Below are 72,089 nucleotides of genomic sequence, written 5' to 3'. Positions count from 1 at the left end.
AACAAATGGCTCTGGTTTCTTCTTCTTCTTCCTTTTTTTTTTTTTTAGTTAAAGAAGCTTTTCTAGAAAAGGGTTCAAGGCCTGGACCAGGCAGCAACAGGATGACTCTGCCCCCTTTCAAAATGTTTTTTTCAGAGGTTCTTGAGCTTCTTCAGAACATGACAAGTGTATCTCCTTTTAAAGAGCGAGAAATGGAACGAGGACAGCAACATCTTGAAAGAGCTGTTCGTTGCTGCAGATCCATGGAAACAATCACCCACACACAGAAACCTGTCAAGCAAGGAACACTTGACAGAAATGACAAAGTAGGTTTTCACCCGAGAAAGCCTGCAGAAATCTGCACAAACAACTGTCTTCCAAAAGGATCATTATGTTAAAAGAATTAGATAAATGTGTGGCATCCTAATGTTCTCTCTTTGGGTATCTAATTAAGATGCAAATCAAATTATTTTATCACTAATAAATGACTATCATGCATATGGGAAGTCATGAGTGCAGGCTGATGGAATGGTCTTTTAAAGCAATTACCACCATTTCTCCATTTTCCATTGAATAGAGAACAGAACCTGGTGAAAATCATAACTATCTCTGTCAGGACGAATGGATTTTTAAAATGCTACAACCAAAACTGTATACTTACAATCATTCACTAAAGTGGTCAATATTTAAGACTTGTGTTGTTTTAACAATTTTCATAATTTTATCTAGTCCCATTCAAAAGCTTTCTAAAAGACTGTCATTTGTTGCTATTTCAAAATAAACCTAAAGGGAAAATGTATTTGAACAGCAAAATATTTCTTTAAAATCTTTTTATCAATGGGGTGATTCCATACTCTAGACTAGGGCCACTTGGGTCATTTCATACCCTAGACTGAGGCACATAATTGTTAATGAACTTTTTGAAAGTTAACATACAGAAATAAAGAGGGGATCAATTGCTGAAGAAGCTACTACTTTAGTAGTTAGCAGATATAGTTCTCAGACAGATCTCACTCCTGAGCTTTAGATGTGCACATCAAATCTCTTATTAGACTTCTTCACAGCCACCTGAAATTAAACCAGGATTGTTAAATATCTGCACTATTGACATTTCTGGTTATTCTTTGACGTGGGAGGTTGTACTGTGCACTGTAGGATGTTTGGCACCCTCCCTGGCCTCTGCAGACTACATGGCAGGAGGACATCTCACAGTTGTTAAAAACAAACATGTTTCTAGACATTGCCATGTGTCTTCTGAAGGGACAAAAATCACCCTTGGTTGAAAACACTGAATTAAACAATGTCCCAACAGAACTCACAGTTTTCTATTCCTTTACTATTTATTTCTTTATTTATTTAGATGGAGTCTTGCTCTGTTGCCCAGGCTGGAGTGCAGTGGCACAATCTCAGCTCACTGCAGCCTTGGTCTCCTAGGTTCAAGAGATTCTCCTACCTCAGTCTCCTAAGTAGCTGGGATTACAGGTGTGCACCACCATGCCCAGGGTAATTTTCGTATTTTGAATAGACATGGGGTTTCACTATGTTGGCCAGGCTGATCTCGAATTCCTGACCTCCGGTGATCCGCCTGCCTCGGCCTCCCAAAGTGCTGGGATACAGGTGTGAGTCACCATGCCTGGCCACAGTTTTCTCTTCTAAACATGATTATTTTCCTGTATTCTTTATATCCATGCTGTTGTCCACATCAGAAATCTCAGAGTAATCAATTATGTCTTATTAAATTTGTTCCACCAAAACTTCTTTTTATGTGTATATATGTTTATGGACACTATATCATCCTTACTACAAATACTCAGTTATGACATAGTAAGTAAGAAGACAACTATTTATTTGTTCTTATTGAGCAGATCAATCTCTCACTAGACAGATGAAGCAGAAAGGAAATACTGGTGAACAGTCAATATATGTGAATCATCATGAGTGATCAAAAGTATGTAATAAAATGTTCATGAGGATGTTTATGTGGGTGGAATATAATTGAAGAAAAAACATAGTAATCAAAGTTAAAACTATAAAGTAATCTCAGCCAAGCATCATCTGGTGGGTAACAGAAAGAGAGAAACAAAAGCATTCAAAAAACGAATTGATAGAAGAGAGGCTTTTGGTAAAGCAAAATTTTGTTATTTTTCCTTTATATCTTAGGATAAGCTTTGTAATATTTCATTAAGCTGTAATAGCCCTAATTATGTCTTTCAAATGCAATTTATCCATTCTCATTGAATTAATCAATTTCCTTTTTATTAGTCAGTTTCACTGTGTTTCAGAGTTCCAAGGAAACCAAGCACATCAAATCCTAAGCCAATGATTCCCCTTGGAGGTTCAGCACAAGCGGCATGCAGAGGCAAAGACATCGTTTTTACAGTTTGCTCAGATTTTAATTTTCTCTCACTTGATCATCATGTAACTCTCCCAAATAAAGCCTGTGCTTCCAGTGTTGCCTAACTCTATCTATATTATATTATAGGCAGAATATATTTTTGATTTTGTCTTCTTATGAGATTTGTCATATATATAAAATGTATGTAAAATAAAAATAACTAAGAACAGATAAATTAAAATAAGAATAATCAAAAAGAAAACATCATCCAAATCACCACCAATGTCAAGAAATGAAACATAGCCAGCTCTTCACTGTGCCCCATTGCCTCAAGATTCTATTTTCCTTCTCAAAATAGCATTACTCCGACATTTGTGATAGTATTGTCCATGCTAGATATTTATGGCTTACTCCCCTAAGTCTTTATTTCTAAGCAACATGAATATGTCTTTCATTTTTAAGTAATTTTGTTTAGTTTTGCTTGTTTCTAAATTTATTTTTAAAGTTTTCCTTATTTTTCAAATGTAGTAATATCAAGTTACTCAAGAGATCTCATGTTTATATATTCATTTTAAATGTTTACATTGTTTATAGTTACATAATAGTTGTACATATTTATGGGGTACTGTGTAGTGTTGATACATGCATACAATGTGTAATCATTAAATCAGAATAATTTGGATATTCATCTTCTCAAGCATTTATTATATCTTTGTGTTACGAACATTCTAGATGCAATATTCTATTTATTTTGAAATTATGGTTAACTGTAGTTGCTCCATTGTGCTACAGAACATGGGATATTATTAATTCTAAGTATATTTGTGCCTGTTAACCAAGCCCTCTTAATCCCCTCCTCCCCTCTACCCTTTTCAGCCCATGATAACCATAATTCTAATCTCTATCTTTATGTGAGTAACCATTTTAGCTTCTACATGTGAGTGAGAATATGTCTGGCTTATTTCACTTAATGTCCTTCAGTTCCATCCATGTTGTTGTAAAGACAGGTGTTCATTCTTTCTATGGCAGAATCATATTCTATTGTGCATATGTATTACATTTCCTCTTATTATTTTGTAAATATCAGTATCACTATCTTATTTTGCCTTCCTGTTATATTCTGTGCTCTCATGCACTTATTCATTCTTGCCAGATTGTTTTTAGTTTATATGTTCTTGCATGAAACTACATTTTAATTGTTACTGTTGACCTTCTCTAGTTCATATTTAGTTTCCATTTTCATTCTTTTAAAAATAAACTATTTAGGATCATTTTAGAGATACAGGTTAATTGTGAAGACAGTACAGAAAGTTCTCTTGTATCCTATACCCAGTTTCCCTATTATGAGCATTTTATAATAGTATAGCACATTGATCACCACAATCCCTTATTGAAACATTAATATTAACTAAGTTCATACTTTATTCCCATTTGCTCAGCTTTTACTAATGTCCTTTTTCTGTTTCAGGATCTCAACCAAGACACCATATTATATTTAATAGTCATATTTCCTTAAGCTCTTCTTGGTGGTGACCATTTCTCAGGTTTCCCTTTATTTGATAACTTTAACAAATTTGATGATTACTGACCAAATATTTTATCACATTTCCTTCAAATAAGATTTTTTCTGACTTTTAAATTATTAGATGGGGTAATGTATTCTTGCATGAGAGGCCACAGAGGTACTGAGGGAATGCATTCTCTCCTTGGGTCCACAAGGGGGTGCATTTTCAAGGGCAAGAACTTCCCAGCACCATACCTCCCGCTTTCTCCATCAAGGAGCTTAGAGGTCTTTGTTTGACTTTCCTGGGCACAGGAAAGATAGACTGCCCAGAAACAGAGATCAACCACTCCAGCAGAAGTTTGAAGGAACTCCTCTCACAGGACAAAAAACTCAAATGGGGCAGGAGTAACTCCCAGGTTAGATACACCTGCTCCTTCACCTACATGAACTCCATCTGTCTGGATCCCCTCTCGCTCAATGTGAGAGCTGTTTATCTCTCCTCTCATTCAGTGTAGAGCTGTTTTTCACTTCTCTCTCTCCCCCTCTCATTTCCTCTCTCTCTCTCTCTCTCTCTCTCTCTCTCTCTCTCTCTCTCTCTCTGTCTGTCTCTCTCTCCCCCCAAAATAAATCACTTTTCTATAAAACTTTTTGGGTCTGATATTTAGCCCAAGGAGCTCACTGCTGCCAGCAGAGTCCACTCCCCCATTCTTGGGCAAGTGTGAGACCCCTGGGCCTCAGGCACACCTGATCAGGGAGAGAATAGGGCTGTTGTCCCTCCAGCAACATCCTCCCCTTTGGTAACAGTGAGATGCCATTCTCATCACAATATATTTGGGGTATCCATATTATCAGTATGACTTACTACTGTCAATGTTAACTTTAAGTTGTCTTTGTAAGATTCCTTTTTTTCTATACTGTACTTTTTGGAAGAAAGTCACTACACACAGTTCTCACTTTAGAAGTCAGAAGCTATGTTGTGATTCTTAAAGGTAGAATATCTACATAAATTATTTGGAATTCTTTCTCACAGAGACTTGTCTATGCTCTCTATTTATTTGTATCTCAATCATTTATTTATATCTGTATGATTCATGGATATTTCTTTTATACTTAGGGTTAGCCTCAAGGGAAGCACTATACCAATAGAGTACAACAGTTATGTCCAGTTCTTTTTGCCTTTAGAGTTACAAACTCCGTTCATTTCCAAAGTTTCACAGGCCAGCAACTTAGTCTTTCATCCACTTCAGTGAGGCTGTTTTATAAATTTGTAATATGTTTAGATTATTTTGTTACATTCTGCATTTTATTCTATGATTACCTAATCTGTTAAAATATTTCTTAAAATTTGCCTTTATTAAGATTTATTCTTCATGCTTTAGTTTCAATGGGTCTGACAAATGTCTAACGTCTTTTATTCACTATCTTAGTACCATATAAATTAGTTTTACTGTTCTAAAATATCCATGTACTTCACCTATCTAACTCTTTCCTGACTGCATATTGAATCCCTGGCAACCACTATTCTGTTTTCTGTCTTTGTAGTTTGCCTTTTCCAGAATATAATTGACATCATATAAAGTGCAGCTCTGTTAGACTAGTTTATTTCACAGCAGTGTGTATTTTAGATTTGTCCATGGCTTTTCATGGCTTGATTAGCTTATTTCTCTTTAATGTCAGTAATATTCCACCATAGGGAATGTAGTGCATTTTGTTGTTCTATTCAATTTTTGAAGGATGTTTTGGTTACTTCCATATTTGGGTGATTACAAAGAAAACTTTTATAAACATTGATGCACAGATTCATGTGCAGATTTTCAAATCAGTTGGGTAAATGCCTGGGAGTGTGATTGCTGGATTATATGAGAAGATTATGTTAATTTTTATAATAAATTGCCAACCCATCTTCCAAAGTGGCTGTACCATTCCTCATTCTTATTATCAATTAATAAGATATTCTGTTATTTTGTAATGTAGCCAGCAGTGGTATTGTTACTGTTTTTAGCTGTCATAATAAGGTATCTTATTATTGTTTTAATTTGGATTTCCTAATGACACATTAGGAAATCTTTTCATATGCTGTTTGCTATATGTATATCTTCATTTATGAAATCTCTGTTCAGATCTTTGTCCATTTTAAAATTAGATTTGTTTGTTTACTTATTGGTGAGTTTTAAGTCATTTTTATATTTTAGATAAAATTCCTTTATTAGATATATGCTTTGTATATATTTTTACCTAGTCTATGACCAATATTTTCATTCTATTAACAGTGTCTTTGTCAGACCAAAAGTTTTTAATTTTAATAAAACTAAAATTATCAGAGATTTCCCCTGAGTTTTACTTTTGATATTTTAGTTAGAAAGGCATCGCTAAACTCAAGGTCTTGTACCTGTTCTCTTATGTTTTTCAAGAATTTTTGTAGTTGTACATTTTGCATTTATTTCAGGATTCATTTTGAATTAATGTTTATATAAGGTATAAAGTCGGGATGTAGTTCATTAGTTTGCATGCTGACGTGTAAATTTTCCAGCACCGTTTGTTGAAAAGACTACTCTTCCTCCACTGAATCAGCTTTGCTCCTTTGCCAAAGATTAATTAACTGTTAATACAATATTAATTTGTGAGGACTATCATAGCAAGGAACACCAGCTACTCAGTCTTAAACAAAGTAAATACATTTTTTAACAGTTCTGGAGGCTAGAAGTCCAAGATGAAGGTGTTCGCAGGGTTGTTTTATTCTGAGGGCCATGGGGGAAGGATGTATTTCAGGCCTTCCTACTTGTTTGGAGGATAACCATCTTACTCCAGTATTTTCAGGTCAACTTCTCTCTGCTCATGTCTGGTCCAGAGTTCCTCTGTTTAGAACAGGCTTCCCCAAACTATGGCCCGCGGGCCGCATGCGGCCCCCTGAGGCCATTTATCCGGCCCCCGCCGCTCTTCAGGAAGGGGCACCTCTTTCACTGGTGGTCAGTGAGAGGAGCACGGTATGTGGCGGCCCTCCAACGGTCTGAGGGACAGTGAACTGGCCCCCTGTGTAAAACGTTTGGGGACTCCTGGTTTAGAAGGACACCTGTCATACTATTTAGAAGGACGTCTGTCATTAATGCCCATCCTAATGACCTCATTTTGACTTAATTCTCTCTTTAAGGACTCTGTCTCCAAATACTGTCACCTTCTGAGGAAATGGGGGTTAATACTTAACGGTAGGAATTTGTGGGGAGCACAGTTTAACTCATAACAACTATATTTGTGTAGATATATTTATAGGCTTTTAATTCTGTGCCACTGATCTATATGTTTGTTCTTACACTAATAATGTGCTGTCTGGATTATTGTAGCCTTACAGTAAGTATTGAAATTTGGTAATGTGAGTTCTCAAATGTATTGTTCTTTTTCGAATGTTATTGGCTACTTTATGTCTTTCCTTTCCATATAAACTTGAGAATCAATCTTTTAGTATCTCTGAAAATAGCTTGCTAAGATATGAGTTGAGGTCTTTTGAAATTTATGGATCAAGTTGAGAAGAAAGACATATTAACAATTATGGGTCTTCCAATCCATGCACCAGGACAAGAACTATCTCTTCACATTTTAAATATTTCTTCATAGTTATTCATATATAGGTATGACACATATGTTGTTAAATGTATACTTAATATACAATTTGTGGGGTGTCATTGTAAATTAAATTGCTTTTCACATGTCAAATTCCAATTTTTAATTGCTTGTATATAGGAATGCAATTATTACAATATTACAAAGTAAGATCACTTTATTTGATATTAGGTATTTAATTAATATTAGGTATTGGTATTTGATTTTTGTCAGATGATTCTAATCTCCAAAAATCACTAGGACTTAAACACGAAGCGAAGCATGGAGACTTTAGAATGGTGTGATCTATACAGTTTTACCAGGTGGTTAGATTTTAAATTGTATTCTGCTGAATTCCTGCAGATTAACCTTGTGTCTTGTGATCTCGATAAACGCATCATTTCTTCTAGGAAATGCTTTTCTTTCCTTTTTGCTAATACTTTGGGATTTTCTTCACCAACAATCACTTCTGTGAATAAAAACTTTATTTTTTCTTTTCTAATTCATACAGGTTTTATACCTTCTTTTGTCTTACTGTATCATCTAAGTTTTCCAATATGATACTGAATAACAGTGCTGAAAGAAGACACCCTACTCCTAAAGGGAGCATTCAGTTTCTCACCATCAAATATGATGTGATGTTAGCTGTAGGTCTTTTGTAGATGTTCCTTACCAAATTGAGGATATCCCCTATAGTTCTCTGGGACTTTCTGATCATAAATAGGTATTGGATTTTTGTCAGATGATTCTAATCTCCAAAAACCACTAGTTACTAGAACTTAAACACAAAACAAAGTGTGGAGATTTTTAAATGGTGGGATTCATGCTGTTTTACCAGGTACTTAGATTTTGAATTGCATTCTGCTGAATTCCTGCTTTTCCAACTCAGCTAATTTGTATCTCTCTTTTTAAGTTAAAAACTCTAGTGATTTTATAGAAGAAATAAACAGAGTAAAGGAAAGAGTCCACAGAGCTGATTGAATCATTTTGTTATATGATTTTGAAAATAGCACAATTATTTTGGTACCTGTGTGTTTTGTACACTTTGAGGCCAGAAGCTTAGAGATTTGGAACCAATCTAAAATTTCTCTTGATATTTCTGCATCCTCTAACACCTGGGCTCAAGTGATCCTCCTGCCTTGGCCTCTCAAATAACAGGGACTACAGGTATGCACTATGATACCTGAGTAATTTTTTTATTTTTTTATAGTGATGCAAGTCTCACTATGTTGCCCAGCTGGTCTCAAACTCCTGGCTTCAAGCTATACCCTGTTTCAGCCTCCCAGAGTTCTGAGATTACAGGTGTAAACCACAATGCCTGGTTCCCACTTACTCCTTTCTTATTTTCTTCCTTTATTTCTCTCATACACAGATATTCATCAAGACATAATGTGCCATTTCCTCATGAATATTTCAGAATACTCTTTTCTACACAGAGAGTTTCAAAAGTCATCCAAACTGTTGAGGATACTTTCAAGGAATTAGAACAAAATGTAAATATCAATGAACAATTCTCCTCCAGCCTGAAGTTCTGCATCAATTCTTTTTCTCAATATTCTGTTGTATCTCTTTTCCACTAGCTTTGCTCAGCAAATAGACTCATTAACATCTGTTAATGCCATGTGTCATTCTACAGGAATGAGGATAGATTGTAGAATTCTAATTAATGATCTAATATAAGTGAATGTTCTATGTAGAAGACAAAGATAAAAAAGATCCCTCAGGTTTTTTTAAATACATATTTTATTGCATTTTAGGCTCTGGGATACATGTAAAGAACATGCAGGATTGTTGCATAGGTACATACATGGCAATGTGGTTTGCTGCCTCCATCCCCTTCACATATATCTGGCCTTTTCCCCATGTTATCCCTTCCCACCTCCCCACCCCCTGCTGTCCCTTCTCTAGTCCCCCCTGCCACAAACCTCAGTGTGTGATGCTCCCCTCCCTGTGTCTATGTGTTCTCATTGTTCAACACCCACATATGAGTGAGAACATGTGGTTTCTGATTTTCTGTTTCTGTGTCAGTTTGATGAGAATGATGGTTTCCAGGTTCATCCACGTCCCTACAAAGGACATGACCTCATTGTTTTTCATGGCTGCATAGTATTCCATGGTGTATATGTGCCACAGTTTCCCTGTCCAGTCTATCATCGATGGGCATTTGGGTTAGTTCCAAGTCTTTGCTATTCCTGTAAACAGTGCTGCAATGAACATATGTGTGCATGTGTCAAATGATCTATTAGATTTTTAATTCAAATCCTAACAGAAAGATAGTCCATGTAACAGAAATTAGCTATGCAATAATACTGGAGTTTTCTTGCTAATCATATTCTTCTATGGTCAAATTTTCTCTCTCTCTGAAAAATTAGAGTACGGTTTATCCCCAGTTTTTTAAAATTCTATGAGGGGTATGCCCTGATGAATGTATGTTTTCATCTATTGGCCTAGACAGACAATCAGTGGGCTTTTGAATCTGGAAATTCTTGCCTTTCAGACGTGAAATTCTTTCTTAGTTTATTGTGTGTGTGTGTGTGTGTGTGTGTGTGTGTGTGTGTGTTTAATTTCTGTTTCTGGAGCACTATTATTCAGAATTTGTTCTCCTACTAGCTCATTCTCCAACTAAAACTTTCCTGTATTTTTCAACAAAAGTTTCTGCTTTACTTTCTGAAAGATTTTTCAAATTTATCTTTCTGTCTTTTCATTCCAATTTGTCATCTCTATTTTTATTTTTATACTTTAATTTCTAAGAACACTTCTTGTCTTCTGAGTTTTTAAAAATTTGTGAATTTGTATTCCATTCTTGTTTCAATGAAGAAAAATCTCTCACTCATTAATCTCTCTCTCAATCATTAAGACAGTTTTTTATAAACTTACTTCAACCTGAATAACCTTTCTCCTCAAGTTGTTTTTCTTATATTTGTTTATTTTGGTCTCTTTTATGAAAGAGATTTTTCTCAGAGGTCTGGTGATCATGGTGCTCTGTTTATAGTTAACCATAGGCATTCAGTAACTTATTAGAATTCTGTACCCATGAGTTCAGCTGGTTAACCATGGACTTTATTCAGATTTCTGATCTGAAAAAGCTGATCAGATTTCTCAGGGAAGAATATTCCAGGTTCAAAATGATCTGTCCCTTTCTGGGAGCTGAGTGGGTCACCATGGTACATGTAGACTCTCACTTACCCTCTTTCCAGTATAACATTCCCATGCTGTCTGGTGTCTTCCAATACAGAGACACTGTGCTTTACTTTCTTCCTTGTTTTCTCTCTGGAAAGATGAAACATTTCACTCAGCCACAAAGATTCTAGTGATATGGGGATCCACCTGCTTCTTTGAATCTAGTGATAAGGAGATCTAACTGCTTCTAAGAAGCCTTTCAACAATCCCATTGTTTTAACCCATGCTCACTTTCAGCCTTCCAAAAATTTTGAGGTTCCAGATGGCTCTGCAGTGCTCCCTACTATCTTATTCTTTTGGTTTTCTTTCAGTGTTCTAAGGCCTAGGTTGATTACAGGTCACCAAAGATTATGTTAAAAAGTAATGTCCACAAGCTAGATAGTTCGTCAAAAGAGTTCTGAACTCTAAATTATAGGCATGAGGTGTTTTATATATGAATCAAATGTTCACATTCAAATTTATCATTAACAAAAATCAGGAACACACACACAGTAACAAATATATTGATATGCCACTTGTTTGTTGCAGATTGTCTATTGATTTCCACATGATATTTTATTTAGACATGCAAACTATTTCAGAATTTATTATAAAAGATATAAATTATATGTTAATCAAAAGTTCTTATCAAATTAGGTATACCAGAATGACCTAAAGTAATATACACCTTAGATAAACATTTCTCTAATATCATTAATCACGACACATTCAAAATTAGATGATTCAAATAAATGATTTAGTAGTACATCTTTTAATCTCAGTGTCATTTATTATTAAACTGCATGTCCAATAAATTTCTATGTGTATTTCCAGACATTCAGTTATCACTTTGCCCTAATGTTTCTCTCTGACCTAAACTAAGGCAATAATTAAAATATTTGATTAAATGTATACTACTCGTACAGCTGTAGCTTCTTTTTCCTGGTAAAGGAAGCAAAACATTCTTAATAGCTATAATCCTTACTGTCAAATTAATGAAAAGTTTTAACCACATATATTAATAGCATTAGCCATAAATGCAAAGTTAGCAAATATAACTTTAAAAAACAACTTAATATTTTCTTTTATAAACACAGAGTGCCTTCTGTTTCACATTCAATGTAATTTTTACATGTAAGATTATCTCTAAGTGTAGTTATATTTTTCTATTATGTATCAAAATTTCTACCGCATATTTAATTTTGGGCAATTATTCTTTTATTTTTTCATTCCTGTCAGTGTTCATTTAGAAAATATTCTTTTGATATGATATATATTCATACATATTTTATAAGATGTAGATAAAATGAAAAAAATAAATTTAGTTGGATCTTTTTGCAGTTTAAATTTTCTAATTTTATAATATGTGGATATACTTTATAATGTATATATAATTATATTTTAGACTATGTAGATAAAGTTTAAAATATAGATTAATTTTCTGAAATGTAGATAAAAACAAATAAAAAATTTAATTGGATATTTATGCAGTTTAAAGAGCAGAGAACTTGCTTCAGGGGACTTGGTTCAGAAAGATCAACCATTATGAAGATGTGATAGCGTCAACACAAAGTTAATCTGTGAGGGTTTCCATGTTTATATTATTCATAGTGTTCTTCGTGTACTAGGAGATCGCTGAATCTTCTAAAACTACGAACCATCATAATTGGGTTTTTCAAATCAAAGAGGATGAAGGTAATTACAATGCTTATATAATCAGAAATATCAGTTTCCTTTAAGGAATGTCATTGTCTCCTATTATATTCTCATATCCAACTTTGAGCTGGATAAATTACAAAAAATATCTCTTTAATACATTTGTAAATATGATAAATACTCTTATTCGATTTTAGACAACAAATGATGCTAGCCTGTAAAATGTAGGTATATGGAAAAAAAATAATTGTCCTGGCTTTGTATTTGGAGACAATACACTTATGTGAGCCCAAACGAAGCAAGTAGTCTCTCTGAGCAAAGACAGAAATTGGAGTTTGACGTGACTAAGATGACTGAAATGTACCAGCAGGATACTGAAGAAACAAAATGCTGCATGAACTAAGAAATAGCCATTGGAGATTCCTTGACTCTTTGGCCAAATACTAAGTTGCATCTTGACAGAAAAAGACTCCACAGTGTGGGCAAAACACCACCAGGGAAGGAACAGCTGCTTAGGAACAGTAACTAGAGGTGTATGAGCCATGTCCTCATGCTGTCATCTGTGCTTTCAGAATCTGCTGGAGCTAACCCAGGAAGTCCCCTGCAATAGTTGCAGCCTTTTTACATGTCCAAGAACAGGGCATGAGATATTCTTTTCTTTAAATAATTGGCATCATCACACATTTTTATTTTTCCATTGATGTCTGTGAAGTCATATCCCATTGCTATTTGGCATTTTATTGATTTCTCATGAGGTTGACCTCATTTACATGTTTGTTGAACATTTGAGTTATTCTATAAATTGTCTATTGATATTTCCAAATTCTTTGTTTCATAGTGGTTTTTTTTTCTGTTAGGTTTTTTGTCTTTTCTTATGTTTATAATGTAATAACCTACCCGGGGCTAGCATCACTGACTCCATCTTAGCTGTAAACTCCAGCCTAGCTTCCCTCTCCCTACCACAGCCCTTCTGCATCCGTAACTGGGTCACGCTGCACTTAGAAGTGTTGAAGGTACTGTTCTTAGCATTTTAATCATTGTTAACCACATCCTGCTTGGCATACCCCTCTGCTACTGTAAGAAAAGAAATTTCCCTTTAATCACTGTGTCGCAGGAGCCTAATCACCTCACTTCTTGGTGATTGTATGGAAAACACCTGTGCAAGCAGCCCCTTCCTCTAATCTGCTTTTCTGCTTCTGTAAAATTCTGCTTTAGCTAGTTACCCATTCCCCTACCTAAATCAAAGTATAAAAGATAATCAAGCCCCTTACTCGGGGTTGAGAGAATGTTGAGCATGAGCTGTCTCTCGGTCGCTGGCTAATAAAAGAACCCTTAATCCGGAACTCTGCGTGTGGCACATTCCTTCTAACTCACTCAGTTACTACATTTGGAGGCCCCTGCTAGATATTTGTCACTGGGTGCAGACCAGGCTCATTCTGGGCTCCCCTGAGCTGGGAGGTGGGCTATAGGGGAGGTGCCCCTGAGATGTTCCAGGGTCCCATAGGCCACCCCTTGTTGGAGGAGAGCAGATCGACTCCTGGCACACTCCACCAAATTATTCTACCAAGTCCCTGGTCCTGCTCCATGGAGAAGGTAAGCCAGGCCTGACCTGATTATTTCTGGAAGCTGCAGGGATCATCCAATTACTGGGATTGACTACAGTAATTCCTGTGACCTTGGGCTGTGGGTGCCCCAGAGTTCCTGGTCCTGGTTCTGGTTTTTGGACTCTGGGTGTCCAGAGTCCCTGGTTCTGCTTTCTGAACTCTGGGTGTCCAGGGTTCCTAATTCTGTTCTGTCTTTGAACTCTGGGGGTCTAGAGTTGCTGGTTCTGTCTGTTTTTGAACTCTGGGTGTCCGGGGCCCCTGGTTCTGTCCTACTGTCTGATTTAGAGGGGTTCAGCCCTGACGAGGGCACCCCTCTGGACTCTGTCACCACTTCAGAATGCTGGAGGACAGGGTCCCTGGTTTCCATCTAATTTAAAACATTTATAAACAAGATAATAATTTCTTTAGGGTTTAAACTGTTTACAAAGTGCATAAGACTGTAATAACCTCTGAGTGCATGTGTGCACGTATGTGTGAGTGTGTGGGGACTTTAGAGGCTTGTGTCTAAGGACCCAGTTTGTGGCTTCACAGCAAAAGCTATGGAGTCCGAGTGGGCCCCAACCTGCGGTTCTGTGGTAACCTCGTACTGCTTAAAGACAGCATTGGACTAGTCCTGATCCGAGTCAGGGGTTTATACTGACCTGTCTGTGTCAAGAGGCACCTGCATCCCTGTAAGGGGAACAGCCAGGTGGGCATCTAAGAGTTCCCAATACAGGATTCCCCTCCCTTCATCTGCCCTTTTAAAATAACCACAATCATGTATCTACCTCAGTGCCTCATCTACCTCACTGTTCATTGTGCTGTTTTGTGTCCAAGTCTGTGTGTCTTGTGTTTGCTGTTTTTCTCACTGTTAACGTGTAAGTTACATGTCACGTCGCCGCTGTTGTCCAAGGTGGTTAGGCCAGAATTTCTTTAAGGCCCTTGCTAAAGACCTCATCCTGCCAGATACCATCTCCCTCATCTGTCACCTGGACTGGTCACCCCAAGACTGTCTTTTCTGTGAAAAGGGAGTTAAGTGTTGTTACAGGAAGGCTTGTACAAAACATTCGGGAGGTTGTTCTTCTGTTGGGGATTTTTGGCATCATAAGCGTTGCTGGAAGTTGGACTGTCGTGAGCCATGTCCCAGTGACTGGTGTGACAGTCCCACTGACCACTGGTGGATTCAGAACACCCACCCTGCTGATCTCCTGGCCCACCTTTTCTATCATCCCACCACTTTTCCTGTGCCTTTAGATAAGCCCCTGTTTAAGGAGGCCTATGCCTTTTTAGCTCTACAACTTTTCCACTCCTATAACACTCCTGGGTGGGAGCTCACTGTCAGGTGGTACTGGTGGGATCATTCTGGTGTCCTTTATCCTCCTCAGCCTCACCCTTTACCCCGCACTCACCTAGTTCCCTTATCACACTAGGTCCAGTGTCTCCAGGACCTGGCTCTCTTCTCTCTCCTCAAGCCCATAGCGGACAGAGTCCAGTTCTAGGTCTCTGTCTTTGAGATGTGGAGACATCAATAGACATGAATGGCATCTTGGGTATAAGGCCAAAGGAGCTCCCAAACCACCCCCAAAACCACTAGGTCCCCCTAAGTACTTTCCATAATGGGCTCTGCCTCTTCCAGACCCTCTACACCCTTCCAGTGCATGTTAAAGAATTTTACCTTAGGTTTTTCCAGAGAATATAGAGTCTGCCTTACAAAAAGGAGGCTCCGAACTCTCTGTGAAGTGGAATGGCCAAAGTTGGGAATGGGATGGCCCCCAGCTGGGTCACTGGATTTTAAAACAGTATATAGGTGGTGTGCGAAGTTGTTACCAGAACATCTGGGCACCCTGATCAGTTTCCCTATATTAACCAATGGCTAGACCTAGTCCAGAATCCCACTCCTTGGCTACAATGCTGCCCCACTCATAGTCCCTCATCCAGGATCCTTCTAAGCCAAATATCTACCTTGCCCAAAACCGTGGCTCCCTCCATTCCTCCTGTGTTGCTCCCTTCAGAAGAGGAAGACAGTTCCCTTCTTTTGCCTCCACCTTACAATCTTGCACCACCCTCACCTCCATCTCCCCTGGGATCCCCTTCTACCTCTTCAACCTCGTCTCCTGTGGCCTCTCCACTGCTGCCAACCTCTGAACAGCCAGCTTCCATGGATCCTTCGCCCATCGCCTCCAGGCTACAGCCCCAGGCAGAGAAGGTCGCTCTACTGCTTCCCCTAAGAAAGGCGCCACTCTCTCCGGGCAGTGGGCAGGCTGGCCCACTTATGGTCCATATTCCCTTTTCTACTTCTGACCTGTACAATTGGAAGGCTCAAAAGCCACCATTTTCTGAGAAATCCCAGGTCCTGACTGCATTGGTGGAGTCTGTGTTCCAAACCCACTGACCCACCTGGAATGACTCCCAGCAGCTTCTTCTAACCCTCTTTACCTCTGAGGAAAGGGACCACATTCATAGGTAGGCTAGAAAGGATTTCCTTCCTCAGCAGGCAGGCTGAAGGAGGAGGCTCAAAACTTCTTAGAGGAATTTTTTCCTTCTACTCAGCCAAATTGGGACCCAAACACAGTGGCAGGGAGGAGAGCTTTGGATGAGTTTCACAGGTATCTCCTAGTGGGTATTAAGGGAGCTGCTCAAAAGCCCATGATTTTGTCTAAGACAAGAAGTTGTCCAGGGGCCCGGTGAGTCCCCTGGAGCATTTTTAGAGCACCTCCAGGAAGTTTATCAAACTCATACCCTGCTTGATCCAGTGGCTCCCGAAAATAGCCACTAAATGCTTTAATTTGGCATTTGTGGCCCAGGTACCTCCTGATATTCGAAGCAAGTTACAAAACCTTGAGGGATTTGTTGGAATGAACATTTCCCAACTCCTAGACGTAGCCCAACATGTGTATGACAATAGAGAACAAGAAAAACAGAAACAGGCTACTTTGGTAGTTGAAAAAGCATCTGATAAAGCATCACAAAGGCAGGCAAAAATCACAGTAGCTGCAATCTGGGAAGCTAAAGTACAGACCCCTGCACGAAAAAGTCATCTTGGGAAAAGACCCGAGTCAAACACCCAACAGCCCCACAAGAAAAAGGGAAAAACACCCCTACTACAGAATCAGTGTGCCGACTGCAAGAAATTGGACACTGGAGGAAGGAGTGACTGGAAAGACTGGAAGGAAAAGTTCTCACTCCTCTGGAAGCCAGAGAGTCTGAGGAGGACTTGTGGGGCTGGAGCCCCCTGCCCCTCGGCCCCTGGGAGCCCATGGTTACTGCTAAGGTGGGGGGCCGGCCTGTGTGTTTCCTAGTCGACACTGGAACAGAGCACTCTATATTACAAGCCCCTTTGGGTAGCGTCTCCAACAGAAAGATTGCCATGCCGGGTGCCAAGGGAACTATTTGGGAATACTGGTTTACCAATTCTCGGGAAGTAAATTTGGATCAAAAGAGAGTAACCCACACATTTCTTGTAATGCCAAAGTGCCCTTTCCCCTTCCTTGGATGGGATCTACTCCATAAGCTACAGGCATCTATCTCCTTCTCAGCAGATCAAGCCCACCTCACACTGGAGACCACAACAATTGCCTCTGCTCAGCTCCTACTAACTGCCCCCTTGTCAGAGTAGTACCTCTTAACCCCCTCCTTCCAACTGGTGAAAAATGAGGTTAACCCCCTCCTACAGAATCTACAAACTCTTTCCCCCTGAGTCTGGGCAGAGTCAAATCCTCTCAGACTGGCAAAACACCACCCACCAGTAGACCAGCCAGTATAGGACTTGTGGGAAGTCAACAAGTGGACAGTCACAGTCCATCCAGCTGTCCCCAATCCGTATTCTCTCCTCAGCCTGCTCCTGCCAGAACTTAAAGTATACAGAGTCCTTGACTTAAAGGATGACTTCTTCACCATCCCTTTGGCCCCCAAAAGCCCCCAATTTTTGCTTTTGAGTGGACAGAGCCTAACTCAGATGATACCACCCAACTCACTTGGACTCTGTTGCCCCAGGCATTCAAAAATTACATGACTCTTTCGGGGGAAGCCCTCCAACAGGACGTAATACCCTTCGGAGCCAGCCATCGTGATCATACTTTGCTTCAGTATGTAGATGATCAGTTACTGGCTACCAAAACTACTGACAGCTGTCTGCAATATGCTAAAGACGTGCTTCACCTCCTCCAGGAACTTGGGTATGAGGTCTCAGCCATAAAGGCCCAGCTTTGTCTCTCCAAGGTCTCCTATCTGGGTTCAAGATAAACAAAGAAAAAAGGGCACTCACCAATGCTCGAAAAGAGGCTATCCTGCGTGTCCCCACTCCTACCACCAAGAGACAGGTATGTGAATTTCTGAGGGCCACAAGATACTGCAGCCTGTGAATACCAGGTTTTGCAGAAATCACCAAGCCTCTGTACGTGGCTACAGGCAGGAATGGCTCACTGGTTTGTATTGACACGGAAGAGCAAGGCTTCCAAAGCCTAAACTTGTTATGGCTCAATAACGAACATTTAATGCAAAGCACTGGTCCATGAACTACACTTCAGATGGCAGTAGATAAAAACATGCAGATACTGTGCATAGGAATCATAAAACCAAAAACTTTATTTGAAATAGATAACCATTCTTTTGGTCCATGTGCAATTCAAACATGGTGGTTATACACACTAAGAACTAAAAAACTAACTTTTTCCAGCTTTATTATCTAAAAACAATGAAATGTTATACAACTAAAACCTGTATGACAATAAAAGTGATTTGAAATTTAGATTTTGTGTTAGACTGTGTTTGGATGGTACAGTTGTGAAGACAGGAAAACATTCTGGAGTCGTTACCCGGATTAAGGAGATTGTACTTCCTTAAGAAAATATTGCTCTAAAAATAATGTCAGCTAAACTAAACAATGAGCTGAGTGGCATCATAAAAATTGTGAATTATATAAATTCTAATATAGAATATTCTCCATGTTTTAAAATAATATGGAATCATATAAAGAACAACAATCATGGCTCATTGAGGGATAATAACTGTTGAAGGGGTTGGGTGCGGTGACTCATGCCTGTAATCCCAGCACTTTGGGAAGCTGAGGTAGGTGGATCACCTGAGGTCAGGAGTTCAAGACCATCCTGGCCAACAAGGTGAAACCCTATCTCAACTAAAAATCCAAAAGATTACCTGGGTGTGGTGGCACCCACCTGTAATCCCATCTACTCAGGAGGCTGAGGCAGGAGAATTGCTTGAACTTGGGAGGCAGAGGTTTTAGTGAGCCAAGATCTGATCATTACACTCTGGCCTGGGTGACAAAAGGAAGATTCCATCCCCTCCCTCTGCCCCTCAAAAAAAGTGTTGAAGGAAAAAATGTTGTGGAGATCTGCTTCTGGTATTTGTACAAAACTGGAAATCAATTTGATCCTGTGTTCTTAAAGATGTAAATTGCATGATGACTTGCTTAAGTGTCTGTTGTCTCGATTATTTGTAATATTAATAAAAAGTACAATGTTTTTCAATGGCAAATATGATCATAGGGAACAATACAAATAAGAAGCTTGGAGAACAAAGTGTCTGCAAATTGTTATGACACATTTCACAACATAATTATAATTTTTACTAAAGTATGAAAAATTCATGGTGTTGTATTCTAAGAAAAATCTTTACTAAATGCCTTAGAAATCTGATAGAAATGTTTAAAATTTACATTAAAAGTAGATACAGATGTAGAAAGTCTACTGATTTGTACTTCATGTCTTTAATCAAAGCATAAATTTATTCATTTAAGCATGAGATAAATTATTGTAAATATGAGAAGATAATTCAGTTGGGAAATAATCTTAAGATTTTCAAAATATTTAATAAATTTTCTGAAATTTATTTAAAATATCTTCATTTTTACTTATCTACTATGTATTTTATTTAAAATAAATGAAAGAATTTAAATACATGTAGTATCCCAAAACAGTGCTTTTGCAATCCAATCTAGACCACATAGATTAATAAGTTAGAAAAACAGAATGCAAGCTTCTTTGTCACATTAAATACTTTCAGTATTAAAATTCATGGCATTGGTTTAAAATGTGCATATGAGGATTTTTATATAGATGTATTATTAATTGTTTCCACAATTATAATACATAATAGACCTCCTCAATACTCAGTGGCTTAAAACAACAAAAATTTAGTTTTGCTTATAAATTTAAGTTTGGCTTCTTAGATATTAAAAATAATGTGTGTACTAGATTATGGCCTATGGGATGCTAAGCCAGCTAGATCAATAATTTTAAATAAAAATACTAAAGAGAAGGAAGCCCAAGGAAGTCATAGAAAGTAGAGTATATGATTGGAAAGAATTAGAACATCTACCAAAATGTCTATGTGTCAAGAGCCAGCACTGTCAGAGACTCAATTCATATCAGAAAGTGGTAGACATAGTCTTTCTAACAGAATCAAGGTAAAGCTAAATTTTCAATCAAGGATTGAAAAAATTCTTATATCTGTGAATGAGAAAGTTTCAAATTCCTTATTCCTACAAGTATACAAAGCACAGCCATTTTCTGATATAACCCACGTTACTCAGACTTTGGAAAAAATATACCAGCAGTCATCAAATTGGTAACCAAATTAAGCATGGTTAAGCAAATACATGAACCAAGTCTAAACAAATATTCAGAACTTCTATAAATGTAGGGACAGTATAAATTAAACAAAATCAGTGAAGTCCATATAACTTAAAGAAGAAAGAAAATAATTCTATGTAGCATAACAGCTACTAAAAACATTGAAGACTTAGTATATGCATGGAAATGATGCCATAGGACTAAAACCATACCTTTAAAGCTAAGTTTGACAAATAAAGGACAATTAACAGGGTAAATTTAAACCAGGCATTTTTTACACTAAGCTGGATGGAAAAGCTACCTCAAAATCACTGTTAGAAAGAGATAATTTCAAAGAGTCAGTGGATGGGATGTCCACAAACAAAATATGTAAAATGTTAGTAAATGATTTGAATATAATTAAATTGGTGTGTACTTATGGTTCCAAATTGTCGGGTGGCCTATAAAACAGTATAAAATAATACTTGCCCCCCCAAAATAAATGCATAATAGGTATTAATATTATTAGGGTTGATTTAAAAAATATGTTAAGAGAGAATAAAATTTAAAAGATCCATGAAGGTAGGAGAGAGAAAATTGGAAGGTATCCTTCTCCCCAGGCAAGCTCAAATTGTACTTATCTTCTGATATAAATTAGGGACTTAAGAAAATAATAAAATAATAGAGAAATTTTAAGAAGAAGACATAATTGAACATACCATGTCACTATATAATTCAAAATGGTAGCTTGTTTATAAAAAGCTTCTGTGAAATGGAGATCTGTCATAGACTTTAGAAATCTAAATTAAAGGTAACAAAAAGAGCAAGAATTATATGAAATATAAAAAAAGTAATTTGTGAGATTTTTATTGGTACAAGAAATACATATCAGTAATTTATTTGTCATGTTCTTTGCAACTTTATATTTGAAGACTACCAAAATTAATTCACAATCACATGAAAAGGTCCCAATATGCTTTCAGTAGACAGCCCCAAGAGTTATTTCAATAGGTCCATGATAGCAAATAATCTATATAGACAAAAGTAGAAGTAATAGATGATATTGCAGTCATAGAAAAAATATAGAAAATGTATAAGAAAGGCTAACAAAATAATAAATATTTACAAAAAGGAAAATAATGGTACAAGAAAAAGCACAACCTGCAGAAACCTGTTAAATTCTTGGAATTTATTTGATCTTCAAAGGGAACAAAAATAATTATCTTAATAAAACAAAAAAATGGAAGCAATCATATCTGAAGATAAAATAAGGTACAAAAATTATGTATTAATTTTTTAACCCCTCCAGCAAGATTAGGAAAATTTTTGTGGAAACAAAATTTTGAAATCATTTTTCTCAAATATGTTTTCCAAATTGTTTATTCTCTCTCCATCTCTCTCAGGAATACTAATGAGTTAGAGAGTTGGTCTGTTTACATAATCTCATGTTTCTCAGATTTCATTTTCATTTTTTAATAGTCTTTTGAAATTTTCATCTGACAGAGTTGATTTAAAAAGCTGATCTTCAAGCTCTGAGATTCCTCCCTCAGCTTGGCGTATTCTGCTGTTAATATTTTTGATTGTATTATGAAATTCTTATAGTGACTATTTCTTTTTTTTTTTCTTTTTTTCTTTTTTTTTTTTTGAAATGGAGTTTCGCTCTTGTTACCCAGGCTGGAGTGCAATGGCACCATCTCGGCTCACCGCAACCTCCACCTCCTGGGTTCAGGCAATTCTCCTGCCTCAGCCTCCTGAGTAGCTGGGATTACAGGCACGCGCCACCATGCCCAGCTAATTTTTTGTATTTTTAGTAGAGACGGGATTTCACCATGTTGACCAGGATGGTCTCGATCTCTTGACCTCGTGATCCGCCCGCCTCGGCCTCCCAAAGTGCTGGGATTACAGGCTTGAGCCACCGCGCCCGGCCGACTATTTCAACTCTACAAGTTCAGATTGGTTCTTTCTTAAAGTGGTTATTCTGCCTTTCATTTCTGGGATGATTTCCTGGATTCCTCAGATTGGGTTTCGACTTCTTTTGGATCTCAATGAGCTTCCTTGCCATCCAGATTCTGGATTCTGCGTAAGGCATTTCAGTCATTTCAGAGGGTTTAAGGACCACTGCTGGGAAACTGGTGGAACTGTTCGGAGGGGAGGGAACGCTCTGGCTTTTTTAATTGCCTGCGTTATTGTACTGATTCTTTCTTATCCAGGAGAATCGCTACTCTTTTAACTGTGGTGTATGTTGAGTATAGTCAGTTGGCTTCATTTCTGCGTGTTTTCAGAGGGCCAAAGTTCTGTCCAAATTCTTTGCTTGTGGCTGAATTCTCGCCCTTTGTTTCACGTGGAGGATCCGTTAGCAGCATATTTTTAGTGCTGTAGTTTCAGCTGTGATTTAGCGTATGGTGCTTAAGAGTAATGGCACGTAGACAGGCTTTTACTCAGCCAAGTGGCTCCTTCGTATTTCCTGGCATTTGTGGCCATGCTGTGGTGTGGTGGAGAGAGACTTGACTTCCTCACCAGGTCCACTCCCGGGCCTTGGAGAGACCACTATTGATCACTGGTACAACCATGTGTGTTTGTCAGGTGTTCCAGGCCACAGGGTTCCCTCGGTCAGAGACCATACCAGGTAGATAGGCCACACCTGTTCTGGTTGGCCCTGTGGATGGAGGCATGCCTCACTCTCACAGCAGGCCACAAGCCTATGTGGCTCACCTGGCTCAGTGCTCTGAGAGCGTGGGTTCCTCTCCCTTTGGAGTACCAGCCACTCAGTTTGGCACTCCCTAGCTGCACAGAGCATCCCCGGGGTGAGCTCAAGCAGGGCTGGAGTGCAATGGCGCGATCTCAGCTCACTGCAACCTCTGCTTTCCGGGTTCAAGTGATTCTCCTGCCTCAGTCTCCTGAGTAGCTGGAATTCCAGGCGCCCACCACCATGCCCGGCTAATTTGTGGCATCTTTAATAGAGAAGGGGTTTCACTATGTGGGTCAGGCTGGTCCTGAACTCTTTACCTCGTGATCCACCTGCCTTGGCCTTTCCAAGTGCTGGGATTACAGGCATGAGCCGCTTGCCTTGGAAGGAGCTCAGGCTTTTTTGTCATTCTCTCTCCTCCTTTTGTTATTCTCTCTCTCCTGCCGCTTGGAGGCAGCAGTGGTGGGGACTCTGGCAGCTGCAATGGCAGAGGACCTGTCCGTGATCTGCGGCACTGCACCCCAGAGTAACACGGAGCTGTCACTGACTGAAGTGACCAGGTGTGGGTGGGGCAGCTGCCCTGTGGGTCGGAGCAGGCGGCCCTGCCTGGTGAAGAGCAAGGAAGTCAGGGGTTCACAAGAAGAGAATGTGGCCTCCTCTTCACAGGGCAGCTGTGGCAGGCCGGAGGTGCCAGGAAAGCAGTCAGGCTCTTTGTTCCCTCCCTAGCCGGGGAGGAATGAGGACTGCTACTGTGGCAGTGGCTATGGCAGAGGGCCTGTCGGTTGTCTCCGAGAACTCCAGCCCACAGAAACACAAAGCCGTCAGCGGGTCAAGACGGCCAGGGGCAGACCTACGTTATTTCTAGCTAAATAATTATAAGTTTGCTTTGCTTACTGTACACTGAAGTTTATACCCCAAACTAAACAATGGCAAATATTGGTGCCGTCAAATAGAAATCAAACGGCAACGGGCCTAAGGTAAAGACCATCTGAGAGCGCTTGTAAAACGGTGGAATGCTGCAAAGTGGGAAATAGTGCTTTGGTCCCGCAAATGCCTTCTCAACATAGAGGCTGCAAGAGGGTCTCCTAAAGAGGACTTGTGCAAGATCTCTGAGAAGGGAGGCAACCTCTGCCCGCAAGACTCGGGAGGGTCTCTGCAGATGGGAGCTTGCAAGGCAGGAAAGCCTTGCAGGGCAGGGGAAAACTGAAAGCCACAGGCTCTGCCTAGTTTCTCAGAATATGGAGTAATTCTGATTGCTCTGTGTCTGCAGTGCTTGGGAGATAAAAGCCCCTTGAGGCATTGGGTGGGGTCAGACCTGGTGACACCTCATCCACTGTGCTTTTATGCAAATATACCTTGATAACAACCAGTGGTAAAATTCAGTGTCTTAGGTTTGCATCTCTTAGAAGAATCGTGTGTGCTGTTGAATGCTGCAGACACACACTCTTCCCCTACTCCCCCACCCCTGCTTATCTTACTCCACAATGATTTTTAGTCCTTGCCCGAAAACCCTCTGCTTCAGCCCACAAGATTAGTGAGATTGTAGACTTAATAAAAGGTTGGGGAGCCCAGAGCTCAGGGCCAACGCTGTCCCGACGAGTTTGCATTGGTCCCCTGGACCCACGCTGTGTAACTACTCCTGTCTTTGTGTTTATTTTCTTCCTCACTCCCTTGTCACCACCGGGACTAAGGAAACCCAGGAACAGGGTTGGGGCTGGAACCCAACAGCCCTCAGTGACTGAAGTGAGCACGTCAGGTGGGTCGTTGCTACGGTGCTTTAGGCTAGGAAGTCCTCCTGGTGAGGAGCCAGAGGGCCAAGGACCTGCACGGAAAACAGCCTGGCTGCTCTTCGGAAGGGCAGCTGCAGCATACTGCGGGCCCATGACTCTTCCTGGGTTCTTGGTTCTTTCTTCAGCCTGAGGGCAGCAGGGCTAGGGACAGTGGCAAAGGGAATTGCAGTGAGCCTGTCAGTTATGCCTAGGAGGGCAGTCCCAGAGAAATTCAGGGCTGTGATTGGCCAGAGTTTCTGAAGCCACAAGTGGGGCTGTGGCCGGACTGCACTAAGGGCTAAGGTCTCAGGCCAGTGGGAAGACCCCCAAGTGGGTCTTCCTTAGTGAGGTGGAGGGGAGGGGAGGCCTGCAGTTCCTCTGCTCCTCAACACCGTACATGTGGCTCATCTCCTGTTGGAGAGAGCTGGCTCTTGGTGTTGACGTGGCTATAGCAACTGGCACCAGGGTGTTCAAGGATCCAAGGCTCATGGGGCCCCACGTGGGCTTGAGCAGAGGCCCTGCCCAGACTCCAGAAGTTCTCTGTGTCAGTCAGGAGATTCCCGTGCCCGGGGTTGCAAAAGTCCATGACAGAAGTGTGAGTCCCTAAGGGCTCTGGCTCACTCATCCTTTCACCATGGTAGGGAGCCGCCCCTGGCTCTGTGCCCATCCTGGGTGGGCAGCTGTCCTGCCTCACTCCTCTCCACTCTCTGTGGTCACCATTGCTCTCTTGAGTCTCAACTTGGTTTCCTGGACGTTACACTTGAAGAACTGGAGTTTACTTGCAGTTGCTTAATCTTACTTTGTTATTCATGACATCATAATAGAGTTTAAATTCCTAAGTGCTCTTGATATTTTGATTATAATTTTTAAGACTTCTACTTTCTATTCCTGTTATCTTCATGTTTGTCATATTTTTTTTTCTGAATTCTTGCCTTTTTAAATGAAAAGTGATTATTATAAATTAATACTGTTATGAATTTTTATTTTTCTGACTATTTATTTATTTATTTATTTTGAGACAGAGTTTTGATCTTGTTACCCAGGCTGGAGTGCAATCGCGCAACCTCGGCTCACTGCAACTTCCGCCTCCTGGGTTCAAGCAGTCCTCCTGCCTCAGCCTCCCAAGTAGCTGGGACTACAGGCTGCACTAATTTTTGGATTAACTGGACTACCATGCCCAGCTAATTTTTGTATTTTTAGTAGAGACAGGGTTTCACCATGTTGACCAGGATGGTCTCAATCTCTTGACTTTGTGATCCACCCGCCGCCGCCTCTCAAAGTGCTGGGATTATAGGCGTGAGCCACCGCCCCCGGCCTTTTCTGACTGTCTTAAACAGGCCAATTTGAATATAGTTTTCCGATTCTTCAGTAAAATCAGTATTATCAGGAGTTCTTGTCTGGCGGTTAACTTATTTTTTTGCGATAACATCAATGTGTTTGCATGTTTTTGGACATGGGTGGGTGGCTCACTTTGGTTGACAAGTATTTTGTTTGTATCTTCTCTGTCTCTGTCCCTGCTGCTTTGCTGACTCCTTTCTATCCTTCTTTTTCCCAGATGTGCAGCCATCATGGGCTATATTCTGGCGTAGCATTTTTTGATGGTATAGCGGCTCCCCTTATTCATGGTTTCACTTTCCACAATTTCAGTTACCTGAAGTCAACCAGAGTCTGAAAATAATAAGCAAAAACTTCCAAAGATAAAGAATTCATGTTTTAAATTACATGTCATTCTGAGCGATGTGATGTAATCTTGAATTGTTTCATTCCATCTCACCTGGACGTGATCATCCCTTGCCCAGCATGCCCATACTGTATATGCTACCTGCTGTATATTCCAACCCCCTGCTAATCATTTAGCAGCCATCTTGATTGTCAGATTGACTATCATGTATTGATGCTGGTGTTCAAACAACCTCTATTTTATTTAATAGCCACAAAGCAAAAGTGTTAGTGATGCCAGAGACTTGCGTATGTGAAAGAGAAGACACAGAGTGCTTCCTTTAAGTGAAAAGGTGAATGTTTTTGACTTAATAAGGAAAGAAAAAAAATCAGACATTTAAGTTGCTAAGATCTACAGTAACAATATATTCCACTCTATAACAATTTATATTGTTGTTAAATTATATCATTGTTCTATTTTGCTATTAGTTTCACTGATTAAACTCTCACTGTGCCTAATTTATTAATTAAATTTATCATATGTAAGTGTGTTTAGGAACAAGCAGATTCTATGTAGGGTTTGCTACTATCGATAGATTTAGGCATACACTGAAGGTGTTGCAATGTGTCCCCCAGTCATAAGAAGGGCCTACTGTATTTTCAGCATTTTTTTCTGATAATGGGAGGTCTTTGATGCACAAACTAGCTTTAAACATTGGGTCTTGAATTGACTCATGTGGGGCATTTTTTTTTACTGTTTTCCTATGTAAGATACTCCGTATAACTTAAAGATAATTAACATTTTTTCATTTGTATGCTGTTTCTGGTTCAAATTTAATGTTGAGCGAATACTCAGACTTAGGTATGTGATTTTGATTTTGCCTTTGAAAAATCTCATTATTTTATGGAGTGGAGAGAATTCTTTATAGCAGAGTTTTTGAGAAACTAATGTGTGATTAATTTAAAATAATTCCCCATGAAATCCAAAAATCGCAACAAAAAACACTGCAACAATTTCTCAAGGAAAGAAAAACAAAAACAACAATAACTATTCCCTTTTGGTAGCTAGAATACGATGGCTGGCACACTAAATAACATCAAATAACACCCTAATAACACCATCCTAATAGCCAATCACCCTAAATAACACCAAAATAAACTTTTGAAGAAAATATCTTGCCAAGGGCTATTGCAATGAAGAATTAAAAATTCTATCTATATATAGCAACTAGAGTTAAGAAAAAAACAGCACAATAATTAGGTTAATGTAAATCATTTAAAACCAATTAGGGCAAGAAGCTTACATAACATGAGTCTTGTCCTACATAGCTCAGGCTACAAATGAGAGGGTACGGTCTTTCCCCAGAGTAAAGTATTGGTTTCCTCTTCTGGTAATAGGAAATTTGGTCTCTCTCTCTGCGAAGGCCTATTCCCAGTACAATTGTTAAGAGAGTCCTTGGGAGTTGCGCATTCTAATTTGGAGTTTTTGTCAAATATTGACTATAATAGAAAAGAAAAAGTTGGCCTTGGTAGCTATATCCAAAATGTTCTATGTGGAAGAAGTAATTGTTTCTACAATGAAGAAAGACACCAAGAAAATGTGTTCTCTAGAGGAGCAAATCTTCAGCTGTATAAGTAGTCCACTCTTTGTTGCTGTGGTGAGTGTAGGGAATTCAGTCATAATTCCCAGGGTCTTTTAGATAAAGTATTTTTGATTCATTTGTGATTCATTGATTGGGGAGAGGAAGACTGAGACATATAGGAGGTGATGAAGTCCCTTTATCAGAAACATCTGGCCTTAGAGAGGTGAGTCCCATTTTAGTTTGTCACATTGCTTTTGATCATTTAACTTAAACACCATAGCAGAGGCTAATCAACTTACCTGGCATCAGCCAGAAGGATTCTAGGAGAATCTTTTAAGCAGAATTTATTTGGGAAAGAATAGTTTCCAGCATCACATCAAACCATAAGATTTTAATTCCTTAATTACCTGTAGCTCACTGGCATCCTTCCCAGAACACTGGGGCATCTCAGGTTATTGAGATAAACCTGATTTACACATCAGAACTTTTCAGATCCTCTTCCTTTCCCCCCCTGAAAAGTCTTTTCATTGTTCCTTTATTTACCTAAGATTTCTGATTAAAAACAAATGCAAGTTTCTTGTCTTTGAAGTACATAAAGTTAGAATGATTCTGTAGTTGTAAAAGCTGTTCTTATTCTTGACCTACACCTAACATGGATTCATGCTAGGATCAGTGGTGATCAATACAGAAGTAAATTAAGCAGAATAGCTTAAATCAGTAATGTAGCTTCCCCACTGATCTTTAGCAAAGATACCAATTTTGCCTCAATATCATTTGGATCTAAAGAATACTAGACTTTTGAAATTGTCCCCAAGAAAATTTTATAAACTCCACTAAGGGGAAACAATCTTTCAACTCAGCTTGCAACTCAATCAGCAGTCAGCCAGCTTGCCCTTTAACTCACTTCCTTGCAGATGGTCACTGCTTACTACCCCAGGATAACATGACCCTTGTCACAAGACCCTTTGTTCTATAGGTAAAATTAAAGACATTGTGAGATGATAAGTTTGCCGTTTGTGTTTTGAGTTTCTCCTGTAGGTTCTGTAAACCAAAGAAAACTACCCATGCTAGCTGGTCTAAAGGACCCAGCATGAAGCTGACTTATGGAAGAGTAGAGTTTTCACATTCTGATGATATCATCCTCCTTACCCTGACTAATTGATAGCCCCAATTTTCCAGGCCCTTACCGTCCATGATTCTCTTAAAGATCATGGTGCAAAACTCCTCAGATAAATGGATTTGAGGCTTGAGAATTCCTTGTTTCCTTATCTGGTGGCCTTGTGATTATTAAACTCTGCTGCAAACCCTGTCCTTTCAGGATACTGGTCTGTTGTTGCACAGTGGGCATATAAAGCTGGCAGTCTTATAATACAATGAATATGATCTTGAAAAATTGGTAAAGTTACATTAATTGAAAATACATTTCAAAGAATAATTACCCTGGATGAGTTAAAAAGGAAAGAAATACTTTATTCAAGACTATTGTATTAGGAGTCAAGACTATTACAATAGGAAAGAGAAACTGAACTCATTTGCATGGCTGGAGTGACAGAGCAAAAGAAAAAGAAGTCTAAGATCTCCTTAAAAAGACGTTTGGTCAAGATGATCAGGCATTTGTTCTGCTAAATGGTGCTTACAGTCTCCCATCCTCCTACAGAGACTGGTAGATAAGGCCACTCTTAATGATTACATTACAGTGAGGATGGCTCCTAGGTTGTTGAGAAAAACATTCCTGGGTCGTAAAACTAGCAAGAGTGTGATAGGAGATTTATATTTCAGGAAAACAGAGACATAATTTACAATTGCAAGCTTTTTTTTTTTTTTTAATGTAAATGCTCCAAGAAAAAGGGGAGCTAGGTGTAAAGGTCAGTTAAGCTGAGAACCATGTTGAAATCATCTTAGTTACATGTTTTCTCAGGCTAACAAAATTAGATTTATGTTTGGCAACAAGCATTCACTTCAATGTACTTTTTTAAACATAGAGGCTACCCAACTTTTAGTTTCTACAGTTTATCACTAGCTTCCCTCAAATAAGACCTTAATCACATATAAATGCTCCCTTGTATCAGGTGACTAAGTATACATGCACTATTTTGATGAGACATTTGAAGGTTAATTGGTCCAGAATAGCTCTTTCAACAAGAACAAAATTTTGACTATAGTCGGCAAAGAAAATTTTATTCTTTATATTTTGAGTTGATTGGAGAAATTGGTGAGTGTGCGACCCGCAGAGACCCTTCCCGAAGCAAATGAGAGCGAGGAGTTGTTAAGCCGAGTCCAGGTTTATTGGGATCTGCGGGCAACCCAGGCGGGAGGGGAGCTGAGCTGCACCCAGCAGCTGCCGGAGAGGGTTTTTATAGGGGCGGCAGCCTGTTCAGGAGAGGTGTTGCGGAGTGATTGGTGGAAGGGAGAGCAGAGGAGGGTTTTCTGCGTGCCAGAAGGGGATTGGTCACCTCTTGGCGGGCTTAGGTTTGAATTTTATTGGCTGTCTTGTTTCTAGGCAGACTACTGCAACTGCCACGGGGTGGGGGATGGGGGTTGGCTTTAGGTTTGGCGGGTTAAGGCTGAGCAGTGATTGGTCGCCCTGCGCTACCAGGCAGAATAGGGTCTGCAGGCGGACTCCAGGAAGTGAGGGACAAAATGGAGGACTGTGGGTTTTTCTACCAAACAGTGAGAAAATCTGGCACATTGTGTTTGCATATTTTGACTGTTTCTTGCAAGGGAGCACCAGACATGAGTGACAAATTTTGGTCACCTAACAGTAGGAAGTAATCCTGAGGAGCTTACAGAACAGTGATGATGTTTTTCACATAACCAAAGTCTTAAAAAATCAAATGACTGTATTCTTTCTGAATCAGAATGTCTCATGTTCCCTCTGGCAACCCAACTATAGGGAACTGGAGTACAAAAATTACAAGGCAATGAACCCTGAGTGTGTCAGCTCTTTAGAAATAACACCATGACAAGTTCTGTATATTAGAAAGTCCCTAGGGTAAGAACCATGCCTTACTAGAGCACATGGTTTCATAGAGAACTTTAAACAATGAAAATTCCATATGAAGGAAATCTCGTTAGGAAAGGAACTAAGAAAAAGACCTTTGGGTCTAAAAAGTAATATAAAGTATTTAAAATTCTTTCATGTAATTAAAAAAAATCTTTTGTTGAATTATACACTGCAGTTCTTTAGAAAAATAATCTGTCTAGACTTCACAAGGTCAACCTATAGATAGCAGAAATGGGATAAGATACTTCAAAAAATTCTAGATGGGTAATAGCACTTATCATATCTTGACATTACTAATTGCATAATCTTTGTCTTTACTGTGATAACAATGCTTTCAAAACCACTTCCTCTGATCATTTTGGAAATAAAGTGAGGACTGTCATTATAATAATTACTGGTGAAAAAAAGGAATAGAGCAAATCTAAATGAAATAAAATGACATGATATAGTATCTTAAACTTTCCCCTCAACTTTGATTTATCTTATTTTCTTTAATTTAAATGACAATTACATTAGAGCAAACTGTATGCCAAGGATAGATTATTGTCAATAGCCAGAAGGAAATAATGAACATTCAGTGATTTGGGGGCCAACTAGGAATTCTGAAGAAATTCAATGCCCTGACTTTGTAACAGGTTATTTTAGCAGAATTAATCATCTTTATATTTGGAAATGTGCATATCACCACCAAATAGTGCTAAAGTGTCTATTTCAACAAATCATGAATTTGAGATAATGAACATGAATGAATGCATTTATTATTTGACTGAGGGGAATGTTCTGTGCTACTTAATGGAAATACTTGCCACTCTATGATGTTTTTCAGGCTTCAGAACATTGTCTAGGACAATCTATTCTATCTGCTTATTGTGATACTCAGAAACATTTATTGAGTTTCTTTTTCAAGCGCTGCTCTAAGTACTAGGTATAATGAGTAAAACACAATACCTAGGTTTATGATTATAAATAAATGTATTACATGAAAATATCTGGATACAATATGGAATTACAAAGACAGCACAATTTAAATGCCGAAGTTGTAATTTAAATCATCTAATTACAACTTAATTTGATAAACATAGACTATCATAAAAGTTCAACTTAGCTCATATTGGTTATTTATACTTTCAAAAAGATAGTAGCTAAGTTTCTACTGCATTCAGTTTATTGAGACATGGAAAGATGCTAATCAATTGCGTTATGTACTAAGATTGTTTATGAAAAGGATCTGTAGGATTTCTTCCAACACAATTATTCTTTATATAAATGATGAAAATACCAGTAATAGTTGAGTGTAATGTGCTAGTGAAGCTCTATTTAGTAGGTAGAATATAGGCTTGACAACCTGTTTTTTCAAGATGAGATAATATCACTATTAATTTATCTTTTCACAGATTCATTACAACAACCTCCTTCAGATGATGGAGGAGATTCAACTATGCACAAATTTCCCTTTCTAAATTAATGACTGTGGGGACAACATGAGATTCAGAAATCTGAAACAGAGAAATCACTGTTTCAGATTCCAACTTCTGTCCAATGTGAGTAACATTCAAAGTGCTCCACTATGGATCTGCAGCGCTTCCTCATACCTAAGACATTACTACTGTGTCAACTTGGTTCTTGGTTTCTTTTCTTAATAGATTGAATAGGATAAACAGCATTTAATGCATTGTACAAAAGATAAAATTAGGTAAAAGTTCAAGACGTTTACTTCATGTTAATTTTCTCCTTTCTTTCTATTCCAGAAAGAATTTTAATTCCGTTCATTGGGACTGTACCAACATAGGATTCTATGTATCCTCAATAGAACATATTTCAGTGAGATTTCAATGACAGATTTCAATATTCTGTAGATGTCAGAGATTCTCAACCCACAACAGTGGACATTGCTAACATACACTGAAATACTCTCATGCTTCTGGGGTAGAAAGTGGACATGAGGGAGCTTCTGAAGCCCACGGCAATGAAAAAGAGCAAAATACAAATCATTTGCCTACATTTTCATTGTAATTCACCTGCAAATACGCTGGTTTCACAATAAATTTTATTAATTTTTTTTTCAAAAGATCTTTAGAGAGGAGTATTCAGCGTATTGATGGGTTGATAATTGCTGGAAAAATTATTCAAAACTTAAACACAACTGATAGAGACTACTGGGTATTCTTTCAGAGAAGTCCTGGCTGCTTTATTTTCCATTGACTAGATCTTAATGCTATTCTAGTCTTACCATTAGTATATATATGCATGCTATATATGTATATTATATGCCTGCTATATGTACACATAATACATATACATGTATAATGTGTATATATATATCCCTTCTGTGTGTATATATATATATATATATATATATATATATATATATATGTGACTTTTTTATAAAATCAGTTTTCTGCTGATGTCCTGTCAGCAATTTAGGAAGTTGATTTACATTTAACTTAAAGGAAATGGAAAAATACTACTTTCCAATGGTCTAAAGACAAAATATGATAATTAGGGACACTTTATAATAGAATATGGAGTATTTGCAAAGATAAGTGACACTAGAGAAGAAAGAAGCTGTCTAATGACAAAAGGTTAATATAAGCATTGAATCAGGAATCATAAGACCACAGTTCTTGACCTTACCCTGCTGGCACTTAAACTACCTAAAAAGAAAATATCTTAAGCTCTCCAGGCCTCAATTTCCACTTGAATAAAATAAGAAAATTTGAGATAGTAGTTTATTTGGTATTTTCCACCTATGAAGTTTTACGTTTCTGTATAAAGTAAGGCAAATATACAAGTGCTGTTGCTACCAAGCTGATAATTCTGGATGAAATCAGATCACACAGTCAAAAAGATTTAGTGTTATTAATATCATTTTCAAATAGTAAGGAAATTCAAAATAATCTTGAAAGGAAAATATGACATTTCTTTGAACTCTACAATACAAGTTGATATTACTCTATTCTATTCAAGCTAAGCTTCTTGAAAAATTTATGAGGCTTATTATAGAAATATGCAATAATCACTATCATATTGTCTCCTATGTTAAGGCCTACTAGTCACATTTGATAAGCAACAGAATGAAACATCTAAGGGCACTAAAAAATAGTTAAATTATTAATTTAATAAATTGAAATATTTCGTGGCTGATAATCTAAAAGAGAAAATTCAGTGAACAGCAGTTGTGCCCATACTTGTCTGTGGGAGGACACATCAGATTAACTATACAAGCAGTGAGCTGAAGTTTAGAGAAGAATACAGATTCTGTGAATGTGGTTTATGATAATATAAATAAGTAATTTATTATATAAGGATGGTATTGAATAATATCATAAATCAAAAGAAATATCAAGGGTAGCTACATATAAATGTTTTATTATCATCACTGGACAAGATATGAAAATATCAAGGTGCTAAATGAAACAGTCTTGAAATACAACTCAAAGAAATGTGACTCAGATAAATATCTACCTATCTATAAGGATTTATTGTACATGCAAACTGGAGTCATTGCTACTGACAAAAATGAATTCGACCTACCCAATGACATTAAATTTCACAGAGACCAAAAATATTGGTAAGTTTTGTTTCTTTCCCTTTGCACTAGTGGTAAACGTTTCCAAGAGTTTATTGCACAACGAATAAAAAAAATACAAATAGTCTTCATTAATTCTGTTGTCACTTTCCTCACAAAATTCTTCTTTTGTATAGAAAGCAAAAGTGTTGATAGATCATTTATGTCACTATTGCGCTAAAGTTTTGTTTTTATATGTTCCTATTAGAGATCCATGGATCAGCTAAAAATAATAAATAATAAATGAGGCACTATTTTAGAAAACGTAAATCATTTCTGTTTGGTCCTTGCAGGTAATGGGAGAGAACAAAGATTATTTAATAGTTTTCATCATCATTTTTGGTCAGTGGAACTGCTGTATGTCGTTGACCCTTCCACCATACTGAGAGTTCATGTAGAGATTGCTTCTGACTATTGGCAGAGTTCATGTCTCACTAATTAGGATGAAGGCTGCACTCTACAGAGGATATGCTGTATGAGAAAATGGAGTGGATTGACTCTTTTTCATATTTTTAAAAGAAAACCCATATATTTGAGGGGAAAGCAAAAAGGAACAGAAAATGGCAGCTAAAAAACTAAAGCTATTATGAAATAATTTGTCTATAAGTTTATGAAATTTGGTGAGTAAATTCCTTGCAATATATTAAAAATGAGTGAAGCATCTGTAGTTATAGATGAGAAACTAAATACTGCAAGAATTGAGCATCCTATCAGTAATCAGCAGCAGTGTGATAGACTGCAGGTGTAACTCAGAATTCTTTTGGCTACACAAGTACTTTTGAACCAATATGAAGATGGTAAGTGTTATCAAGCTTCCCAGAAAACTGACACCTCTTTGATTTTTTCAGTGAGTCAGTGATAATTTCATTCAATATAATAATAAATATATACATTTACTGAGAGTTTTTAAAAGATCAGTTATTGTGTTAGGATTTGCAGATTCAAAGATAAATAACAAACTGCCATAAGCTCAAACAGTTTTTAGTTTTGCAAAATATTAGCTGCTCTATTTGCCTATGATATTTTTCTTAATTTCATTCATTTAGATTACATCATCGCCACATCTTTACCTTATCTTTCTGAAAAAAATTAGGAAAAATATTTTGCTTATAAATCATGACAAAATTATCTTTCTTATCTAAAAAATTGTCTTGATTGTGTCTTCTTAGCTTAATAAAAGTCAACATAAGTGAAAATCATCTGCAATGGGGGCAATACTAATCAGGTATTAATTATCACACAGTTATAAATTTTATTTATATATTTGCTTAACAAAATGTCTACTATATATGTCAACAAGGACAAAGGAAAATGAATGAATGCAATATTCAGAGTAACTGGAAGTTTAAAGAGATATAAAGGAAGACATCCCTTGAGCTTATAAAAAAAGTATTAGTAAAATACATATGCTAATATGCTTTTTATTAATTTTTTGAAGCATAGAATAAAGAAGAACATAAAATGAATTAAAACTTTATCATATTTTTGATGTTAGTGAATAGACAATAGAGCAAAATATAGCCCTTGGGCTCACACAACTGAAAACACTCAAATCAAGATTCCTACACTAAAAGGCTGACTTTGCCTATGTAGGTAACAGTAAAGTGAAATTTGCCATGTTACTTGAGATCCAGTGGAAGGAACATCCATTAACTGATACGGATCTTGAGGTAAAACCACTCTTTAGCACTCCAGGAAACTGATTGAATTTGTGCTCTTTAGTCTTAAACTTGTCTTTTAAATCATTCTCATTAGTCTCTTCTGGTCAGTTTAACAGAACATGAATCTAAGATAAGAGGTTCACTGAAGAACTTGGTTGATAATACTGCATTGTGTCTCTCAAATCTATTGTTCCCCCCCAGTCAACTTCAATGTTATCTTGGAGATTAATTTGTGTAATATAGCAAATGAAGTACACAACATAGAATAATGTAGAAAGAATTTCTCAAAATGAATATTAAAGCACATGGGGAAATTTTATTGTTTAAATTGGAATGAAAATTTATTTGAAATAAAGTATGTTAATGTTAAATGAAGTAGATAAAACCTACTGTTATCCATTTTGAGAAAACATTCTAATTATACATTCATCACTCTTTAATTATTTTTAAAGAATTAAACTAGAAAACAGTGCACCAGAATCCCTAAACTTTGACATAATATCTAAAACATACATTGAGCTTCAACATGTTTCTTACAATTAACTAATATCATTGGGGAAATAAGCAAAAATATTTCTATGTGTGTCTAGCAATACTTATACCTCAGCTGGCAAAACAGAAAAGGAGGAAATTGTCATGAAAGAAATCACCAATACAAAAAAAAAAAAAAAAAAGCAGAACTTTAAGTAAAAATTTAGATTATTTTATACTGCAATGTGTATAATCTCACTTAATTTTCTTTTTAAATACGAAGTCAAAAAAGTGAAAAGAAAAATATATTAATACATTGAAATGTAAGGGAATACTAAGCATTCTAATGTTGGAAATTCTTGCATTGATCAATTTACTTTCAGGATAAAATGATGTTAATATGCATAATATAACTTTATATATTAGTGTATATCTATCAGTCTATTTGTAGTTCTGAAAGATAACGGAGGCCTGTTCGGATGATAAAGGCATGTGAAGAAAACCTAAGTCTTCTCATTCTTAACAGTGTGTCCACAAGTATACTGGAGAAGCTAAATTTCATTTTTGTTTCTACTTAACAAAATGACCTGGAGCTTTGGAGCTTTGTTTCCCATAGCAGCTTACAGAAATACATAATATTTTAATAATTCTAGTGTATTTTACAGAAAACACAAGAAAATAACTTTCTGAAAAGAAGTCTCTCCTTTTTCAGATGATTAGTCAATCTGCCAGATAAATCACTAATTCTCAATGCATAAATACACACATACACACACACACACATGCACACACACAAAATTGGGCTTTATAGGAGCACAATATAATGGAATATTCCTCTTGATAATGTAATAATTTATTTAACCAAAATTCTATTCTTACTATTTCAATTCTTTCTAGCTGTTTGCTCTTAAAAAAAAAGTCTATGTCTATATACTATTTTCATATCTATACCATTTTACTTGTATGCACATATATATAGATGTGAGAACGGTTTTTTAATAAATTATAAAAATTACAAAATGTAGGAAATCCATGAGCCCCATACATTAGGTGCCAGAACTTAGGAATCCATGAGCCTCAGGTTGGGCAGCAAAACGTAGAGAGCCAGCCCTACATCACCCATGGGTACCCCAAGTCCAGTGGAGACAAAGGAATGAGAAAAAGATTAAGAGAAAAAGTGGGACCAGGGGCTATCACTTTATTACCCTGGAGGTGACAGTTAAGGCTGTGATCTCCAGGGCTCTGATCATCCACGTTATTTATTGATTACAATTACATTGATCTATAAGGTAGGGGATGGTAGAGTGAATCAGTGAACCATAATTGATGTGCCATTCTAAGGTTTGATTAACAGTGGAGGGGTGGGAGTTTCACAAAACAAGCACATGTGGTTATCTTTAGCCAATTACTCATGTACAGCTGATGGAATCAGGGTCTTACAAGGAGCCTACAAGTCTGGCTATGTGATAGTGCTAAAGAAGGGGTTTTAAGTCCTTGAGCACAATGTTTATGGTAAGAGAGCCGAGGACACCCTGCACCAGAACATGAGGCATGTAGAGGCCTTCCTCCTCAGAGGCCTCCTGTGGCCTTCCATAGTTTGTTGTTCCCTGTTTATTTGTCACTCACAACCAATTTATGTAGGCACTCTGTAAGTCCTTTCTCCTTTGTACTGTTTCCCAACATAAAAGAGACAAAAGACATATGACTTTTAAATTCTAATATATATTTCCGAAGGTCCTCTAAAGAAGCTTTCTCAATTTTATAGTTGGCACCAATCTATGAGAATTGTTTCCCCATACAGTTGCCATAATGATATATTTTTAAAATTTATCTTCAACACTAAATTGATGAGTAAAACATATTTATTGTTTTCATTTCTTTAGTTTTTAGTAAAGCTGAATCTGCATGGGAAATTTGAGTTTTTATTTTACTGTTATCTAAGTATTTATAGCTTTGCTAATATTTAATTCAATTACTTGTCACTTAAAAATTCTTTCACATTAGAATAATAAGCCTTTTGTTTATCATAGTACTTTGCTCCAGTTTATTATATTTCTTTCCTCCAGTATGTCTTTTACCTCCAATGATTTCCCAGTATCTAAGTATTACTTCTGCTTTTGAACAAAGATACTTCTAGAATTGCATTTTCAAAATTATTTTACTTTTACTTTTTGGTTAACTTTTAAAGTCTTGCCCGGTTAAATCTTATGGATGAGTTGCCTATGATATGCATTTTTAATTTCTTTTTTAGATATATTTTAAATACAATGCTTGTAGAACTTTGGGGTGAGGTAGATACACTACATAGTTTTTCAAGTTTATTTATTAAATAATCCTTTGAAACTCTGGTAGTATGGGATTCAGTCTCCCTCAGAATCCTTTCTTACCTTTGGTCATTTTTATTTCATTGCCATTGACAACTTTTTATTCTTATCATGAGTTGGGAACAAAAATATCTTCTAGGGTCATCAATGACACAGTTTCTAATTTGATTTCTTATTCCCATTGTTTTTAATAATTTAAAGGCAGAAAAAATGCAGAAAGAATTTTACTCCGGTTTCTCAATCGAAGGTTAACTAGGATTTTGGTTTTGTTATGTAACTTTTTGTGGATTTGGATACAGGATTACAAAGATAATTTTTCCATCATTTATTTAAAGGTAACATTTATTGCTTTGTCATTTAGAGAAAATGTGAAATCTTACTATTTGTTTATTCCAGACTTATTATGGTAAGCACTATTAAAGGTATTAGAAATTGTATGCTGCCAGTCAGAAAAGAATCCCTATATGCAAGCAAAAGAGAGCAGTCTGGGATGACTGGAAGGAATTCTTTCTATGTAATCACTTTAAATAAGTTTCAGACTAGGAAACTCAACAGAGAATATATGAAGGAGGTAAAGTCTGTATCAAATTGCCCAGTTACCCAAAAGTTACTTATGAGATTGGCCTCTTTTCAACTGAATAACATTTTTAAATACTTAATGAACTGGAGCATTCTAAATCTGAAGTTGTTTGGAAGAGCTTAAGTGAAGTCAGTACCCACATTGAAGGATGTGCTTAATATAGCTAGGTTTCCCACAGCAGCACGGTAGATAATTGACACCTTCGCTCTTTCTTTTCTTCTCTCTCTTTTCTTTTCTTTTTTTTTTTTAGAAGCATAGATTTGGCAGAAATGCAAGCTAAAACTTGAATTGTGAATACTGTTTGTAAAGTGTTCCAAGTTCCTAAAGAAATTAGAAACCTCATGGTTTCCACTTTTAAAATATGATTAATGTCAGAAAGATGTATTTTTGGATGAATAACCAAATTGTCACATTCTAATAAAAAATATATGTCCATAAATGATTCAACTAGAACTGTGTTGTAGGTGACACACTATGCTAATAACATATTTAACATTAGCAGCAATCATTTATTCTAACTACTTCTTTCCATCCTACATAGAAAATATTTCTCACACATACAGTTTGGTTATACATTTCCTGATAGAGTCAACAATACAAAACAGACAAACAGTGAAAAAGAATCTTCAGCTTCTGCTTACAATGAAAAATGTTGTGAGAAGTTCTCTCTTATTCTAACACTAAGGAAAAGATCCTGATAATCTACTAGATCATGAAACTTCTTAATTAACTATAAGAGATCACTAAAATACAAATTAGTCTAATAGCTAAGAAAAGAGCTGTACCCCTAAAACGAAATGGCAACATGAATACAAACTTGATTATCAGAGTATGAAGAAAAGTCTGGGCTATTTAAATTTTGAAATTTTTAATGAATAACTAAAGTCAAGTTTTGGCTACATTCACGGTATAGCCCTTTAAAGCTGCAAACACAAAGCAATACAAGAAAGATTTGAAGTTAGTGTTACACTGAAAATAAACAGAAGGAAATGCAAACCCCGGTCCACTTACAACGGAACTGATTTGACCTCCATAATAATAACTTATTCAAACAGTAGGAGTAAACAGGAATAAAAACTGTTTATCTCAGCCTCTACTGTTCTACATATGATGCCTAGCTTTTAAGCAAATTTTGGTGGCACACAAAAGAGCAAGATAAAATAATCCACTGTCAAGAGACAAACCAATGATAATAATCATACTCATATATAAGCCATATGGAATAATCAGACAGGACATTTAAAAAAAAACCTATGATTGGTGATGATTAATGTGATAAAGGCTGACAGAAAAATTTCATTACATTCATGAACAGATAAGTAATTCCAGCACGGTAATTAAAATGACAAGAAATAATCAAATTGAAGTAATGAGCAATAAAAAATGTAGCAACGGCCGGGCGCAGTGGCTCACGCCTATAATCTCAGCACTTTGGGAGGCCAAGCCGTGTGGATCACGAGGTCAAGAGATCGAGACCATCCTGGTCAACATGGCAGAAACCCTATCTCTACTAAAAATACAAAAATTAGCTGGGCATGGTGGTGCACGCCTGTAGTTCCAGCTACTCGGGAAGCTGAGGCAGGAGAATTGCTTGAACCCAGGAGGCAGAGGTTGCGGTGAGCCAAAATTGCGCCATTACACTTCAGCCTGGGTAACAAGAGTGAAACTCTGTCTCAAAAAAAGCAAAACGTAGTAACATTGATTAAAAAATAATGTCTTTCAGAGTCATCTGTAGATTCAACACAGTCCAAGAAATAATCAATAAATTTGAAGACAGGCTGACAGAAATTACCCAAATTATCACACAAAGAGTATATGGAAAAGAAAAATACAAAGAAACGATAGAAGAAGAGAGATTCTTGTATTTTTAGACAATGTTATATGGCTCAAAATGAATGTAACTAGGATTTCATAAGAGAAGAAAGAGTGAAAGAAATATGAAATAAATAAATAAATATAAATAAAATAACTGAAGAAATAATGATGGAGAATTTCCCCAAAATAATGAAAAAGATGAAACTGCAGATCCAAGAAAATGAAATGACAAAAAGCAGAAAATTATCCTCTTCCACAAAGAATTTGACTAGACCCATTATACTCAAAATTCTGAAAGACAAAGATAAAGAGGAAATCTAGGAAGCAGTTAGAGAAAAAGACATTATTTGTTGAGAAACAAATGAGAATAAAGCCAACTTCTCATTAGAAACTATGGAAGCCTTACAATAATGAATGACATACCTAAAAGTGCTGAAATTTACAAACAAAACTGTCAATCTAGCTTTCTGTAACCAGTGAAAACATCTTTCAACATGAATGAGAACTAAAGTTTCAGACAAACATGGAAGAAATTTATCATCAACCTAATTATACTACAAACAATAAAAAAGGAAATTCCTCAGACAGAAGGAATATGATACATGACAGAAACATCAATCTATATTTTTTAAAATACTAGATAGGGAAATAATAGATTTAAATGAGTACCAAACATATTGTGTGTTTATAGCGTACCTAAAAGCAAACATATTACAATATTAGCATAGAGGATGGGAATTTGGAAATGGAAGTATAGGTTGTGAGATTCAATAACAGAAAGATAAATGAAAATGGCCAAACATTTGGGAACAAAGAAACACACATCTAAATATGCTTCCAAGAGAAAATTAGCAGGGAAATTATAAAGTAATTTGACTTGGATGAAAATGTATATAGCTTAAATGTTTTACAAGGTTAAACATAAACTTACTAGGTAACCTAACAACATATCAAAATTGGTGAGATGCAGCTAAAGCACTCCTTAGAGGGAAATTTATAGCATTTAACAGTCATAGAAAGAAAGAACAGTTTCAAATACATAATCAATGTTTTTGTCTTAAAAAACTAAAAAATGAAATGTAAATTAAACCCCAAGCAAGCATAAGAAAGGAAATAATAATGGTACAGAGTAATGAAATTACAAACACAAAAATAAGAAAAATTACTGAAACCAAAAAGTCATTATTTTCAGAAATCTATAAAGTTGATAAAACTCTAGCTAGACTGACTAAAACAAAGAAAAAGGAAAAGAAAAAAAAAGTTACCAATATCAGGAATGAAAGAAGTGACTTCACTACAAACCATACAGATATTTAAAGGATAATAAAGTAATATTGCCAACAATTTTATATCCATAAAATTTGAAACTTAGGTGAATGTCTTTAAAGTTCTTGAAAGACACAAAATAGTAAACTTCACTATTAAGAAATAGATAACCTGAATCTATCTCTATTAAAAAATGAATTTATATTTTTTAAATCTTCTGGCAGAGAACACCTGGCCCAAATAACTTCTACAGTGAATTCAATCAAACATTTAAAGAGAAAATATATTACAAAAACCATGTCAGAAATTTCAAGTATTAGGCAAGAATCATACTGGTACCCAATCAAGACAAATACATTTCCAGAAAAGTACAGATGAATCTACATAAAAATACTCAATTTGAATTTAACTATGTTAAAAAAAAAGGATAATTTATCATAGCTATTGAATGTATGCTAGGAATGTTAGTTAGTTTAATATTTGAAAATCAATCAATCTAATTAGCTGACTGGTTCTAATAATTTTTATTAGATTCTTTGTGATTTTTTAATTTGTACAATCTCCAAAATAGGACAGCCAGTTTGGTATACATTGGGCCTCCTTCTCCTAAGATTAAACATGTACATACAATTATGTTTCAAGTTAACTGAGCATAATGTACTGTACTAATTCATGGACTGGTACTGAGGGGAAGTAGGAAAATTTTAAGAAGTGGTAGGAAAATCTGTTTACATAAAGACCAGATGAATTATCTGGGCCTTATTTTTAAAAGTAATTTTTGAATGAAATTCCATATGTGAAGTCTTGATGAAAATAGATATCACAGAAAAAAATTGTAGCAGAAGATATAAATAAAAGTGAAGTTCTGAATTTCTGGATATTGAGCAAATAAATGAGAATAATTAAAAATGAAGAAGCTTATATAGATATAAAACTATTGTAGAGCTTCTGTTTGGCATATCTAGGTTTTTGTCTTTTACATTATTTATTTTGTTAAAAATATAAAGCAACACTTTGCCAAAATGAATTATATGAAAAAGGCTGTTATGTGACACAGTTATGTGGAGGTATGGGAGGTGAAGTTCAGTCTTATTGTTAGTAATCATAACTTAGAACATTACAGGAAATCTAAATTTAAATAACCACTGGTCTCATAACATTAAAACCTCAGGAAATAACACAGGAACAGAAAACCAAACACCGTATGTTCTCACTCATGAGTGGGTGTTGAACAATGAGAACACATGGACACAGGGAGGGGAACATAATATACTGGGACCTGTCAGGCGGTGGGAGCTAGGGGAGGGTTAGCATTAGGAGAAATACCTAATGTAGATGATGAGTTGATGGGTGCAGCAAACCACCATGGCACATGTATACCTATGTAACAAACCTGCACATTCTGCACATGTATCTCAAAACTTAAAGTATAATTTAAAAAAGATTAGTGATTAGAGATGACCACAAAATATAAAAATAATAATAATAAAGTTTGAAACAAAAAGTTTATTAATCAATAATATTTACCCAACCAGTGTTATGCTGATAAACCATCTCTCAAAAGAAAAAGGTTCCTGATTTGCTGATTTTCATTGTATGAATACTTCAATCATGTCTAATTTCAGTGCATAATGCCATGGAGCAAAGATTTGGGAGAAGATGTACACATTGACCTTTTGTTAGCCTATGTGAGCCATCTCTAGCAAGGTCCTGCAGCCATCCAATTGACTCAATAAATGTGTCTTTTGTCATATGTACTTAAAGTAACTAAGAACTCAAATATGTTTGATGTCATAGTAATTATTTTTTAAAGTCCATTAGGAAAATATTTCCAAGGATGTATTTGCCAGCAGGACTCATAAAATTTGGTCACACTGGGAGTTTCCTTGGTGTGCTAGTTTCTAAAATGAAAAAAAAAAAAAAAAAAAAAAAAAAAAAAAAAAAAAAAAAAAAAGCTTTGGTTGGAATGTAACTATGCTGTAATTTTTCCAACACCAACTCAAAATGCAGCTTCAGTGCAGCTGGGTTCTGTTTCAAGTGAATAAGCAAGTTTTGTTATTGAATTAAAAATCAAAAAAGACTGAACATGAGAGAAAAAGTGTAATCACAATAAAGCTGTTAATTTTTGTCTTCCTTATTACCAACATTTCAACATACATACTTGGCTTTCTATAGAACTGAAATCTCAGCATATATCATCTAGTTCTCTTGTCTGTCACCTGCCTATAATATCTTGTTCTAAATAGCAAAAATTTTGTTTGATTCTCTAATGTTTTTAAAAAGTCAATATTTTAGTATACTTCTGAAAATTACAAAGAGATACTAGAATGTGAGGTTAATTGAAAAGTTTAACAGACACTTTTTCTACACTGATCCAAATTTGCCTTCTTTGTAATTGTCATGGTCTTCTTAGTCATGTCCCTGGGCCCAAGTTAGCCTGCATTTCCTTCTCACCATAAAATCCTGTTGGCTTTGTCTCTAGTTCTCTGAAAATATTCTCAATAACCAAGCTAAGAGGTAAAGCTTTAGAACTGGTTAGGTATAAAGTGAGGAAGAGATGCAGAGGCTGAATTATATGAAAATAAGTATATATCACTTTAAAACAGATAACCATGGAATACTATGCAGCCATAAAAAACGATGAGTTCATGTCCTTTGTAGGGACATGGATGAACCTGGAAACCATCATTCTCAGCAGACTGACACAAGAACAGAAAATCAAACACCACATGTTCTCACTCATAGGTGGGTGTTAAACAATGAGAACACATGGACACAGGGAGGGGAGCATCACACACTGGGGTCTGTGCAGGGTGGGGTAAACTAGGGGAGGGACAGCAGGGGGTGGGAAGTTGGGGAGGGATAACATGGGGAGGAATGCCAGACATAAGTGATGCAAAGGAAGGCATCAAACCACATTGCCATGTATGTATCTATGCAACAATCTTGCATGTTCTTCACATGTATGTACCCCAAAACCTAAAACACAATTATGTATATATATATATACACACACACGTGTATGTGTGTGTGTGTGCGTGTGTGTGTGTGTGTGTGTGATAACCTTAGGAAAGTTCAGTGCTCCTTAAAACCTTTAATATGTGGCATGAAATTAAAGCAATGCATTTTCTGATGATTCAGATATTGAAATTCTTCCAACAAATCTCTGATTGTAATTGACAGACTTCTTTTAATATGTTGAAAACCTCACCATTCTGTTTTTCTTTTATTGTTTTAAGATTCTAAGTGAGTCAACAATGCACATTTATTTTGCAATTAAGAAAATATTTTTTATAAAATGACATAAAGTGATAAACACATCACCTGTACAGAAAAAAAAAAAAATCAAAGCAACAGTAGAAATAAATTATTTTGTTAGCTAGGTCCTAAAACTTTAGGTATTCAAATGTTATGATATTTTTCACTTTTTGAACATTCTGTAATCACCTGTACTGGTGTTTGGGTTTTGTGCTTCTGGAGTAGCAGGAACATTTATCCGTATAAAGTAATATAAAGTTTACTCAGAACATAATACATTGAAGAGTGCTAGCTCCACAGATTCAGTTTATTACATTTTATGGACTTATTTGTATGTGTTTGTGTGCGTGTGTGTGTGTGTGTGTGTGTGTGTGTGTGTGTGTGTGATATCCGGACAGGAGATGACACTTAGATTACTTTTTTAAAATTATACTTTAGGTTCTGGGGTACATGTGTAGATCATGAAGGATTATTGCATAGGTACATACATGGCAAGGTGGTTTGCTGTCTTCATCCCCTCATCACCTATATCTGGTGTTTCTCCCCTCTTATCCCTCCCCACCTTCCCCACCCCCCACTGTCCTTCCCCTAATCCTCCCCAACTGACTGCAGTGTGTGATGCTCCCCTCCCTGTGTTCACACATGTTGTAATTGTTCAACACCCACCTGTAAGTGACAACATGTGGTGCTTAGTTTTCTGTTCTTGTGTAATTTTGCTGTGAATGATGGTTTCCAGAGTCATCCATGTCCCTATGATGGACACAAATGCATTATTTTTTATGGCTGCATAGTATTCCATGGTATATATGTGCCATATTTTCATTATCCAGTCTATCCTTGATGGACATTTGGGTTGGTTCCAAGTCTTTGCTGTTGTAAACAGTGTCACAATGAGCATATGTGTGTATGTGTCTTTATAATAGAACAATTTATAATTCTCTGGGTATATACCCAGTAATGGGATTGCTGGATCAAATGGTATTTCTTTTTCTAGGTCCTTGAGGAACCGCCACACTGTCTTCCACAATGGTTGAACTAATTTGCACTCCCACCAACAGTGTAAAAGTGTTCCTATTTCTCCACATCCTCTCCAGTATCTGTTGTCTCTAGATTTTTTAATGATCATCATTCTAACTGGCATGAGGTGGTGTCTCAATGTGGTTTTGATTTGCATTTTTCTAATAATCAGTGATGATCAGTATTTTTTCATATGTTTGTTGGCCTCATATATGTCTTCTTTTGAAAAGTGTCTGTTCATATCCTTCATCCACTTTTGAATGGGTTTGTTTATTTGTTTCTTGTAAATCTGTTTTAGTTCTTTGTAGATTCTGGATATTAGCCCTTTGTCAGATGGGTAGATTGCAAATTTTTTTCCCATTCTGTTGGTTGCCAGTTCACTCTAATGATTGTGTCCTTTGCTGTACATTCACAATTGCTACAAAGAGAATAAAATACCTAGGAATACAACTAACGAAGGATGTAGAGGACCTCTTCAAGGAGAACTACAAATGACTGCTCAATGAAATGAGAGAGGACACAAACAGATGGATAACATTCCATGCTCATGGTTAGGAAGAATCAACATCATGAAAATGGCTATACTGCCCAAAGTAATGTATAGATTTAATGCTATCCCCATCAAGTTACCTATGACCCTCTTCGCAGAACAGGAAAAAAAACACCTTAAACTTCATTTGGAACCAACAGAGAGCCTGCATAGCCATCAATCCTAAGCAAAAAGAACAAAGCTGGAGGCATCATGCTGCCTAACTTCAAACTATATTACAAGGCCACAGTAATAAAAACAGCATGGAACCGGTACCAAAACAGAGACATAGACCAATGGAAAAGAATAGAGGCCTCAGAAGCAACACCACACATCTAAAATCATCTTATCTTTGACAACCCTGAGAAAAACAAGCAATGGGGAAAGCATTCCTTGTTTAATAAATGGTAGTGGGAAAACTGGCTTGCAATGTGCAGAAAGCAGAAACTGGACCCTTTCCTGACACCTTACACTAAAATTAACTCCAAATGGATTAAAGACTTAAACATAAGACCTAACACCGTAAGAACCCTAGAAGAAAACCTAGGCAAAAACATTCAGGACATAGGCATAGGCAAGGACTTCATGACTAAAACACCGAAAGCATTGGCAACGAAAGTCAAAGTAGTCAAATGGGATCTAATTAAACTCCAGATTACTTTTCATCTCTACAAACTTCAGTCTTCTTAAAAAAGTCAAGCAATAATAACCAAAAACAGAAACTCTGGGCTCTGGCAATGATATTTTGCATTCATTTGATGGTAAACTAGCATTTCTACCATGAAAACACCATGGTGAATGGGAGCTATTTGGAGGCAGTTGGAAACTGTGGGGAGAGTTTCCAGATGTGGCCAGAATACCTAATGGCTGCTTGAGATCTCTGGGGACACAAGAGCAGCCTCAGCTAGGGGCAAGTGCTCCACTGAAGGTAAGGCACAGTCAATGAGAATGCACTTGGGTAGGGTGTTCAGTTTGCATATATACTCTGTACTATGAAAAATACCTTTTTGTCACGGCTTCTGAAAGCCTAAATACTTTTTTTTTTTTTTTTTTTTTTTTTCTTTTTTTTTTTTTTGAGACAGAGTTTCGCTCTTGTTGCCCAGTCTGGAGTGCAATGGCGCGATCTCGGCTCACCGCAACCTCTGCCTCCTGGGTTCAGGCAATTCTCCTCAGCCTCCTGAGTAGCTTGGATTACAGGCACACGCCACCATGCCCAACTAATTTTTAGTATTTTTAGTAGAGACGGGGTTTCACCATGTTGACCAGGATGGTCTCGATCTCTTGACCTCGTGATCCACCTGCCTCAGCCTCCCAAAGGGCTGGGATTACAGGCTTGAGCCACCGTGCCCGGCAATACTTTGGATTACTTGGCTTGTCTCCTGAACATGCTACCATTTAAATTATTTCACCTATTGATTGCCATCTTGACTCTAGGCTACTTATTGCCATTCAGCCTAACCATTGCATTATTAAATATTTAATTTTTTAAAACTCTTATTTTAATGAATTAACGTATTTATTTTAATTAATTAATTAATTAATTTTAGGTTATTGCTCTTTTCCCCAGGCCAAAGTGAAAGTGGCATGACCTTGGCTTGCTACAGTCTTAAACTCCTAGGCTCAAGTGATTCTTCTGCCTCAGCCTCCTGAGTAGCTGGGACTACAGTCACATGCCACCATACCTGGCTAATTTCTCCATTTTTTTTTTTTTTTTTTTTTAGAGATAGGATCTCACTATGTTGCCCAGGCTGGTCTTGAATGTCTGGCTTCAAGCCGTCTTCCAGTCTTGGCATCCCAAAGTGTTGGGATTACAGGAATTAAATTTAAATTATAGGCTACCCACAGCACCTGTCTAAAACCCTATCTCCTACTTCCCATTCTGATTCCACATATCTTGGCTTCTGTATGCCTTTCTCATAAAAACAAGAATTTACTGTTAATTGAACAAATATTTATTAAGCATCTAATAAACTATGCCAGGCACTCTTATAAGTAGGTATTAAAGACACCATGAGGTACAAAACATATGAAGTTACTGACCTTATAAAATATATGAGCAATACTAACTTTGCCTTATTTTCCTTACAAGCCACAATTAGTTACATACATAATATAGTTATATGCCACATAATAGCATTTAGATCAAGGAAAGATTGTATATACGACAGTGTTTCCATAAGATTATAAGACGCTATTTATGCTGTATCTTTTCTATGTTTAGAGGCACACGTTCTTTCCATTGTGTCACAGATGCCTGAAGTTTTCCGTACAGTAACATGCTGTACAGGTTTGCAGCTTCAGCATCATATCGCCTAGATGTGTAGCAGGCTATATCATCTAGGTTTTTGTAAGTACACCCTATGATGTTTGCACAATGACAAAATTGCCTGAGGATGCACTTCAAAGAGCGTAGCTCCAATGTTAACCGATATGTGACTGTACTTGGCTCATCTAAAGTTTTTTTAACTTGGTCTATAGCAAGCTGTGCTACCCCCACTGGTTCTCCAACCTTCTTCTTTTATTCAAGGCCTCCCCACAGGCCAGGAAGAAAAGCATGGTACAACAATATATCTATAAATACGATGTTTACTTAGATTAATTTGTATTGGGCTTCTTTTAATGCTTTTCAGCTACAGTAGATTTTTCTTTAGTTTATGGATGTTATTCACATGAAGCCTTGTTATCTATCTCACAGTCATCTAGAGATAAAAAAAGGAGACATTTGCTGCTGTATTAATTAGAGATGCCAAAGAAGACTTGATGAATTTAAGGAAAGAAAGGTTGGAATAAAAAATCAGGTACAGTCATTTGTTACTTAACAATGCATTGTTAGACAACTTTATTGTGTGAACGTCCTAGAGTAAACTTACATAAACCTAGGTGGTATAGCCTACTACACGCCTAGGCTGCATCGTATATATTGCTCCTAGGCTAAATACCTGTGCAGCATGTTAATGTACTAAATAATGTAGGTAGTTGTAACGTGATAGTAAGTATTTGTGTGCCTAAACATATCTAAACACAGAAAAGACATAGTAAAAACAGGGCATCGTAACCTTATGGGACCACCATTGTACAAGCATTATTGACCAAAATGCAATTATGCAGCACGGGACTGTTTTTATATTTGTGTGAAACCACAATTTATAAGGAAAAGATGCAAAGAAATAATAATTATATAAAAAATGTTCAATATTACTATGAATGAAAATATCAAATGAGTTTATGCATATAATATATAAGCTATTTTTAATAATTAGAATTGTTATCATAAAAGTGCAGTGAAGGAACAAACTTTTATGCTACTTTTATGAATGTTTACATTTCTGGAATGCTAACTGGACAATATTTATCAACTGCTTTATAATGATTACTTTCTCTGAACCAGTAATTTATTGTCTAGAGGTTTTACTTGAAAATAACCGAAAATGCAGATGTAAACGTATCCACAAAGATTATCATCACAACATTGTAACTTTGAAACAACAATAGAGAAATAATTTAATAAATTGTTGTACATTCTTATGGTTGAGTGTTATGGGTCATTAAATATAATATTTATCAAGAACTGTTGTTATTACATGGGATCAAGCTAAAGATATAATTGATCTAACATACAGGAGAAAAAGAGTTAAAAGTAACTTGTATTGTTTGAACTGGCAATGTAAAATTAGACTCAGATATTAGAAACAAACATGTATACACAAAGTATCAACAAAATGAAAGCCTCTTTTTTTTTTTTTTTTTTTTTTTTTTTTGCCATAACAGCAACATGGAATACCTTTATTCAGCACCAGGAATACCCTTCACACACAATGGGCGAGCCTCCCGCGCTCATCTTCCCGTGGAAACGCTCACGTGGACGCTGCGGGACCCCCCACGTGTCATGGCTCTCGCGGTGGTGCTGTCTGAACTGCAGCCCATAGTAACCACACACGTGCCCGTTTTTGTCTCTTTGTCCAAGTTGATGTACACTCTCGGGTGGTCCAGGGCGCCCCCGCCGCCATCGCACGAGATGAGCCGAGTCTCCACCTGGCTCACCGGCTGCTTTGCTATGAAACTGCTATGAAACTATGAAAAACAATTTTTAATAAAAGTTTGGAAAACACATAAATCACCTGTGAAATAGTTTGGCCTTACCTCTCACGTAATTATTCTTTCAACAAACCTACATGCAAATGTTTTATACTATCCCTTCTCAAGCACTGTCATGACATGTCCTCTTTTTCCCCTAAATCGCTTTCATCTTGGAGGTGTGTTTTTCCTTTAAGAGAAGAGAATAGAGTGACAGCTTTTCCTTCTGGCAAAAAGGATCTCAATAAATAACATTTTTGTAAAAACCACAGAGATGTCTACAGGTTTTATAGCCTCTTCTCTCAAACCAGTCCCTGATCATTATGTTTTGGGTCTTCCCACTAACACCGTGTTGCTTGGCACTTATCCCTGTTTGCCAGTTCTGCTGACGATCTCTGTTAACTGTGTGTGCATCGTGCCTTGGTGATGCCATTGCCCATGACTAGAAGGATGGTGTCTGTGAAGACGGTCATATTGGTGTATCCTCAAGTGAATTATCATTTTAGTCCCGAATCAAGCTGGATTCTACTCGAGGAGACATGAGAAGAATCTCCTTCTTAATTCTGTGCCACATTTTGCAAATACACGCATGTACACAAACATAAGGAATATTCATTTTACAAATATCTACTTTTCACTTTTCTTGGGAGTTCAATACCTGCTTAAAGAATCAAGTGAAGAACCAAATACTTCCCGTATAATTTATCGTTTTCTTGTCCCTTTTTTTTCTTCTGCCCACCTTCATTACTACACATAACTCAGTATTACCAAATCCTGATTTCCTTCTTTACCTGCAGTTGCTAATATATTATTTCATGCATGTAATAGGAGATGTACTCACTGATAGAACACCTGAGTGCTGGACTATATTCATGCATGCAAGGACACCTATGTGGTGAAGGAAGTAGTGATGAAGGGGTTTTCTATCAAATCCAGGATCGAAACGACAGGACTGCATGGTTATACTACAGGCCATTCTGATAAATCAATGGGAATAGACACAGTAATTGGCATCCTAGATTGATGAAGGAAAATCCGTGGGATACATAGAACATTTGTCTGGAGTAAAAATATGTTTACTACGTTATATTACAAGTGATACTTGAGATAGGGACTAAAGCAGGGTGGAAATGATCAATTGTAGGCACCATGCCAGATTCAAGTTTTATCAAAAAACAAACATCTGTTTGCTTAATCAAGAGACACTAATTAGTTATCACGGAGGGATATTAAAGTTGCTTTAAAGTTTTTCAATGAATTAAGTAACCTAAAAGATTGTCTGTAGGACTCATTTCTTAACAATAATTAACAATGTATTGTGCTTTTATGCTTTTAGTTCATTAAATTATCTTTGAGGACTAGGGTAAAAAGAAAAATTCACTTATTATTTTATTGATCTCAACATAACTGGTAAAAAAATATATATACCTAGATGTGTCTCTAAGATATGGCATTTAAGAAATTATCTTAAAAGTTTTTACCTGGCCAGGCTCGGTGGCTCACGCCTGTAATCCCAGCACTTTGGGAGGCCGAGGCAGGTGGATCACGAGGTCAAGAAATCGAGACCAGCCTGGTCAACATGGCGAAACCTCGTCTCTACTAAAAATACAAAAAAATTAGCTGGGCATGGCGGCACCTGCCTGTAATCCCAGCTACTCAGGAGGCTGAGGCAGGAGAATTGTATGAACCCAGGAGGCAGAGGTTGTGGTGACCCGAGATTGCACCATTGCACTCCAGCTTGGGTAACAAGAGGGAAACTCGGTCTCAAAAAAAAAAAAAAGAAAAAAAGAAAAAGAAAAAGAAAAAAAAAAAAGTTTTTACCTGTAGGATTATAAATCATTCTACCATAAAGACACATGCACATGTATGTTTATTGCAGCATTATTCACAACAGCAAAGACCTAGAAACAACGCAAATGCTCATCCATGACAGACTGGATACACGAAGTGTGGCACATATACATCGTGGAATAATATGCAGACATAAAAAAGGATGAGTTTATGTCCTATGCAGGGACATGGATAAAGTTGGAAACCATCATTCTTAGCAAACTAACACAGGAACAGAAAACCAAACACCACATGTTCTTACTCATAAGTGAGAGTCGGACAATGAGAACACATGGACACATGGAGGGGAACATCACACAACAGCTCCTGTCAGGGAGTGAGGGGCTGGGGAGAGATAGCATTAGGAGAAAATTCTAGTGCAGATGACAGGTTGATGGGTGCAGCAGACCACCATGGCACGTGTATACCTTTGTAACAAACCTGCATGTTCTGCACATGTATCCCAGAACTTAAGGTATAATTTTAAAGAATTCTTACTTGTTCAAAAGCACCTTTCTTTTCCTTTCACTTTTTATAGAAGTCGGACACAAACACCTGTGCTTTCTTTTTTCCTGCCTGGAGAAAAGTAAATACCGTTGACAAAATCTTTGCCCATTTACATTTCCTCTCTTGTATTTTGGTTATTGCCTTCAAGGTGAACCCAATCAAGAGATTAATGAGACCTTCTGAATACGTGAAAGAACAATTGTAATCTTTTTTCACCCAAGAAAGGAGTCCCTCAACACAAGTATGATTTACTTTCTGCTTATGGCAATAGCTGCAGGAATGCATTGTACACATTAACATGCATTAAAGGCGTAAATCACAGAAATACAGGGACGGAGAAAGAGAGAGAGGAAAGGTTGCTATTTTAAGCGAACAAGGGAGCTTTGTATGCTGGTTGTGAAACCTGCCCTGTCAGGGTTAGCAGAGCTAATTCTGTCAAGGCTCAGTGAAGTCTGACACAGCTGCATTCAGAGAAAGCTGCAAAGGTCGTATTATGCACTGTGTACCTTTGGGGAGCTTAACAGAACCAATTTGGACCAATTCTGTCAAAAGAACATCGAAGTAACCTAGAAGAATAAGCCTTTGAAAAGAAGTTTATGAGACTTGGGAATGAGGAGCAGAAAGGCTATATGTCAAACTATTTTATGAGTCAAAATTAGGTATCACTACTTTTAAAAAGCTTTGCCATTCACAAGAAGAGAATGCTAGATGGAAGCAGTAATGGAGAGATAGTTAAAAACAAAAGAGCCATCAGGGCTTTTAGAGTGGTTTTTGCCAAACTCACAACTGAAACTTTCCAGCTTTCTGAGGCCCAGGGAATTGTTGGGCTCTATAGGAATAAAGGGAGAACATTCCTGCACACTAATTTAGAAATTTATATTATTTGTGAGGGAAGAGTAACCACAGTTTCTGATGACTGCAGTCAGAATGGCCTGCCCCAGAGATGAAGTAAAACTCATGGAAGTAAACACAGCTATGATTCTTACTCAGAAATAGAGATAGTTTCAACAGCTGATTGTGGCATAAGTGATTTTTCTATACTACCCTTGAAAAAATAGGATATAAAAATAAGCTTTTCTTAGCCAGTGTGTTGACTCTTCCAATGGGATAAATTAGGTTTATTAAATTATTGTAAGGAGTAATGAATTATAACATTTGTTTAAAACTCCATCTAAGAGCAAAGTTTCCTGACGTTACAATATCAGACATAATTAGGAGGGCATGGATAATCATTGTCTCTGTCCTCCTGCTGGAATCAATACAAGTACATATTCTTTTTCTTCTTAATAGCAACAGCTTCTGATTTTATATTTTCGGTGACTTGGCAAAAATTCTATTTCTGAAGAGACTTGAAATAAATTTGTAAATGTCTTGTTTCTCAGAATAGAATTACCTACTTTAACATGAGATTAAAAAATAAGAGTTTGAATAATTAAACACATTGATTTGCAATAGTAACTAGAAAACATTATTCTTTAGAATTTGGAGCCAAGATTCTCTTATTCATTTAAAAGTCTATACTGAATTATAAAGTGTTTTTGATTATTTCTTTGTTGTGCAAGGTGTAGTAAGTACTAGCATCTTTCTAGTGATGTTGTATTAAAGAATTCCATGGACCAAAATACTATGGAAGATGTCACCATTGTGTCTTTGGTATTACCTGACTCTGGATAAAATCTAAATCTGTGTCCTACTCTTTTCTGTCTTTGGCTCATGTAGCAGCTGAGTTGCCTTCTCTTCATAAAGTGTTTTGAACATCAACGCATTCATAGTTTTTCTCATTTCCAAGTTACTACTCAGTCTTGTATGACTTCTCATTATCTGTTGGAAGCTCGTGAGTTCTAGTAATCTCAGCATACAAGGCACACTTTTCTCTCAGTCTGTGATAACTATTTGATATTACTGGATGGAAAGATGCCAGGGGTTCTTACTTCTTTAGGGGACCAGCAAGAATTGAGTTTTTCTTTCTCCTCCCTTCAGAAATTTATATAAAAATAAGCTCAAATTATACAAAACACAATTAGTCTTACATTTCCAATTTTATTTATTATGAAAGATTCAGTTGATCAGAATGATGAAATCACACCAGTTCACATACACTTTAAATCTAAGTGGTAAAATTGCAGTGACTTGACTTAATTTTAATGGCTGAAATCTTTCTTAGTGAAGTTCGTTGGTCTCTGGAAAAGGGTCATTCTAATGATACAAAGAAAAGGATGACTTGAGTGACTTAATATAAAGTGATATGCTAAATATAATTTAAGAGTGATAGCAATTGTATCCTAATGGAAACTCTTGAAACATAGTGGCCAACAAAACATGCTGGCTATTCTATTAAGGTTATAATTGATTCTGGAGGTGCTGTGTTTAGCTGGGTTTTAATTCAGGCTCTTCAACTTGCTATATGAGTTGCATTAGGCACATTTCTTATCCTTAATAAGTTTCATCTTCTCATCTGTAAAATGGGATTATAAATAATGTTCACCTCAAAATTTGATAGTTGCTGTTCTTGATAAAAAATGTGATCCACACAAATGGACACAACTGAAAAAGTCACTCAGTAACTCATCAGCAACTGGATATATATATATATCTCACACATATATATGACACACATATATCACACATATATACCACACATATATATCTCACATATATATCACATACATATATATGTGTGATATGTGTGTGATATATATGTATGTGATATATATGTGTGATATGTGTGTGATGTATATGTGTGATAAATGTGACATATGTGTGTGACATATATCACATATCACACATATATACATCACATATACGTATGTGATATATGTGATATGTGACATATATGTGTGAGATATGCGTTATATATGTATGTAACTAACTTCTTAAATAAGAAATCTGATGATAATCTCCACAGATAATCTCTTCTATTAGTGTTTCTCAACTTTAAATCTTTTGGGGAGCTTTATACATATCATCATACCTAGGTACATATCATTCTGAGAAATTCTGATTGATCTGGGTCATATCGCAGATAATTCAAATGTCAGCTAAATCTGAGAATCTTAAAATCTTTGTACTAAAGACTTAGTCTACTGGTCCTATTATATAAAAATAATTATTAATTTTTAAGTGCATGTAACCTACTAAATGAATCAAACCAAAGTGTCTAAAGCTACATCTTAGTTTTGTCTGATTAAAACTGATGGCATTTGCTCTTTTGAGGCCTCATGGGAACAATAATATAAGGTTTGTCCTGTTAACAAAAAACAAGTCTTATGTCATGCGGCTGACAAGCATATGAAAAAAAAATACACATTACTGATCATTAGAGAAATGCAAATCAAAACCATAATGTGATACCATCTCATATCAGTCAGAATGGCTATTAATAGAAAGGCAAAATAATGGATGCTGGCAAGGTTGTGGAGACAAACGAATACTTATACATTGTTGATGGGAATGTAAATTAGTTCAACGACTGGGAAATACAGTGTGGAAATTCCTCAAAGACGTAAAGACAGAAATACCATTTGACCAGCAATGCCATTACTGGGTATATACCCACAGGAATATATATCTTTCTACTATAAAGACACATGTACACATATTTTCATTACAGCTCTAATCACAAATGTATGTTCACTTCAGCTCTAATCACCATAGTAAAGATGTGAAATCAACCCAAATGCCCATCAAAGATAGAATAAGTAAAGAAAATTTGGTACATGTATATCATGGAATACTATGCAGCCATAAAAAAGAATGAAATCTTGTCTTTTTGCAAGGACATGGAGGGAGCTGGAAGCCATTATCTTTAGCATACTAATGTAGGAAGAGAAAACCCAATACCACATATTCTCACTTATAAGGTGGGAGCTAAATGATGAGAACACATGAACACATAGGAGGGAACAACACACACTGGAGCCTATCAGAGAGTGAAAGGTAAGAGGAGGGAGGGGATCAGGGAAAATAACTAATGAATACTAGGCTTAATACCTGAGTGATGAAAAAATCTGTACAATAAACCCCCATGACACACAAACATGTGTGTTACATGTTTACCTATGTAGAAAACCTGCGTATCCTGCACATGTACCCCTGAACTTAAAAGAAAGTTTAAAAAAAAAAACAACAACCTGTTTTTACTTTTTTTTTAGAAAAAAAAACAAAACAAAACTGTTTTTGCTTTTTTTTTAAAAAAAAAAAAAGTTTGTTTCTTTGTCCTTTAAGTATGTAAACCTACAAGTTTAGTGGGAATGAAAGAGACAACAATACTGGTTTCCTGTTGCCTTTTAGATTGCTGGAAGTCTGTCTTTCATACTTGAGGAAAGTTATGTGAAGAGACTTTTGAGATAAAAAGAGAAAACAGAAGACTTGAGCAATACTATAAATCAATGAGATTTAACTTATACAGAGCATTCGACCCAATAACAGCACTTTCCAAATGTATATTAAATATTCTTCAAGACAGGACACATGAAGATTATAAAACAAGTCTCAACAATTTTTAAAGTTTGAAACCATAAGAAGTATCTTCTCTAACCACAAGAAATAAAGCTAAAGATGAGTAACAGAAGAAAAACTGAAAAATTCTTAAATAGAAATTAAACAACATAGTTTAAACAACTAGTGGGTCAAAAAATAAATCACAAAAGACACTAAAAAATGTTTAGAGATTTAAAAAAAAACCTCAAAACAAACCCAATTTATGGAATGTAGCATATGTAGTACTCAGAGGAGTATTTATAGCTGCAAATGCCTATATTAAAAAGAAGATATCAATTAAGTAACTTAACTTGCACCTTAAAGAAATAGTTTTAAAAAGGGCAAAGTAAATTCAAGGTAGCAGGACAGAAATAATAACAATTAGAGTGAAAGATTTTAATACATAAAATAGAAAATACAAAGGAAAACAAATAGATTTAAAGAAACCAAAAATTATTTATTCGACAAAATCAACGAGATTCACAAATATTTTAGCTACACTGACCAAAAATAGGGGAGAGGGAGAGAATACTCAAACTGTTCAAATCATAAAGTAGAGGCAATACTACTGACCATACAGAAATAAGAAAAATTATGAGATGATTATGAGAGATTTTATATCAAAAGATAGACAACATAGAGGAAATGGTCAAATTCCTGGAAACACAAAATGTTTCACTAATTCAAGCAGAAACAGAAAGTCTCAAAAAAACTAACAACTAAAGAGATTGAGTCAGTGATTTTAAAGTTTAGCAAAGAAAAACTCAGGACCAGATGATTTCATTGGTGAATTACTCCAAATATCTTCCAAATAATGGAATAGGAGAGGATACTTCCTAACTCATTCCTAACAGTTATAAGCCAGTATTACTTTGATTTCAAAGCCAAGAAAATTACAGGAAAATAAAACAAAAGAGCTACATTGTTTAAGAATACAAGAATAAAAATGCTCAACAAAGCACTAGCAAACTGAATCTATGAGCATATTAGAAAGATTATACATGACAGACAAAAATAAATAAATGTGATCCATCATATTAGTAGAATAAAAGGAAAAAAAACACATGGCCACCTCAATTGAAGTTAAAAAAATGTTTTTGACGTGTTTTCGTGGAAAAAGCACTCAATAAACTAAGAACACAGGGAATTTCCAGAACCTGATAAAGGGAATATATAATTAAAAAAAACACAATATAATACTCAAGGGTGAAAATTGGAATGATTTTCCCCTAAGATGATGAATAAGACAAAGATGTCCATCCTCTCCACATATAGTCATTATTTTTCTAGAATTTTCTAGAATTTACTGGCTATAAGTAAGCAGACTAGAAAAAAAGGGGCATCCAATCTGGAATAGATGTGAAATTATCTCTGTTCACAAGCATAACATATTATATGTAGAAAATCCTAAATAATCCACAAAAATCTATTAGAACAAATAAATATTATGTGGCCTAGTTGTGAATATCAATTACACAGTAACAATATTGTAAATACCAAATGCTGATCTATCAGCAATTATAAAATTAAAACACAGTCACAAGGATAAAGATTTCAAAATTGGAATATCTGAACTGGGGAGAAGAAAGTGATACATTTTTATGTTCTATAATAAGAAATTCATACATAATGCCTAAACTTGAAAAGAAAAAAAAATTAGCTATATCTACATGTTATTTAGAGTCCTGTTATTAAATAGTGAAAAAATCAGCTGAGGGAATTGATTATTCTTACTGGAAAAGCAGCAAGGCAGGGTCAAGATGAGTGCTAGGGAGTGCTCTTGATTTTAACGGTCGTAAGAATAATAGATTCCTTAAATTATGCATATGTATTAATTCAATTAAAAACAACATGAAAGATAATATAATAAAAGACAAATATACAAGGGTCAGAGCACTGTCACAGAAAAAAAAAGACAGAATGAGGCAAAACAGTTACATGAAAACAAAACAGATCATTGATTTCATTTCGATCATGAATAATGACACTCTTCAGAGCAAGTATCAAGAAACATGAACCTGAAGGCTCATCTTTTTGAGCAAATAATTGTGATTTTCAATGGCATATTCTTTTAAAAACATACAGCTGTTTTATTGAGAAGTAAAACTAAAATCAGTGTGGCAGAAAAGAGCAATGCATTAATTGTTACAAAATGATAGGGAAAATACCTATTAAGCTTTTAAAAACAGAGAGGGACTGCAGTATCCTTGTCACTTTCTATACTATGACAGATTGTTAAGTCATAGGATATTTGGGGGAGAGAAATCAAGCTAAATTATGTATAATTAGATTTGTATAAGTGTAAAGTTAGATGAATTAACATTAATATTCTCATATAGGTATGTATGTGTTATGTATAATTCTGAGGAAAGGTACCACCTGCACGATAATCCTGAAGGAAACCATCATCTTCTCTTGCCATAGTGCTTCAATCACTTGCTAACAAGTGGCATCATTTTAAACCTTCCCCAGCTTTAATTTAATCTCAAGAATGCAAAAAATGCAAATCATCAGCCTGTGCTAAAATATGACCTCTGTGCCTCCACAAATGACTCCGTATATGATTGCAGCCCCTCTATTTATTCAACTCTTTCGTTTCTTTCCTGTTTTATTTCTCTGCTAACACTCACCATTAATACAAACATAAAACAAGTAACTAAGACATAATATTTGTGATATCAATTATTTTAGTTAATAATGCCAATGGTATTGTGATTTTCTATTGTTCTGACTTTTGAAATAAATTATTTCTTGGTTTAGCACTAAATTCTTCATTTTTTTTTCCATAGAATTATTTTCTAACATAAATCATTCAGTGAAGAATTATTATAGTTGACCTTGTGTGTTTCAATCTGTTGGGAATTATATGTGGACATTTATGTAAATTGTTATTAAAGTGAAAGAATGAGTCACCAAGTAAAAGTATTTCTATGACAGTTTATTTTCATTTTCAAAAAATTCCGTAGTTATGTAGCACAGAGCAATTTTAAAAACCATTCTAAAAATGATACAGGCAACCATATCATCCATCCAAAAATAATTCATGTTAGCATTTCCAAAGTGTTTCAGATTGGATTACAGTAATACCTCATGAGATCTCTGTGTTTTAGTTTTTTCATCTCTAAACACAGCAATGGAAATCATTTTTATTTTTTTCTTCAAACTTAGTCTGTTTCCATCTCTAACATTTTATATTCCAGTAAATCAACTGCACTTTATTTCATGAAATTACCAAAATTCCAAGCGTCATTCTCCCTTTGTCTACTTTCCAGCCACACCAGATTTCTTTTCTCACTATATTCTCCTCCCTCTCTATTTTCCCATTGTTTCTATGGAGGAGACATATTTTTTCCTTCCAGTGTTCCTTTTGGAAACCCTCTAAGTCAGACTCATTGCAGGAACACCTCCTCCCAAATGCCCACCTAATTTCCAACAAAACTTACATTCTTTTGCCTTTCTTTTCACCAGACTAAGCTTGATAAATTCAAAGAAAATGGCTATTTTGTCTTTCCTAATCCTCTTAATAGTAGTGCATAAATACCTTTTAGTCTCACTTGTAAGTGGAAGCTAAATAACATATAAAAATGAAAATAGAGTGTGGAATAATAGACATTAATGATTGGGAGAGTCGGGAGGGTGGAAGGAGGGTCAAGGATGATAAATTACTTGATAGGTGCAATTCAAGTAACGGTGATAACAACAAGCCCAGATTTTACCACTATGCAATATATCCATGTAATAAAACTGCACTTGTATTTCTTAAATGTATACAAACAAAAAAAAAAGTTTTTATATCTGTAAACAAAAAATATACATACTTAAAAAATTATTACACTAAAATACAAAGATAAAAACAGCAATATCAATTATAGGTTTTCAAAATAGATACATTAATAACCCACTGGTTACATGCAGCCATTGCATTTAAAAATAAAATATTATGTAGCAATAAAGAGCATGAATCATTATATTAAGTAATAATGGAAGAAAAATCATATTTATATAATCTGATCATATAGGTGTCCAATTAAACATTTTAAAAATCACCTGATTACCCAAAAAGTAAAAGCTAAATTTCTGCTCCCCAGCTGTCTTTCCAGCATCATTTTTCACCACATGAACACTGCATCCATGCTCTTCTAGACTAACAGCAGGAACCTATACAGGTTCACATTGCTCTGCTTTTGAATATCTTGTTTTCTCTTGTTCTGATGTCATCCCCACATTTTGATTTTCTGCATATCGATGCCTTTTAAGATTCAAGAGTTTCAGTTTCTGAGTTGTTTTACGTAAGATAGTGGGCTCCAGTTCCGTCCACGGTGCTGTAAAATACATGATTTTGATAGTGACAAGAGGCAGACAAATGACTAGACAGATAAGGCTGGGTCCCTGGTGAAACCCCACCTTCAAGCTCACAAACAGCCTGAAGGCTGACAGACCAGACTTCTGGTTTTAGATGAAACCCGCAACCCAGAGTGAGAACTTCTGTTCCTGTTTGCCCACCCTTTCCTAATTGATACTTTCTGCATAATACCTTTTGACTAATCAAATGTTGCCTTTTCTCATAGTACCTACAGCCTTCCCCTCCCTTATTCTGAGCCCATAAAAGCCCCAGACACAGCCACATTTTGGGGACTCTCCTACTTTTGGGTAGGGGGACCATCCGCAAGTCCCGACTGTGTTAGAAGCTGTTTTATCATTCAATGAAACTCCCTGCTTTGCTCACTTTTTGATTTTCAGCATATCCTAATACTTCTTGGGCATGGAACAAGAACTCCAGAACCCGTGAGCAAGCCAGACTCAGCCCGGAGGGCCGAGTGCACAAGCCATCTCCTGCAGCAGGGAGTGTGGCTGAGCAAGGCCCAGATGGGGCGTCATTAGCCAGAGGTCTCCAGCTTGCAAAGTGACCAAGAAGGAAATCCTGTGTAATTTTAGGGTCTCGTCCAGGATACCTGAGAGGTGAGTAAATGTGGACATAGACTCTTCATTTTTTCCTGACATTTCTTGCCCTCAGAGTTTCTTCTGAAGGGAAATGAAGCATCAAATCTCTGACTAGCCAGTTGAGAAAGAATGCACAGCCACAGAGGACAGGATGTGACCCTGCTACCTCTCTCTGTCTCTCTCTCTCTGTCTCTTGGGTGAAAGGAATATTGGCTTTGTTTCCCTTCATGGACGCCTGGCCATTGCATGAGACCAGAATAAGGTCCTGGGGCCACTGAGGGGATCTGGCTGAGGCCAGAGCTTGGTGTTGTCAGAAGGTCCTTGAACTGGTTCCATCCCCACCACCCGTTAGAGCATCAGCCAAGACCTGCAAAACTTTTCATGATATTTCAATGATATTTGCCCTTACTTCTTTCATGGTTTGAAATGGCTCTGATCATTTTTGGATAATGTTAAGGGTGTTGCTGCAAACTGCAGAGATATTACTGGGAAGAATGAGCATTCAGCCCAACCATAGGCAATTCAGAACAATGTGGTTTCCATCTGACATGGAGGGTACAATGATTAAGAGGTTTTCTCCTGTTGCAGGAACACATTTGCATAAAGTAAGAGGAGGCTTTTTCCCTCAGACACCTTCCCTGCCCTGAACTTGAGCTATTTTGTTTTCTTTTCTCCACATGTGAGGAGTTAACACAGTCATGTGAATACAGGAAGCTTTTCTATGCAGGAGTTTTTTGTTTGTTTTGTTTTGTTCTTTTCTTTTCTTTTCCTTTTCTCTTTTCTTTTCTTTTCTTTTCTCTTTTCTTTTCTTTTCTTTTCTCTTTTCTTTTCTTTTCTTTTCTTTTCTTTTCTTTTCTTTTCTTTTTTTTCTTTCTTTTCTTTTCTCTTCTCTTCTCTTCTCTTCTCTTCTCTTCTCTTCTCTTCTCTTCTCTTCTCTTTTTTCTTTTCTTTTCTTTTCTTTTCTTTTCTTTTCTTTTCTTTTCTTTTCTTTTCTTTTCTTTTCTTTTCTTTTCCCTTTGGGAGGTATCTTATTAGGCCAGGAACACAATTCACCAAACTCCCAAACTTAATGAGTCCATTCAGCTTCCTGAGGCACCCCTTTGTCCCGAACTCAATTTCAAGCTTTGGGATGAAGCCCCAGGGGGGAAAAAACTGGATCTGAAGGATCCAGAGGCAGACAGCCACAGAAGTCAAGGGGCACAGTGCCGATGAGCATGACTAAATCTTGTTGGTTACCACCCACACTGCCATTTCATGGACAGAGGTCATACTAGCATCCCTGGCACAGATGAGGTTACCAACAGCAGGGAGGATACGCAATGTGTAGGTGAGAGGGGATAATTGCTACCCTCTAGGCCTTCCTGTTTGACATGGATGAAGGCCACATTGGCACCCATGGACAGCAACCTGCCAAGGTCACTAGGACTCTGGGATATAAAGTGGGAATAAAGAAAGAAGATACCTTTTCTTTCTCTCCTTCATGTACCCCCGATATTCACTGGGAAGAGAAAAGAGCTAAGGGATGCCTTTTCCCCCTCTTTCCAGGTGGGTAACCAGCCATCTTTTAGTCTGTACTGCTCTTGAAGGCATCTTGAGTCACTAGAACTACTTAGAAAAAAAAAATAACTTTTTTCTGTTTCTTCCTCTGTCTTTTCTTCATGGATGCGTAATTGTGTCCTTGTACTACAGGACACTTACCTTGGATTCATCTGCAGAACTGGAAAAGTTTAATTTCCCCACACATTAAACGGTTTGGCTTAAAAACAAACTGGGAGGAAATTATAGATCTAAATGAGCAAATTTATTGAGAAGAGACAACTTTTACAGTATGCAAATAACTTCTTCATCAGTTTTCCCTTCACAAGACTCCAGGGTAGATAGGGATGCATAGCTTAGGGGAAAGAAACCCCTGACATGCTGGTAAAATGGTAATTTTAATTTATATTTACCATTCAAACTCCTGGCCTCCCTCTTGTCTGTGAAAATTGGTAAAATAAATGATAAAAATCCGTTCATATCCTCTGTAAAGTTTTGATTAATGGAAAATGGATTTGTGAAGCTAGTCTGAAGCTGTAGTGAATCTGTGGTACCTTGTGCTGTGAGTATCTTTCTAACCAAGAGGAATACCTTAAAACAAAATGTGGTTCTAGGACCCCATAAGCCTGCTGGTTAAGCCAGCCCGGCAAACTAGTCAGTAACAAACTTTGCTCCATCTTGTTTTATGTTCTTGGGAGCTTAGCCCTGTAACATGGCAGTACTTTGTTTTGGTCTCTGCCATTTTACAATGGCAGTCTGGGCTCAAGCCTGGCTTAGGGAATTAGTACTTTCTGGTTAGTATCTGTCTGACTGTTACTATTTGCTGATTTTCTTTCCCTCCATGAACAACTTCTAGCTTGTTTTCTTAAATTATCCTGTCTGTGAGCTATCTATAAAGATTCTAGATTTTGCAAAACTGCTTACCACCTCTTTGAAAATACCTTGTAAACTCACAGTTAAGTTATAACCTTAGATGAGGATTGTTGGTTTCACCTGTGGGGTTACTTTTGCTCAAGTTCAAAAGCCAGAAATATTGGCCACTTGGCACAACTAAAGTCAGGTAGCAAGGGATTTAAAAGGATTTCCTTAAAGAGCAGTATGGTTAAAGTCAGCTTAATTAAAGGTGGATATCAAAGTTATAGGTATATTTAAAGGCCTTTATGTTTATCTCTTCTTGGATCTTGATTCACTGGAAATTTTTTTTCAGTCAACTGATTTATTTTTCTTCATTTTGACTTGCCACTCTTAATGCATGTGTGAGAGGCCCTAAGATAAATTCTGAGAGCATCGGACTCCTTAAGTAAAACAGAAGATGCAACAGAGCTCATTTTGGGGAAAATCCTCTGTTTGCCTCATGGAACCCCAGGAATTAAAAGCAGATAGATTTATATCAAATTTTGTTTGTGTCTTCCAGCTTTATCTGCTTATTAGGCCCTAAAAACTGCAGGTTTGTATAACCTGTTTTTTGAAGGGCTCGACTATAAGGCCAGTAATTCAGGTAGATGATTGCCAAACAAAAATCTTACAACTACTGTATCTTCTTCTGTTTGTGTACTTTTATATACATTACGTGTGTGATGTTTAACATTTTAAAAAATCTCTAATTAATTGGCTAGAAAAATAAACACTTTGATCAAATATTGTAGAAGGAAAAATAAAAGCTGTCATTCATTTTAGTTCATGTGACTTTAGTCTTTGAGAAATAAAAGCAGTTTTAAATATTATTGGTAAAATATTAATGTCTTCAAAAATTAAATATGGGGTCTAAATTATGTAGATCAAGCACTAGGTTTTCTAAATGCCTTAAGGTTGCAAACTGCTTCTTTGGCTTTTTAAAATTGTTCAACTTGTCTGCTTCATAGTTTGGTAAGTCCTGGGTACATATAGAATTAACTACATCCATAACTATTTTGGAAGGAGTCAAATCTTAGCTACACATAGTACATAATTAAAATAGCTTACCAAGTTTTACAATAAAAATAAAAATTGCTAAGAGTTACCATTATAACATGCAATTGAGACTGACAAAGTTGAATTGCATGAAAATAGATTTACATGAAAGGGGTATAACGAAAATACAATGTGTTTTTAGTAATAGATTATAAGAAGGCATGGGAATATAATTTTGCCTAACTTAGAGGGTTAACAGATTGTTTTAAATTGAATAAGATAAAGCTGAAAGTTTAAACAAGTTTTGGAAGGTTTGTAAAAATTAATCTTGCAAAATAAATTCTGTTTCTGAACATATTGACTAAATTCAAAACAGTAATATATGCTTTTCCTATAAATTGATCATTGAAATAAAAGCACAATAAACTTTTCTTAAGGCACTGATCTACTCTTTAACAAAAATTTCTGAAGGTTACAAAAGGTTTACAGGAATCTCACTTCATAGTCAAACTGGTCAGATTGGATAGAATTATCTATAGGGTTTCATTTTAAAAATGGAGGTTGACATTAATAGTAGATTAATGTAGAGATGAAATTTGACTTTTATTCTCTAAATAATGATTTTCATGTGATTGTAAAGGATAATGAAATATCATTGTTTGCTTGGCATATAAACTACTAAAAAAGGGAGAGGACAGGAGACAGATTGGTTGGAAAGCTAAGTTTTCCCACTTAATGAGTAAATGATAGGACAGGAGGCAGCCAAATGTCTAGGTAGATAGGAACAGGCTCCTGATGAAACCCCATCTTCAAGTCAAAAAACAGCATGAAGCCTGGCACACCACACTGCTGGTCCCAGATGAAACCTGAAATCCATAGTGAGAACTTTCGTCAATAAACTCCCCACCTTGGTCACTTTTCAACTGTCAGCATATTCTTATACTTCCTAGGCATAAGACAATAACTCAGGCACTGGTGCGCATGCCAGACTTGGCTCAGGTGGGCCAAGTGTGAGGGTCATCTCCTGAAGCAGGTAGCATGGCTGAACAAGGCCTGGGCTGAGTGTCACTGCCAGAGTTCCCTGACTTACAAAGTGACCAAGAAGAAAATCCTGCATCAATTTTATTCTTTTTTATGGCTGAATAATATTACATTGTGTATAATACCACAAAAAATTGTAAGAAATATGCTGGTTGACGACTTGCAATGTTTGACTAGGGAAAGCTCAACATGATGTTATGAATTCTGGTAATAGGAGACAGACATATTATTGTATATTACTAACTTAAGAGAAACAATTTGTGTGAGAACAGTTTTGGAGACTTTATTGGCTTGATGACATTCCTTCTGCCATGAGAATTAAAAAATATCAAAATATAGACTCAGAAGGAGAAAAAAACATTCAAATAACGGGTTTCTAGATTTAGCAAAAACAAGAAACTAGACACCCAGTTAAATTTGAATTTCAGATAAACAAAAAATATTACTTTTTAGTCTAAGAATGATCTATATAATATTCCACATGTAGGTGAAAAACTGTGCCAATGTATGTAGCCACCTTAAATTTTGACAGAAAGCGATAGATTATTTCCAATTTTGATGATTTATGATCATAACGTTTTATATGCATTATTTTTAGTTTGTAGTTAGTATGTAAGTGATGAATACATGAAGCAAAGGAGATTCTTAGGGCAGTTAAACTATTCTGTAAGATATTATATTGGTGAATACACATTATCCAGGGTGGCTTTTCTTATGGCTTAATTTATGGTCAGTTTTATGATCATGTTGCATATATAGCAGGAAGTTTAAAATAAAGCATAGCTTTCTTTCATTTTATATTTTTAAATATATATCCACTAGATATATTTCTAATTTACAGTTAATTTTTCTATCTCTAAATATTTTGTATCCACTTGATCTGTTATAATATAAAGAAAAATAGCTAGAAACATATTGTTTGTATGATATTACAAGCATCATTCAAATAATATGTATTGCTTTTTCTCTTTGTATTTCTATTGTATTGCTATTTTTCTTTGTATTTCCTATAACTTTTGTGTTAAAAATGTTTCTGTTCTGTTATTGGGTACAAAGATATTAGGTCTTTAGTGTGGATTATATAGTATGCCATTGTAAAATTCTTTGGTTTACTTTGTTGATCCTTTAGCATCGATTCTGGACCTGCTTGATCTTAAATTCATGATTGTTTTCTCTTTATTTGCATTTGCTTGGGATGTACTTGCCCATTTTTAAAAAAAGTTTTCTGAGGTTTTTTTGTTAGGAATTCTTCTAGAAAATAGTTAATAAGTTGTATTTAGTTAATTAATTTAATATTTTTTAAAAATAGCTATGGTAGTCAATTTTTATTTGCTGCTAGAATATACATGCTTGGTTTTTGTTCTGCCAACATGTTATTCTGTTTTCTTTAAAAAAAATTCAAAAAATTTATCCTGTGGTCTTGTATGTGTTTCACAATACATTAAATATAAATTTTGCACTACTTTTCAAAATAAAAAAAACGAGCTTAAGGAGAACTTTCTAATTTGAGGAAAAACACATTTTTTCAAACTTAAAGTTGTCTGAAAAAGAAATTCAATTTCTCAAAACTTGAATTAAAAAACTGTTTTCCTGAGTTATCTTGAATGTCTCTGTTCTTATATTATTTTACACAGACAACACTCACTTCAACTGAAATACTCTATTTGGTCCTAAATTAGATCTAAGTTAAAGACAAATAACCATTCACACCTTATCATGAAACTGCAGAGAATTCTTTTGCACCTTTCATCCCAGCCAGCATGCTATTGTACTAAAAATTACATGTCAAAGTGCTTAATCAGAACATTGTGCTTTTCTGTTTCCAAATTCTTCTCATTGTCCTCTCAGTTACTCTGTACCCTAATCCCATTAAAATACATTCTGTATTTAATGGCTTTTAAGTTTCTTCAGAGACTGTCTACTATATTCTATGTCGACTAAAAGAAACTTAATTCTTTCATATCTCCTGGTTTATTTCAAGAAACTAATGTTACAAATGAAATTTTAAGGATTTTAACATATGTTATAAATATTTCAATATGCAAAGAACATCTGATTTAATTTTCATAAGAAAATGGTAGATAAATGCAGCAGAACTTGATAATTTTTTATTTGAAACTATTCATGTAATTAATTCAACTCTTTAGATTCCCTTTAAATTATCAAGTGGATACAGCATATACGTTATATATGATAAAAATCGTAACAAAACTTTAAATGTTATATTAAACTTCAAGGAGATTGTATTCATTTTTAAACTTAGGATTTAATTACTAAATTCAAGATTTTATGGCAAATAGAAATAATAGTTCTATCTAAATCTCAGTGTACATTTTGTTTCTGTCAATTCCTTGAAAGGTTCCATATTACTTTCAAGATTTATTCTTCTGGGCACAGAAAGGCACTTTTGATAAAAATTCTTTTAAGACTATATGGTTTTCTTTACACTGACAGATAGTTGATTATAAAGTCAGCCTTTAAAAACATCATCATCATCTTCACCATTTCCAAAATATTTTTTGAATTTTCGGGTTTGTAAAAATAGAATTGTTGATGTTTCTACAATTTGGACACAGATAAGAGTTATTATTGTAATTTCTTTTCATAATTGATAATAAAAAGAGTTCCAAACCTATATATGAAAATTGGAATAACATATTTTACACATAAGTAATCTGTGGATTTCAGGTTTACTTTTCCCTTCAGTTATGTGAATTGTTCAAAATAAGTTTTGAGCCAAATTGTTTAGATGATCACTTTAATATTTCATGTGATCTATATCTGAAAAAGTAGCAATTTTAATACAAATCAAAAAGAATAAAAATTATCTCCATGCAAATAAGTAGCAAAACTGGTCCTAACTATAAACTACAAATAAATAATAGATATGGATCAAACTGAGGGGCTGTGTGGGTCCACAAGGGGCGCGGTTTCAAAGGCAAGAGCTTCCCAGCACCATACCTCCATCCAAACTCAGATCTTGGAACCTAGAGTTTTTTGTCTGACTTTCCCATGTGTGGGCTAAATTGAAATTCCAGGTGTAATACTTTGTTCAAAAAGCCCAGGAAAAGCTTTGGGAGGAGGGGGCTCTGATGTAAGCCAAATAACCAATCAAGTATCAGAGTCAAAGATCAATCACTCCAGTGGGAGTTTGAAAGAACGCTCATTGGACAAGAACATGAATGGGGTAGGAATAACTTCAGAGTTAAAACCCCACTGCTCCTTACCTGTGCATATTCCTCCCTTGGATTCCCTCCCACGACAGCGTGGGAACTCTCTCTCCTCTCTTTCTCTCTCTCTGCCTAATAAATTGCTCTCTGTTAAACTCTTTGGGCACGTAATATTATCGGAATGGTAAGCTCACCATGCCTCCAGGGCCCCTTCCCCCATTCTTGGGGCAAGAGAGGCCAAGGTCCTGGGCACATCAAGGAAAACAACAAATGGGAGAACTGGAAGCCTCTTTGGGACACCCCTGCAGCTCTGGTCCTATCTGCCAGTTACATCTTTGGCAAACACAGGGAGGGAGCTCAGCCCCTGTGCCCCACCCTGGGTACAAAACTACTTCTGGAAATTTAATATTTCAATAAAATGTAATTTTTAAATCAATGTGGAAAAGATGATTTAATTTAAAAAGTTATTGAACAATCAGCCATATGAAATAAAATCATAAATTATAAAACACTAACTTTCTAATGCATAAACAAAAATGTTAGAAAAGTAAGAAAAAGTGGAATAAGCTATTGGAAAAATAGACAAAGTACATGATCAGGCAAGTCATACAATATAAAATACCAGTGGTCAGTAAATATATTTGACACGTCAATTATCAGGAAGTATATTTGTTTATAATGAAAATATATGCAGATTTAAAATGAGTTCTTTTGCCTACCAGATTATTAGATTAGAATGAGTAATAATACTCAGTGTAGAACTGAATGAACAGATGCTTTAATGTACTGTTAATAGGCATATCCAAAATTTCCATGTATATACAGTATGATGATAGAGTATTCCTAAAATACACACCAAAGAATTAATTATAAAAGTATGAAAACACATACACATACAAATATATATATATACACATACAAACACATATACATGTACATATATATATTTCCACACAGTTTTCAAAAATATTTCATTTATTATTTACTAATATTTCTACTCCTTAAGACATTTTTCAAGACTTTTTAATTGAAGAAAGCATTTTGAAATGTAA

The 72,089-nt window shown here is 36.1% G+C and overlaps 1 long non-coding RNA gene across 2 annotated transcripts; it reads left to right on the top strand.

The window, feature by feature from the left end:
• Positions 1 to 13,657: 13,657 nt before the first annotated feature.
• On the top strand, positions 13,658 to 48,540 carry LOC141584050 (uncharacterized). 2 transcript variants are annotated; one of them, XR_012516967.1, is made up of 3 exons: positions 13,658 to 13,820; positions 32,475 to 32,621; positions 47,018 to 48,540. It is a non-coding gene; the product is annotated as an uncharacterized LOC141584050 (long non-coding RNA). The 2 variants fall into 2 exon arrangements; XR_012516966.1 differs by lacking the exon at positions 47,018 to 48,540 and adding an exon at positions 34,942 to 36,953.
• Positions 48,541 to 72,089: the final 23,549 nt, after the last annotated feature.

The sequence above is a fragment of the Saimiri boliviensis genome, chromosome 3, assembly GCF_048565385.1.
Source record: "Saimiri boliviensis isolate mSaiBol1 chromosome 3, mSaiBol1.pri, whole genome shotgun sequence".
Classification (NCBI taxonomy): Eukaryota; Metazoa; Chordata; class Mammalia; order Primates; family Cebidae; genus Saimiri; species Saimiri boliviensis.
This window is presented reverse-complemented; position numbering and strand designations above follow the sequence as displayed.